General features: G+C 42.1%; 2 protein-coding genes across 2 annotated transcripts; both read right to left on the reverse strand.

Annotated features, from left to right (window-relative positions):
• Positions 1-18,029: 18,029 nt before the first annotated feature.
• Positions 18,030-23,191, reverse strand: LOC127296876 (F-box/kelch-repeat protein At1g55270). The gene is made up of 2 exons (XM_051327105.2): positions 22,758-23,191; positions 18,030-20,102 (listed from the first exon to the last, which is right to left on the reverse strand). The coding sequence occupies exons 1-2, from the start codon at positions 22,758-22,760 to the stop codon at positions 18,852-18,854; spliced, it is 1,254 nt and encodes a 417-aa protein (XP_051183065.1). The 5' UTR covers positions 22,761-23,191; the 3' UTR covers positions 18,030-18,851.
• Positions 23,192-23,198: 7 nt separating this feature from the next.
• On the reverse strand, positions 23,199-29,622 carry LOC127347968 (uncharacterized). Its single transcript, XM_051374095.1, has 4 exons — positions 29,428-29,622; positions 28,771-28,958; positions 27,538-28,202; positions 23,199-23,519 (listed from the first exon to the last, which is right to left on the reverse strand). Exons 1-4 carry the CDS (start codon positions 29,620-29,622, stop codon positions 23,455-23,457), a joined length of 1,113 nt encoding a protein of 370 aa, XP_051230055.1. The 3' UTR covers positions 23,199-23,454.
• Between the last annotated feature and the right edge of the window lie 42,467 nt (positions 29,623-72,089).

Below are 72,089 nucleotides of genomic sequence, written 5' to 3' on the forward strand. Positions count from 1 at the left end.
CATTCATGAGCTTCCTGGTAATATTATTATTGATAATTTCTATGCAAGATTGTCTTTTCAAGATAAGACTTTACTGGATACTTCTTATTCTAGATCATTTACACGCAACAAAGAAGAGTTTAAAAGGGACCTTCTCGATCGGATCCAGGAGAATACTGAAGGATGGGAGAACGACAAAGATAGAGAGTCAGGTATAAACTATGATTATAAATGCATTGAAGTTTTATGGACACTGATAAATTTCGTAATATGAGTGCTACTTATGGTCTTGATTCTCAAGTCGTTGCAAATTTTTATAAAGCTTTTGCCTCTCACTTTGAATTGCCTAGGAAGAATTTTGATAAGTATCATGAACCATATAAAGATAAAATTGATTCATCTATAAATAAATATGCTATAATTGAAACTGTTGATCATATTCTTCCTGAAGCTTATATTGAAAAAACTCCTTTCCCTGCTAAAATGAAGGAGTACTCTGTTATATCTAGTGCGGTTAATAAAAGTGCAAAGAAACCTATAGAACCTAAAGAACAAATAAAGGTTGAACCTGCTGTTGCAATAATTAAAGATCTTGTGACTGAAAATGTAGAAGATGGTCATATTATTTTCTGTGAAGATGCTTCTAATATTGTTTCGCATCCTAATAAGTCTAGGAAAGCTAGTGTTCCTATGCTCTATGTTAGAATTGGTGATCATTGCTATTATGGTTTATGTGATATTGGTGCAAGTATTAGTGCTATTCCTTATGAGCTTTATACGGAGATCATGCATGAAATTGGTTCTTGTGAACTTGAAGATATTGATGTGGTTATTCGGCTAGCTAATAGAGAAACTATCTCTCCTATTGGTATTGTTCGAGATGTGGAAGTTCTATGTGGTAAGATTAAATATCCTGCTGACTTTTTGGTACTTGGTTCTGCCGCTAGTAAGTATTGTCCTATTATTTTTGGTAGATCTTTCCTAAATACTTGTGGAGCTGTTATAGATTGCAAGAAGGAAAAAATTGTGACTAAATTTGCTGGTGAATCTTATGAGTTTAATTTCTCTAAATTTGCCAAAACTCCTTATAAAGCTGAATTGCCTAATAATGATTTTAGAGTTGAACAGTGTGCGTCTATTGCTCTTGCTCCTAATAATCCTTTGCAGCAACATTTGGAGGATAGTGAGAGTGAAGTCTTTAGGTAAGAAAGAAATGAGCTTGATGAAATTTTCCTTCGTCAACCTATTCTTAAACATGACTTGCCGGTTGAAGATTTAGGTACAACACCACCACCAAAGGAAGATCCTATTTTTGATTTAAAACCATTGCCTGATAATCTTAAGTATGCTCATATTGATGATAAGAAAATATATCATGTTATTATTAGTTCTAAGCTTTCAGATATTGAGGAAGAAAGGTTATTGGAAATATTGAAGAAACACCGAGGAGCTATTGGCTATACTCTTGATGATTTGAAGGGGATTTCTCCCTCTATATGCCAACATGCCATCAATATGGAAGATGATGCGAAGCCTGTTGTTGAACATCAGCGCCGTCTAATTCCGAAAATGAAGGACGTGGTAAGGAATGAGGTATTAAAACTTCTTGAAGCTGGTATTATATATCCTATTGCTGATAGTAGATGGGTTAGTCCTGTGCATTGTGTTCCTAAGAAAGGAGGGGACTGTTGTGCCTAATGATAATGATGAGCTCATCCCTCAAAGAGTAGTTGTAGGGTATAGAATGTGCATTGATTATCGAAAAGTTAATAAAGTTACTAAGAAAGATCATTACCCTTTACCCTTTATTGATCAAATGCTAGAGAGGTTGTCTAAAAATACTCATTTTTGCTTTCTTGATGGTTATTCTGGGTTTTCACAAATTGCTGTTAAAACTAAAGATCAAGAGAAAACCACTTTCACTTGTCCCTATGGAACTTATGCTTATAGGTGTATGCCTTTTGGTTTATGTAATGCTCCTGCTACTTTTCAAAGATGCATGTCTGCTATTTTTCATGGTTTTTGTGAGAGTATTGTGGAGGTATTCATGGATGATTTTTCTATCTATGGGAATTCTTTTGATAATTGCTTGCGAAACCTTGATAAAGTATTGCAGAGATGTGAAGAAACTAACCTTGTTCTTAATTGGGAGAAGTGCCACTTTATGGTTAATGAAGGAATTGTATTGGGACATAAAATTTCCGAGAGAGGTATTGAAGTTGATAGAGCTAAAGTTGAAGCAATTGAGAAGATGCCCTATCCTAGGGATGTTAAAGGTATTCGTAGTGTTCTTGGTCATGCTGGGTTTTATAGGAGATTTATTAAAGACTTTTCTAAGATTTCAAAGCCTCTTACTAATCTTCTTCAAAAAGATGTACCTTTTGTTTTTGATGATGATTGTAAGGAAGCTTTTGAAACTCTAAAGAAAGCCTTAACAACTGCTCCTGTAGTTGAACCTCTTGATTGGAATTTACCTTTTGAAATTATGTGTGATGCTAGTGATTTTGCTGTAGGCGCTGTTCTTGGACAGCGAGTAGATAAGAAATTAAATGTTATTCATTATGCTAGCAAAACTCTTGATGGTGCTCAAAGAAATTATGCTACAACTGAAAAAGAATTATTAGCTGTAGTCTTTGCTTGTGATAAGTTTAGATCCTATATTGTTGATTCAAAAGTTACAATTCATACTGATCATGCTGCAATTAGATACCTTATGGCAAAGAAAGATGCTAAGCCAAGGCTTATTAGATGGGTACTTCTTTTGCAAGAATTTGATTTACATATTATAGATAGGAAAGGTGCTGATAATCCTGTTGCTGATAATTTGTCTAGATTGGAAAATATAGCTTATGATCCTGTTCCTGTTAATGATAGTTTTCCAAATGAACAATTGGCTGTAATAAAGGTGAGCTCGCGAGATAGTCCTTGGTACGCTGATTATGCTAACTTTATTGTTTCCAAGTACTTGCCTCCAACCTTTTCAGCTCAGCAAAGGAGGAAATTCTTTTATGACTTGAGGCATTATTTTTGGGATGACCCACACTTATATAAAGAAGGAGTGGATGGTATTCTGCGAAGATGTGTTCCCGAATATGAACAACAAGAGATATTGAGTAAGTGTCATGGTAGTATTTATGGAGGACATCACGCCGGAGATAGGACCGCGCAAAAGGTTCTACAATCAGGTTTTTATTGGCCAACTCTCTTCAAAGATGCAAGGAAGTTTATTTTATCTTCTGATGAATGTCAAAGGGTTGGTAATATCTCCAGACGAAATGAGATGCCTATGAATTATACTCTTGTTATTGAACCATTCGATTGTTGGGGATTTGACTTCATGGGTCCTTTTCCTTCTTCAGAAGGTAACACTCATATACTTGTCGCTGTTGATTATGTTACTAAATGGGTGGAAGCCATACCTACAAAAAGTGCTGATGGTGAGACCTCTTTAAGAATGCTTTTAGATATTATTTTTCCTAGATTTGGAGTACCTAGATATATTATGACTGATGGAGGTTCTCATTTTATTCATGGTGGTTTTAGAAAAACCCTTGCTAAATATGGTATTAATCATAGAATTGCTTCTGCTTATCATCCTCAAACTAGTGGGCAAGTAGAATTATCAAATAGAGAGATTAAATCTATCTTGCAAAAGACTGTTAATAAATCTAGAAAGAACTGGGCTATTAAATTGAAGGAAGCATTATGGGCTTATAGAACTGCTTATAAAAATCCCATGGGTATGTCACCGTATAAAATGGTTTATGGGAAAGCTTGTCATTTACCTTTAGAACTAGAGCACAAAGCTTACTGGGCTGTAAGAGAACTAAATAAAGATCCTAAACTTGCCGGTAAGAAAAGATTGCTACAATTGAGTTCTCTAGATGAATGGAGAAGTGAAGCTTATGAAAATGCTAAACTCTTTAAAGAGAAAGTTAAGAAATGGCATGATAGAAGAATTATCAAAAGAGAATTTAATGTTGGAGATAAAGTCCTATTGTATCGGTCTCGTCTCAGATTTTTTGCAGGGAAATTACTCTCAAAATGGGAAGGACCATATGTCATTGATGAGGTGTATCGATCAGGAGCAATTAAAATTAGCTCTCTGCAAGGTAATGCCACACAAGTGGTGAATGGACAAAGGCTCAAGCATTATATCTCTGGTGATTCTTATAATAAAGATGTTGATGTTATTCAAGTGGTAACGCCGGAGGCCTTCATCAAAGGTCAAGTTGACAGTCCTGCAGAGTTCGACTTTGAATAGGTAACAATCCTGGTAAGAAAAAGTCTGCGTTTAACTTTCAAAACAATGTTTTTGCAACTTTTGGAAAATATGAAAAATTACGAGATCGAAACGGAGTGGAGGAGACGCACGAGGGCGTGCCCCCACAGGCCGGCGCGGGCCCCAGCCTGGCCGCGCCGCCCTGTGAGCAGGGCCCCTCGTTGCTCCTCTCCGACTCTGGTTCGACCTGGTACTTTCCTTCTGTCGCGAATTTTTTTGCTATATAATCCCCTGGACCCCTGGAGGTCCGTATATCGTTTTCTCGTCGTGTTTTGTTTCGAGCTGTTTTCTGCCAGGATCTGCGGCGGATCTAGAGCCACCATGTCTTCGTCGGGAACTCCGAAGGACAGCTTCCTTGAGGATGTCGTTAACCCGTACATGAGCGAGCTGAAGATGCACCCCAAGGAATTGCTGCTCGTAGATGGAGAGTTGCAGATCAAAGATGTCCAGGGTCCTAAAGGAGAAGGAAGCTTGGAAGACAGGGTGGAGAAACTAGAACAAGAGGTCTTCAACTACAAGAAGATGGCTGAGCGTGAAGTGGACATCTTCCACAAGATTGTGTCTGAACTTATTGATGGACACAAGAAGGAGACTGCAAAGTTGTGGGACGATATCTTCTCACTTCACGACACTACCAACAAGCTCCAAGCTCAACTCTATGATGTTCAGAATCAAAACTGTGAGTATGAAAACAGGTTTAAACACATAAGTTATGCTGCTAGTTTCAGGATTCCGGAGACCAAGATGTCGTTTGTTGATGGAGAGCCTCTTCCTTGGAAGTCTGATGATGGCAAGGATTCACCATCACCACCGAAGGAGTAATTCATCATCAGTATTGGCACCCCCTTGGTTTGTTCCAAGCTAGGGGGAGTGCCGCGGTATCACATCATCACTATCTTTTACCTTTTCACCAAGTAGTGTCATATCATGAGTAGGGAAGTTATCATATAAGATAGTTTGCAGTATGGAAGTATCTCTCTTTAGTGGTTATCTATGTATCCCTTGGTGTGAGTTATCGTTATGGAATATTAATGATAAGTCCTATCATTTACATATTGCACATCTTATTTTAGTTTGCAATCTCTATTATATGATTAATCTTGTTGTTAGTATTGGTATCACTTTGGGGAGCATTGATTAAATCTATTTGGTTTTGGCAAACTTAGCATTGGTCAATAGCAACAACACTTTGAGTTTAAGTAAAGAGGAAATACATGTAGATATGTTATTATCTTTCTTGTTAAGCCCTAGCTTAGTATTCTGAAGTTAAAATTTGTTTGTGCTTACAAGGAAGATGCATGATTGTTTCTATCACATGTATATTTGTCTGTTTCCCTCAACTCTTATGCTTGCTAATTAACCTTGCTAGCCAAAGACCTGCACCGAGAGGGAATACTTGTCGTGCATCCAAACCCTTTAAAACAAACCTATGCCATTTGTGTCCACCATAACTACCTATTATGTGGTATTTCCCTGCCATTCCAAGTAAATACTTCATGTGCTACCTTCAAACAATTCAAAAATTATTACCACTTATTTGTGTCAATGTTTTATAGCTCATGAGGAAGTATGTGGGGTTTTATCTTTCAGTCTTGTTAGGCAGCTTCCATTAATGGACTAGTGGCTTCATCCACTTATCCTATAATTTTGCAAAAGAGCTGGCAACGGGGTTCCCAGCCCCAATTAATCAACTTTCATTAATAATTCTCTTCACATGTTTTGCCCTGATTCATCAGTAAGCAACTTAATTTTGCAATAGGCACTCCTCCATGGTATGTGAAATGTTGGAAGGCACCCGAGGATTCGGTTAGCCATGGCTTGAGAAAGCAAAGGTTGGGAGGAGTGTCATCCTTAAATAAACTAAAGTACATGTGTAAACAAAAGAGAAGGGGGATGATCTACCTTGCTGGTAGAGATAACGTCCTTCATGGGAGCCGCTCTTTGGAGGTCTGTTTGGCAAGGGGGTTAGAATAACCGCTACCATTCGTTGACAACAACAAACACCTCTCAAAACTTTACTTTTATGCTCTCTATATGATTTCAAAACTTAAAAGCTCTAGCACATGATTTAATCCCTGCTTCCCTCTGCGAAGGGCCTATCTTTTACTTTATGTTGAGTCAGTAAACCTATTTCCCTCCATCTTAAGCAAGCAATTGAGTTGTTGTGATCCAACCATCTATATTGTGATCTACTTAATCATGTTTTTTTTATTATTCTTCCTTGTTTAAGTACAAGTTTTATCTGAATGAACATAGCTTTGAAAGTTATCAATGATTATGAGGAGATTACTATGATTGAGTATGCAAGTTTATTATAAGCTTTAATATGAGAGCGCTGCTCAATAGATAAGTATAATCTGTTAACTGTTCTCTGACCAAGAACGAAGTTTGCCATCACCAATTATGATTTCCTATGCACCTTTATTTGTGATTACCTTCTACTTGTTTCAAGTTGAATGATATGAGGAAGTTGTTCACTAGAATGTCTTGTGTGAATGAATGTGATGCTTCTTGTCCGTATTTTATTTATCGACTCTTCACTCCATAAACATGTGGTCCTGTTTACCGAGTTCAGTTTCGCTTGGGGACAAGCGAAGTCTAAGCTTGGGGGGAGTTGATACGTCCATTTTGCATCACTATTTTATATCATAATTTGCTGTTATTCATTGATATATTTCATATTTGGAGATGATACTTATGTTATTTCATCTATTTTGCATGTTTCATGATTATTGGAGGATCGCGCACCGGAGTCAGGATTCTGCTGGAAAAAGCGCCGTCAGAATGCAATATTTCGGAAGATCAACAATTGACGGAAATTATATGAAAATTCCTATTTTTCCAGAAGACGAAGGGAGCCAAAAGGAGGAGCCGAGGAGGGCCGCCATGGGCCCCCCTCATAGGCCGGCGCGGGCCCTGCCCTGGCCGCGCCGCCATGTGGGGAGGGGGCCCACGACCCCCTCTGGCCTCCTCTCCTTCGCGTACATCTTCGTCCCAAAAACCTAAGCTCCGGGGGATAGTCGAGAAGAGTCATAGCCACCTCTGCGGGGCGGAAAACACCAGAGAGAAAAGAGCTCTCCGGCAGGCTGAAATCCGCCGGGGAAATTCCCTCCCGGAGGGGGAAATCGACGTCATCGTCATCGAGCTGGACATCATCTCCATCATCATCACCATCATCTTCATCATCATCACCGCCATCTCCACCGCTGCACCTCGTCACCGCTGTAACAATTAGGGTTTGATCTTGATTGTTTGATAGGGGAAACTCTCCCGGTGTTGATTTCTACTTGTTATTGATGCTATTGAGTGAAACCATTGAACCAAGGTTTATGTTCAGATTGTTATTCACCATCATATCACCTCTGATCATGTTCCATATGATGTCTCGTGAGTAGTTCGTTTAGTTCTTGAGGACATGGGTGAAGTCTAAATGTTAGTAGTGAATTATGTTGGTTAGTATTCAATGTTATGATATTTAAGTTGTGGTGTTATTCTTCTAGTGGTGTCATGTGAACGTCAACTACATGATACTTCACCATTTATGGGCCTAGGGGAGTGCATCTTGTATTCGGTTCCTAATTGCGGGGTTGCCGGAGTGACAGAAACCTAAACCCCCGTTAGTATATCGATGCAGGAGGGATAGCAGGATCTCAGAGTTTAAGGCTGTGGTTAGATTTATCTTAATTACTTTCTTGTATTTGCGGATGCTTGCAAGGGGTATAATCACAAGTATGTATTAGTCCTAGGAAGGGCGGTACATTAGCATAGGTTCACCCAGACAACACTTATCAAAACAATGAAGATTAATCGGCTATATGAAGCGAAAGCACTAGACTAAATTCCTGTGTGTCCTCAAGAACGTTTGGTCATTATAAGTAAACAAACCGGCTTGTCCTTTGTGCTAAAAGGATTGGGCCACTCGCTGCAATTATTTCTCTCGCATTTTACTTACTCGTACTTTATTTATCTGCTATATCAAAACCCCCTGAATACTTGTCTGTGAACATTTACAGTGAACCCTTCATCGAAACTGCTTGTCAACACCTTCTGCTCCTCGTTGGGTTCGACACTCTTATTTATCGAAAGTACTACGATACACCCCCTATACTTGTGGGTCATCATTGGGCACTAACGATATTCACATATCCATGAAGTGATCGTCCTTAGTATGTACCGTTGCTAAGACTCATCGTTTCGAAGCATCTCGTGATGATCGGGTGTTATAGATTCTACGTGTGCATACAACGGGTGCAAGACAGATTTGCACAAGCGAATACTAAGGTTAAACTTTACGAGCCTAGCATGTACAGACATGGTCTCGGAAAGTCGTCATGATATGATGGATAAAATTATGAGTGAAATTGTTCATCAGATTACATAGTTACTAATAGTGAAATCTGGAACACTTGGCATATGATGATCAACTTCAAAGTAAGAACCTCAAGGTTATTGGTATTTGACCAACAAACCTAGAAGTTATTGATGTTGAAGTGTTTTTCTGAATAATGAGGAAAGCTAAAAGAGAAACTACAAAAGATTATTGGCAGAAAGAAAGAAAAGACTAGAAAGTATAGCTCATGTGTATATAAATGATATACATGTTATGAATGTATTTCTAGTTTGGTCACACAATGAAATTCTTGGGTATTTGTACCATATTGGTTGGTATGAAGTGTCATACAAAACAACGCAATACAAGAATACAATGGCCAAAGTGACTGACAAGGAATATGATAGGAATGCACGTCTGGAACAAAAATAAAGTGTTATTATGTTCGTCGTTGGCATTCTATCTAGCCCTTCAGATTTATAATAAAGAACTTCATAATTGTTGTTTTGTTCTGGTCAAATGAAAACAATGAGTTGTTCAAAATTTTGACAGTATTCCATGTACGATGGATAAGTTATTATAAATCTTTATGGTGAAACACACATACATAACACTGACGCTAAAATGCCATAAGGCAAATGATTTGAATTCCACTTATTTGTGGAACCGCCATTTAGGTCATGTTAGAAAGGAACATGAAGAAACTCCATGCAAATGGATTTTTGGAGTCATTTGATTTTTGAATCATTTGGCGCTTACAAATCTTTTCTAAAAGTGAATGACTGAAATACCGTTCATAGGCCAAGAGTTGAACGTGCAACTAACTTAGTGGAAACATACATGATGATGTATGTGGTTCACTGGGCATAGTTGTGTGCGGGAGATTCTTCTACTTCATGAAAACTTCCAACAATGAATTGAGTATATATATGTGGATATATTCGATAAAGAAGAAGTTTGAAACATTTGAATGGATTCAAATAAATTTCAGCATGAAGTGGAAATTATCGTAAAAGAAAAGTCAAATATCTATGATTGGATCATGGAGGAAATATTTGAATTACGAGTTTTAGCGAACATCTAAGAGAGTTATGAAATTGTTCTACAACTCACATTTCTTGGAGTATCATAGTGATGATGTAGTATCCGAGAGATGTATCCAAACCTTGTTGGGTTAATGATGAGATAAAATAAAATGATGCCATTATATTTTTGTGGATTATGCTTTAGAGACTACCGCTTTTACACTGAATAGAGCATCATCATGATGCGTTGAAATGACACCATACGAGTTATAGCATGGGTATGAACCCTAATAGTCCTTTCTTAAATTTCGGTATGCATAGCATAAGTAAATAAGTTTACAACCAAAAACGGATGAATGTCTTTGTTGGTTATCCCAAAAAACAAATTGGGAATTCTTTCCACTATGAAGTAAAAGACAAAAAGTGTTTGTTAATGTTACTTGCCTATTTCCAAGAAATTCTTTTCTAGCGAAGTATTTGAGTGGAAGGACAATAGAACTTGATAAGGTTTATGAACCTGAGCATAATGATCAGAGTAGCGCAGCATCGGAATTGGTTCCGGAAGCGGCCACGACAATCATGGCACCCATGACTACAAAGTGTTTTAGCCATGGAGATCGAAGTACCTATTGAACCTTGTAGGTATGGTTTACTTTGTGATCAAATAAATAATTTGTGGACAAAGGATTGTTTTTGAACAATGATAAACCAATTACAAACAAAGAAGTTATGATGGGCCCTGACTCCGTTAAAATGGCTATACGCCATGAAATCCAAGATAGATGAATACTTTTTGAAAGTAAATGGATCTATAAAATTGATGGACTTGGATGAAATATCCTCGAATAAGCTCAACTTGTCGAAAGATTGTTTACGACAAAGTTCAAAGAGTTGATTACGATAAGATTAGATCTTCTGTAGCGATGTTTATAGTCTATGTGGATTATTCTAGTAATCGCTACATATTTCTTTTATGAGATATGCTAGTAGGATGGCAAAATACATTACTTAACAGAAGTGTGTGTTAAAAGTGTATACAAGATACAACCAAGATTTTTGCTGGTCCGTGGAATACTAGATAGGTATACAAACTTCAATTGGATGAAGTGAGTATCGCGGAGTTGGAATCTTCACCAGATGAAATAGTCAAAGAGTTTTTGATTTCATCAGAAACGATGATGAAGCTTGCATTTGCAAGAAATTAAGTGGGAGCGCTGAGATATATTTATAATACTTTATGTAGATGACATATAGTTGATTATAAATGATGTAATTATATACTTGATTAAAAAGGTTTCATTGAGAACTAATTTCAATGAAAGGATATGGACTGAAACATATTTAGTGTCAAGATCTATGAAGGTAGATTGAAACACATAATAAGTTTAAGTCAAAGTACATAGAATGGATATTGAAGTAGTTCAATATAAAAATATTAAGAAGGTGTTCTTTTCATGTGAAGGTTTAACAAGACTTGAGTGTATCTGACACTCAATGAGTAAAAACACATGAGTGATTTTAGATCACGATTAATATGTACACAATCAGATATCCTGTGCTCTAAAGTGTTATGAGCATGTACCAGAATGATTCATGTGATGATCATTGATCGACAGTAAGAATATCCTTGGGTACTTTAGAAGAACCAAGGATATATATAGTTTTGTATGGGGTAATGACAAACAAAATCGATGTAAGGTGTTGCACCGATATTTGTTTGGTCACATAAAAAAATAAATTTCAAATCTCAATTAGGCTAAGTGTTGTTTATAAGGTAGCACAATGCTAGATTTAGAAGAGTTCTAAATATTGTGACGGATTCTACAAACAAAGGCAGAGTATGTTATTGTTTTGACAATGACTGAGGATGTTAAGTCGAAAAGTTCTTAGAGAACTTGGTGTAGTTCCGATAGTGTCAGAACTTTGAAGCTATATTGTGTGTGACAATATTAGTGACATATTTCAGACCGCGGAATTAAGGTTCCACCATAAGACTGAACATATATGATTAATGCCGACTCATTTGGAAAATGAGTGATGCGTTGAGACGCAAATGAATTGCAAAATACATACGTTTTTTAGCGTATCAGATCCGTTGACTAAAACCTCTCCCGTGAGCAAAACATGATAAAGCACCAGAAGGCCAAGGTGTTATATCTTTACAAATGTAAACTAGATTATTGACTCTAGTGCAAGTGGGAGACTGTTGGAGATATGCCCAAGAGGCAATAATAAAATGATTATTATAATATATCTTTGTGTTTATGATAAATGTTTGCATACCATGCTATAATTGTATTAACCGAAACATTGATACATGTGTGTTATGTAAACAACAAGGAGTCCCTAGTAAGCCTCTTGTGTAACTAGCTTGTTGATTAATAGATGATCATAGTTTCATGATCATGAACATTGGATGTTATTAATAACAAGGTTATGTCATTAGATGAATGATGTAATGGACACACCCAATTAAGCGTAGCATAAGATCATGTCATTAAGTTCAATTTGGTATAAGCTTTCGATACATAGTTACCTAGTCCTTCGACCATGAGATCATGTAAATCACTTATACCGGAAGGGTACTTTGATTACATCAAACGCCACTGCGTAAATGGGTGGTTATAAAGGTGGGATTAGGTATTCGGAAAGTATGAGTTGAGGCATATGGATCAAGAGTGGGATATTGTCCATCCCGATGACGAATAGATATACTCTGGGCCCTCTCGGTGGAATGTCGTCTGATTAGCTTGCAAGCATATGAATGGTTCATAAGAGATGGCATACCACGGTACGAGTAAAGAGTACTTGTCGGAGACGAGGTTGAACAAGGTATGGAGATACCGATGATCAAACCTCGGACAAGTAAAATATCGCGAGACAAAGGGAATCGGTATCGTATGTAAATGGCTCAATCGATCACTAAGTTATCGTTGAATATGTGGGAGCCATTATGGATCTCCAGATCCCGCTATTGGTTATTGGTCGGAGAATATTCTCAACCATGTCTGCATAGTTCACGAACCGTAAGGTGACACACTTAAGGTTTGATGTCGTTTTAAGTAGATATGGAATATGGAATGGAGTTCGAAGTTTTGTTCGGAGTCTCGGATGGGATCCTGGACATCACGAGGAGGTCCGGAATGGTCCGGAGAATAAGATTCATATATAGGAAGTCACTTTCCAAGTTTGGAAATGATCCGGTGAATTTATGGAAGGTTGTTTCAAGAATCATCCGGAATAAATCACTATGGAAGGAGGAGTCCCGGAGGGACTCCACCAACCCTAACCAGCCAACCAAGTGGGAGGGTGGAGTCCATGGTGGACTCCACCTCCTTGGCCGGCCAAGCAAGGGGGGAAGGGGAGAGTCCCTGTCCCTCTAGGTTTCGTCCATATGGCAGTTTTTGAATTGAGGTCTTATTCGAAGACTTTGGGCAAACCCTAGGGATTCCACCTATATAAAGAGGAGGAGAGGGAGGGGCAGGCCACTCTTGGCCGCACGACCAAAGGGGACTCCCTGGCCGGTGCCCTAGCCACCCCCTCTATCCCAAACCCTAGCCTCTCTCCTCCTCCATCTTCTCCCACGGCGCTTAGGCGAAGCCCTGCCGGAGATCTCCACCACCACCGTCACCACGCCGTCGTGCTGGCGGGATTCCGAGGAGGATCTACTACATCCGCTGCCCGCAGGAACGGGGAGAAGGACGTTGTCATCAACACCGAACGTGTGACCGAGTACGGAGGTGTTGCCCGACTGTGGCACCGTCAAGATCTTCTACGCGCTTTCGAAAGCGGCAAGTGATCGACTACAGCAACAACGAGATCTAATCTCGTAGGCTTTGGATATCTTTGAGGGTTAGTCTCATGATCTTCTCGTTGCTACCATCTTCTAGATTGGATCTTGGCTTGTTATTCGTTCTTGCGGTAGGATAAATTTTTGTTTTCTATGCTACGAATCCCTTCAGGAAACATATATTTCAAATGACTAATTCCAAACCAAGAGTCACCCCAAAAGCTAGTCAGGGATCCATTCCCAACCTGCATCCTCCTCCCACATAAGTGCAAACTTTTGATATGCATCATATCGGACCAAAGAGGGGAATCACTAGCACCTTTCAGATATTTTTTGTTCATGAAATCTTGCCAAGGACCAGAATCATTCTCCAATTTCCACCACCATTTGCATATCAAACTAATGTTGAATTTGTGTAATTCCTTCACCCCTAAGCCAACTTTCTTCTTTGGTTTACAAATTCACTTCCATTTCACAAAATGATATTTTCTTTTGTAAGCACGCCCAGTCCAGAAAAAAGATCTTATGGGTTCATCCATCTGATCAATATTAGTCTTGTGTAACAGCCTCATGGACATCTGGTAAACTGCAGTGCTAGACAAGCAAGCATCTATTTTAATCAACCTACCTCCAATAGACATGGAGTTACCAACCATCCACTCATCTTTTTCCTGATTTGCTCTCCTAGAAAATTCATTTCAGCAACTGCTGGCACACACAAGTGTCCCTAAATATTTGATGGCTCAGTGCCTTTCTGAACATTGAATAAATCCGCAAAACAATGGGCTTTATTGTCATCTTCCCGAATTAACATAACTTCATTTTTCTCAAAGTTAATTTTCAACCCAGACATTTGATTCAAAAATATACAGCAGCAGTTTCAAGTTCCTTGCCTACTGCAAATCATCTTGGATCAAAAGAATTGTATCATCATCATACTACAGCATTGCAACACCGGTGTGTATTGCTGGCGTGTAGTTAACACACGTCTGTTGGGAACCCCAAGAGGAAGGTGTGATGCGTACAACAGCAAGTTTTCCCTCAGTAAGAAACCAAGGTTATCGAACCAGTAGGAGTCAAGGAACACGTGAAGGTTGTTGGTGACGGAGTGTAGTGCGGCGCAACACCAGGGATACCGGCGCCAACGTGGAACCTGCACAACACAATCACAATACTTTGCCCCAACTTAACAGTGAGGTTGTCAATCTCACCGGTTTGCTGTAAACAAAGGATTAAATGTATGGTGTGGAAGATGATGTTTGTTTGCGAAGAACAGTAGAGAACAAGTATTGCAGTAGATTGTATTTCAGATGTAAAATAATGGACCGGGGTCCACAGTTCACTAGTGATGTCTCTCCCATAAGATAAATAGCATGTTAGGTGAACAAATTACAGTTGGGCAATTGACAAATAGAGAGGGCATAACAATGCACATACATATCATGATGACTACTATGAGATTTAATCAGGGCATTACGACAAAGTACATAGACCGCTATCCAGCATGCATCTATGCCTAAAAAGTCCACCTTCAGGTTAGCATCCGCACCCCTTCCAGTATTAAGTTGCAAACAACAGACAATTGCATTAAGTATGGTGCGTAATGTAATCAACACAAATATCCTTAGACAAAGCATTGATGTTTTATCCCTAGTGGCAATAGCACATCCACAACCTTAGAACTTTCTGTCACTGTCCTAGATTCAATGGAGGCATGAACCAACTATCGAGCATAAATACTCCCTCTTGGAGTTACAAGTATCAACTTGGCCAGAGCCTCTACTAGCAACGGAGAGCATGCAAGAACATAAACAACACATATGATAGATTGATAATCAACTTGACATAGTATTCCATATTCATCGGATCCCAACAAACACAACATGTAGCATTACAAATAGATGATCTTGATCATGATAGGCAGCTCACAAGATCTAACATGATAGCACAATGAGGAGAAGACAACCATCTAGCTACTGCTATGGACCCATAGTCCAGGGGTGAACTACTCACACATCAATCCGAAGGCGATCATGGTGATGAAGAGTCCTCCGGGAGATGATTCCCCTCTCCGGCAGGGTGCCGGAGGCGATCTCCTGAATCCCCCGAGATGGGATTGGCGGCGGCGGCGTCTCTGGAAGGTTTTCCGTATCGTGGCTCTCGGTACTGGGGTTTTCGCGACGAAGGCTATAAGTAGGCGAAAGGGTAGGGTTGGAGGCGGCGCGAGGGGCCCACACCATAGGGCGGTGCGGGCCCCTCCTTGGCCGCGCGGCCCTGTGGTGTCGGCGCCTCATCGCCCCACTTCGTATCCCCTTCGGTCTTCTGGAAGCTTCGTGGAAAAATAAGACCCTGAGCGTTGATTTCGTCCAATTCCGAGAATATTTCCTTTGTAGGATTTCTGAAACCAAAAACAGCAGAAAACAGCAACTGACTCTTCGGCATCTCGTCAATAGGTTAGTGCCGGAAAATGCATAATAATGACATAAAGTGTGTATAAAACATGTGAGTATCATCATAAAAGTAGCATGGAACATAAGAAATTATAGATACGTTTGAGACGTATCATGTATCAAGTTGCTGGCCAAACCAGTAATCAAACCATTTTGTTGTGCCAACTGAACCATTTTGCCAGACTATTTGCAACCATATTAAATAAAAATGGAGCAAAGGGATCACCCTATCTCACCCCCTTATGACTGGTAAAATAGGGTCACATTTTATCATTCACTTTCCCACTAAGAGTTCCTTTTGATACCACTTTTCTGATCCAAATCAGCCAGTTGTCACTAAAGCTTTTCTGCTTGCAGCAATCAAATAAAAATTCCAGTTCACTTTATCATAGGATTTCTCAAAGTCAATTTTCAACACTACACCTTGTTGTTTTCTGATTCTGCTTTCTTTCAAAACCTATTGTAGCAACATTACTCCATCTGCGATGTACCTCCCTCTAACAAAAGCAGTCTGACAAGGATGCAATAATTTGTCCATAACAGGGATTGCTCAAGCCTTTATTAATATCTTGAAGAACACCTGGAGCAGACAAATGGGTCTAAATTTCTGAATCATATCCGAGTCGTCAGTTTTTGGTGCTAGAATAATAATGCCTTAATTGATTCTTTCCAGCTCAATCTTGTGTTCAAACAAATCATCAAAAATAGCCATCACATCATGTTTGCTTATTCCTTCCACTAGCATTTCCATTTATTCCTTCCACTAGGATTTGGTAAAATTGACATGTAATGTGTTTGCTTATTTCTTTAGAAACTGGTCATGGAGTACTTTTTTTCCGGAGGAACATTCTCACTACTTGCTTATTAGAACATGTACAAAAAACGATGCTTAGAGTGGTGGTTATGAAAATAAACTAAGTTTTTTCTTAAGCACTAGTGCTTATTTGTACAGGAAAAGTGTCTAGTTAGGCATCTGTTTTGTACCACAAGTGTTTAGGAAAAAATCGATTTTTTTTCTAAGCACCTCTCTAAATACCTTCCATTTGGTTAACTATTGTTATTTCTTAGAATGTGATGTGCATTACAAATTTGACAAACGAGCAGCAAGTTCCCAGTCAACTGCTAAGGGCCACAGGCCCACAGGTATACAGTATACTTGAATGAAAAAATATCGCCTTGTGTAAACAACGAATGGCTTAACTTTTTTCGATAAACAAAAGGAAGGACACCTTCTTAATCGACTTGCAAGCATTGCTGTTGTTGACAAAGAAAAGGAGTTAAAAGCATTGCTCATTTCACCTCTCATACAATAAGATATCACCCTTTCACCGTAGCTGGGTCAATAAAAACAATGTGAATTCGGGAACAGATTTCGTGTCCTGAAGTCACTGATATTGGCTAACATCTCGTGAAGTGATGGCAAAGTTGGTCATCCAAGAAATCAGGAACTAACATAGCCGCCTGCGTACCTGCCTTGAATTATGAACGTACCAGGACTGCTTTAACCGAGTGCTGTCGGCTCTCACCAAAAGGTAACAAGCCTTTCATACTAGCAGATATGCATTATTCTTCAGCACTAGCTTTCATGTGAATACGTAGTGCCACTACAGGAATTAGGGTATCTATATTTGCCGTCGCTAAATGCTGCACCAACCGGGGCATCAGGCATGTGTCCTGCATCATATCTTACCAGAAAATCAAAATTATATGAAGATGAAAATTAGGGTCCTTTTAGCAGAAAAAAGGATGAGTGGGTAGGTAACAAGACCTTGTCAAGTTGTCAAGCACATGGACCAAGCAACCATCCAAACGACTAACTAAATTGATGGCGTCAGGTATGCAGTACTCGGTACTATATTTCTCTTGACCACATTAGCAGACGCCCATGGTATGCTCTTGACCGCAAGTGCAAGGGTTTAGCAGCCCAGGGACTTTTGCACTTGTTCCCTGGTCTTGGACTTGTGTGCAAACGGAAGATCAGATATTCCGGCGCCAGCATACAAAAATATCAGCAGTTCAACATTCGTCATCGTTGCCATCATCTCTTTTGTCATGTGCCAATGATCGTCAACAGATACGATTCTCTATACATATACTTGGCAGTCCATGTCTATCATGTTTCACAATTTTAGTTCTACATTGTTTCATGTCCATGTTTATCAGCACAACGACAAACATACAAGGCAAATATATTTGCAGGATACATGATACTAGTAGCTGCATAGCATCAGTGGGCCACTACAAGATCACAACTCATACACATAATGTCTATATGATAATCTTTTCCTACCATAACACCCCTATTACATCCACAAATTCCCAGGCAGGAAGGATTCCAGAGCATAAACATAAGATTTTGGGTGTGCTTTGGTTTGTGCCTAAATCATCCAAACAATATTTTGTTGCCCATCCTTGGCCAACACATGGGCAACCAAAACCTAGGATAGACAAATTTTGGTTGGACTGGTTTTGGCACAAACCACATACACTCTTATTCGTTTCTTACATTTTAAGTCTAGCCTGCTGCTACAACATACATACTTTGGCCTAATATGGCAAAAAGGAAGAAAACCACATTCATGAATATGAGGATGGCGTGCATTTCTGCTGCCTATCGTTGGCGCCATCAACTAACCAAAATTCCTGATCTATCAGCTCAGGAAAACCATGAGTACTTGTAAACACTATTGATGCTATGGAAGGTTCCTGTTCCTCTCACAAACTACCCTCACTTCACTTTTATAGACAACCAAGCCTCTGAACTCCACTTTGATGAGCATTACGCAACTTGGTCAATATCTCAGAGAATTTATAGGAATGGACCAAATAGATGTTCATTCTGGCAACATGCAGTCCCTTTCCTACAATGCTGGGTACAGTCTTACTGGTACTGGCATTTGAACTTCTAACTGAGTGATTCTTTCAAAATCGGAGTATCATTGCCACCAAAAAATAAATACATTTGAGCATGTTTCCACTTAACCGACAGATATACTCAAACTTGGAGCACTTGACAATGGATAATGTGGGTCTTCAAATTACGACCGGCAATTGTTGACCACAAGTTCGCCATGAAAGACCTGTACTGGCCCTTCCGGGCAAACATTTCCCACATGCGGGCACTGTCAATCTCAATGACTGTTGTTGGGTCAGAGACATCAACAAGGGTGATGCTCATGTTATTACGGACAATACAGAGCTTTCCATTCAGTGAGACCAAAGCCACAGCTTCAAAACCTCGTGAGCTGCCCAGATGGCGCCTACTGTCCATGAATCTTGTCCACAATCCTGTGGCCCCATCATAAACTCTTAGCTTGCAGCCATCCTGACAATCTGCTGAATAAAGACGACCATTAAAAGAAATGCTTGGATTCCGCCAGCCTGCAACCATTTCATTACCAATGGTTGACCACATGTTGGATGTTGGCAGATAGACCTCGCTCACGACCTGGCGATGGGAATCAAGTCCTTTTAGGAACCACTTACCGTCATGTACAACTCCAATGAACGGCACCATCCCTGTGCTCATTTCAGTAATGCAAGACCATCTATTCTTGTTAGGATTGTAAACCTCGGCAGATCTTAAAGTTCTATGTATCCCTTCACACTCCCCACCAGCAACATAGAGGCAGTTGTTTATGACACAAGAGCCAAAGCAGTGGCGCTTCCGTAACATATCTGGAGCTCGTTGCCATTTGTTTATCCGAGTATTGTAAAACACAACACGCCTCATAGATCCTCGTGCTGGGTCTTTGCCACCAAATAAGTACAAATAGCAGCCACTGAGAACAGCACAACCAAAGCCCACGGCTTCTGAATACTCTGGTGGAACTGGAGGAAGCGACTTCCATAGCCGTTGCACCGGATCAAAGGCATGCCATGATATCTTCTGATCACGATCCCTTTTGAAAACATACACCCATTCTTCTGCCATGCCAAATTTCTTGCGCAGTGAGTAATAATAATTCCCGGACATAAGTCTGCTCAATCGTTTACTGACTAGACGAAGATTAGGGTGCTCAGATAGAGGAACTCGCAGGAGACATGAAATAGCCAGGTCATCAGGAAGGCCAGGAAGAAGTGGCGCCTGAGTTCGGGGCCTCTCCTTGCGTGAGCTCTTTGACTTGCGCTTGTTCGGTTTGACATCAGGTTGCATGCACAGCCTAGCACCAGGGACAAACTTTCTAGCATTGGCAACAGTTCTAAGGCCTCCATCTACCCTGCAGTAGCAGGACACAGACTCTACCTGCAAACACATTGACCAATCATGTAAGACGCTTCCATTCGTCTGGATGTGGAATAACAGAAGTATGAAACAAAACCAAGTTGTGAATTATCATTTATCAAGGCCACAAACACAACTTCCCACCCACTAGCAAAATATTGTGGACACAACACTTGGTACTGGAAGAGTAACCATGTTCAAACAAACCATTGATTCATTTTATCATACTCTGTATAAAATACAGGGAGATCATACAGCAAGTAAAATGTGTGATCAAGTTACTGTGGCTCAGCTTAGAAGTTAGAATCTAGGATTATTTTTGTCCCACTGAACTCCACATGTGAAAAGAAAAAGAGAAAAAACAATTACGAATAGAAACATGGTAGAAAAAGGAATTAGTTAGTGGTACGATTTTTATAATAACTTTTAAACATATTCAAAATGTTGAAAAAATCCAATAAAAAAATTCACATGTACATCTTGATGTTCTATGTGCCCGCAAAGTTGTTTCACAAAAAAACAACATTTTCTGTGTCATATGTAAAATAGATAAATTTTGGTGCTAAAAAAAGCTATTCAGTAGCAAATTTACTTATTTTTTTTACACATGACACAAAAAATGTCGATTTTCCACGAAACCTGGCTTGTGCTTATAGAATGTTGACATGTACGCGCGAAATTATTGTTCAGAATTTTTTAGACATTTAAAATGTTTTTTCTAATAGCAGGAGTATATGCTCCCTAGATCAAAATTGGATTTCCGTTAGTACTTGAACAAAATTAGTACATGGTCACTTAGCAGCTACTGTTCAAACTTGGCTGTAAAATTAGAACAGATTGGCCGTAGGTTTGGTTGATACACTCCTTAAGCTCCTTAAGCAACGTATATAAATGCATCAAACAATCATATCAATATAACTATTCCATGCAAAGAAGGCCATGCAGAAAAGAGATGGAACTATAAAAAATGTGTAATGCTCATATCAAATTTACATGTAGTAGTGTTTCTAAGTAAAAAAAAGTAACACTTCCACAATATCTTAGATTAAAGCAACACTAACACGTCACTAAAATGATTTCATGAAAACAAAGGATCAAATCACCTCCATGGCTACCTAGAACCCGAAATCCAGAAATGACGCGAAGGACCCAGATCCAAGCTCAAATAACAACAATGAACATAATTTTGACCGCGCACTTTGAAGATCATAACTTTAAGCCAAAATTTCCTTGGTCAACTGCAAGATTATAAGTTTGAACAAAAAAAAACCTGGCTCCAGGACAATAACCCTAACTCAATTACAAACGAAATTCTCATGAAATGCTGTTTCTAACAAAGGAAGTTGTCTTTAAGGTTAAAGCAAAATTAAAGTGTAACCCAAATGATTTCACAAAACCAGGAAAAAAAAGGATACCAGTCTCCTCCATGGTTAACTTCAAATCAAACCCCATAAAAAAACCTAAGGACCCAGATTCAAACTCAAATCATAAAATGACCGCATAATATATCCTAGATCCAAGATCATAACTCGAGGCTAAACGAGGATCGGGCCTCACCAGTGATTTGAGCATAAGAATTCCGCGGACAAGAAGGTTCGCTCTATCTCTGTGCGCTGCATCCATCTCAAGATTAAGCAAAATCTCCGCTAAATAAACGCTTGTACCTCAATGAGTAGAGGAACTCTCACGCTCTCTTTCTCTCTAACGAAGCCCAAGATGTATACAGAAGAAGGATTTGGTACCAAACCAGTTTTTAGTAACCCGCGGCCAAGTGCGCACATGGTTTAGTCTAAGAGTGGTTCTCCTTTTAAGGGAGAAAGGGGGCGGGCCTTGAATATCATACTATCTATTGCTTTAATTGGAAATAATACACTATTAATTTGGCGATCTCCCTGCACTTAATGAACGAATACAGCCTTGGAAAATAAATTAAATGATTATACGCTCCTACACTTATTCTGCACCCGACAAACGTCACCAGCATAAGCGCAGTTGGCACACCAGCCCATACTGAATTACTGTCGTGGTTACACCGCTATCCTCTGGGCCGAATACTATGTATGCTAAGTATGTACTAAGGTCATCATTTAACCATTGCCAACTCTGCTACCGTTCATACTTTGTCAGCACTCGGCGGTATTTTTATTATTAAAACAAAACGCTCACCGTCCACACAATTCAAACGCTCTGCATCGTAATTATAAGTAAGTCTGCCACTTAACCAAGTCTAAAAATTATCTGAGACGGTAATCGCATAATCCTCATCCAGTCATCCTACACTGGCACTTTGTGTTGCCCATGCTCAACACAACCCATGCTATTTTCAAAACCAGAAAGGTGATACAGGGACAAAATCTTACTATAATTTTGATACAATATGCTACAATATGTAATTCAATCTATTTTCTATATATGCATATGCCAAACAGAAATAATAATAGCTGGAAACATGGAAAAAAAATGCACCTAAAAAATGATCGCCAGCCATAAGCAGTGCGATAATGAAAACAGAGTTCAAAAGGGGATTTACAATAAATCTACCAACTTCTCCAGTCTACACTCTAACCTAGCGCTCAAATGGAAATTGTACTCTCGGTTTGGCATAGTAAGAAATTCAATCGCTACCCAAATTCAGCGGCCATGCTGTGCAAGGAAGGAGATAAACAAGGTGCTCACCATGGCTAGGTAGGACCGTCGGGTAGGGTAGGTGGGCCGCCGCCCGCGTAGATATGCTGAGGCCCGTGGGGAAAGAGCAAGGACGACGGGGCTTGCCGTGGATCTGGTGGCGAGAAAGGATGGGGCGGCAGCCGGTCGTTGGTCGTCGGCGGAGACGCAGGAGCTAGTGCTGGAGCAGGGAGGCGTCGCCGACCGGAAGGAGGCACGGCCGCACGGAGAGGCCAGGTTCTAGGGCTGGTTGTGTTGACTGCCACATGTCATTCCGGCGGTGAATCGGTGATGGCCGGATTAGTATTCCTCCTCCCTCTCCATGACAGAGAATCAGCTCCTACTGACTGCGAGATGAGAGAGAAATCAGGGTGTGTTTGGTAGGTTTGGTGAAGGGAGCCATCTATTTTTATTTAGGCCATCTCGTTTAGTTGCTTGGTTTTGATTTGCGTCTTTTAAAGGGAAGGCCCTTGGCCCTGCTTTATAAATAAAGCACACGGATCAACAATAGTAGCGATACAAACACACACACGAACAGCAAGTCTGATGCCTTAAACATAGCGACTCCAATACCACAAGTGCCCAAGCTGAAACGGAAAAGGCTACAAAGTGCTACAGCTCTACGAGCAGGGGGGAAACATGATGCTGGCCCAGGTGCACAGGTGCGGATCATCCTCCGTCTTCGTCGCGAAGCCGTTGCTGAAGCCTCCTAACCTCGTCCAGCGCCGCGTCCAGAAGCGGCAGGTCCCTCGGTCTGACCAGAACCCTCCAAGACTGCATATAGATAGACATTTTGAAGATAGCATCAGACGGGTTGTTGATCAAGGATCCCTCTATAGCTAGCTTATTGCGGATGTTCCAGAGGGCCCAGGATTGGGCCGCAAAGGTGAACCAAGCTATTCTACGGAGACGACCCGTAAGGCCATTGACAATGGCAATGAAATCCGCGACCCCTGTCGGGTTCCAAGAGCAGTGCAGAAGTTCCCTAATTCCTGCCCACATGAATCTCGCTAGATGGCATTCAAAGAAGATGTGATCGCAAGTCTCCCAGCCACCGCATAGGGCACACGGCCTACCGTCAGAGGGCCCCCGCCTCTTGACCAGCTGGTCCCCAGCTGGCAACCTACCCCTAATCAGCTGCCAAAGAAAGACCCGAATCTTAGGCGGAACCTTGGTGCGCCAAACCTCTTTGAAGTGGGTTATGGCCCCGCCCTGAGATAGCTTACAGTACATGGAGTTGGTGGAGTAATCTCCGGAAGGGTCCAGCGACCAGCGGACCTCGTCCTCGCCCGGAGACATGGGGTTTAGATCAAAGATTCTACAAAGGTTGTCCCATTCCACCGTCTCCGCGAGACCAAAGGAGCGTCTAAACCGGATGTGCCACCCTTCATTGTCACGCACCCCTTCAACAGTGGCAAAGTGATTATCGCAACAAGCGAAGAGGCGGGGAAAGGTCAGACGCAGGGGCCCCGTGCCCGTCCACCAATCGAGCCAAAAGTAGGTGCGTTTCCCATTCCGGACCTTGTGCTTGGCCCCCATTTTGAAATACCATTTGATCTTCTGAATGGCATTCCAGAACTGCGAGCCCTTAGTCGGCACGGCTGGAGAGAACAAGTCGTGATCTCCCAGGTATTTGGCCCTTAGCAGGTCAGCCCACAGCCCCTCGCTGTTCTGATAGATCTTCCAGATCCAATTGAGCATAAGCGCGATATTCATGAGCTTAGTGTTAAGGATTCCCAATCCTCCAAACGCCTTCGGCTTGCACACCGTGGCCCAATTAACCATATGGTATTTGCGCTTGTGGCCCGCCCCTTCCCAAAAGAAGCGGGATCGGTGTCTGTCCATGGTCCCATGAGTAGCGTCGTGCAACAGGTATAGTCCCATAGCAAACAACGGCAAGCTGGAGAGGCAGGAGTTGGTTAGCTCAAGTCTCCCCGCCGAGGCGAGAAAAAGCCCTTGCCAAGGCTCGACCCTGTGACCAACCTTGTCAGTGAGGAAATGCCAGTCCGCCACCGAGAGGGGTTTGTCACTGACGGGTAGGCCCAGATATTTGAAAGGCAAGCTCCCAAGCTTGCAGTTCAGGGCATCCGCAAACTTCTGGCGCTCTTGGTCAGTGACCCCTGTCACTACCACCTCGCTCTTATTGAAATTGATCTTCAGACCAGACATGTTCTCGAAGCACAGTAGCAGGAACTTAAGGTTGGCCACAGCAACATCCGACGGTTCAAGCAGGATAAGGGTATCGTCGGCATACTGGAGGTGGGTGACACCACCAGGAATCAGGTGTGGCACGACCCCCTGGAGGTGCCCTGATTCGCGAGCTCTCGCAATAATGGCAGCAAGAGAGTCCACCATAAAGTCGAAGAGAATCGGGGAGAGAGGGTCTCCCTGACGCACTCCCCGAGCATTCCGGAAGTAGTCGCCGATGACGCCATTGACATTGACCGCAGTTTGTCCTCCCGAGACCAACTGAAGTAGTCGGTGAACAATCATCGGTGAAAAACCCTTGCAGAGGAGAACCTCCCTCAGGAAGCTCCAACTAACGCGATCGAAGGCTTTCTCAAAATCTAGTTTGAGAAGAAGCCCCGGCAAATTCTTAACCCTAAGTTCATGGGCAATCTCATGTAGAGCCAGCACTCCCTCGTGCAGGCTCCGACCCTTGATGAAGGCCGTCTGGCTACGGTCAATGGTTCTAGAAGCAATGGGAGCAAGACGGGTAGCAAAGGCTTTAGCGAAGAATTTAAAAATAACATTGATCAGAGCGATAGGCCTAAACTGCTTGATGTTGTCAGCGCCGTGGGATTTGGGGATCAGGGAGATAACTCCATAGTTGAGGCGCGCGACGTCAATCCTCCCCAGGACAAAGTCGTTGAGCATCTGAAGGATAGGCGCTCTAAGGATTCCCCAGAACCTCCTAAAGAAGAGCACCGGAAGGCCGTCCGGGCCTGGGGCTGAATCAGGCTTCATACCAGCCAGGACCTCGTCCAGTTCCTCCGCCGTGAAGGTGAGCTCAAGAGCCCTGTTCTCTTCCGCGCCAATCCTCTGGGAGACCGGCCAAAGGTTCGGTGCCAGGGAGAAGACCCTCTCCTCCCCTACCGTGCCCATCAGGCCGTGATAGAACTGATAGACATGCCCCATCATGTCTTCCTGGGAAGTGAGTTCCCCCTCCTCCGCGATGAGTCTGGGGATCATACACTTCCGCCGCCTCCCATTGGCAAAGGCATGGAAGTAGGCAGTGCAGGCATCCCCTTTCAGGGTCCATTGAAGTCTACTCCGTTGGCGCCAGTACTCCTCCTCCAGCCCATCCAGGTTGACGACTTGGTCCTCGAGAAAATATCGAAGAGCCCAGCCGTCGTCATCGAGCCCACTCGAGTCCGCCGTCTTATCCAACTCTTGGATCTGAGAAATTAGGTCATCCCTCGCCTGGCGACGCAGCTTGCCTAGATTCGCGCCCCATCCCCGGAGGTGCTGTCTAAGGCATCTAGCAATGCATTGCCAGAGGTCAACGCTGCAGCGATGCGGCCCTAACGCATGGATGCAGTGGTCAATCTTCCCTTTGACCATCTCGTCGAACCCCGCCACCCTTAGCCACCACGATTGGAAGATAAACCTGGATGGTCTCCGGACCCCCTGCTCCCCATCATCAAAGAGGAGGGGGTTGTGGTCGGAGCCGACCCTCGTGACAGCCAGTAGGGAGCAGAGCGGGAAGACCTGTTCCCACGCCGGAGAGACAAAAACCCTATCCAGAACAGAGCGAACCGGAGAGAGCTGTCGGTTGGTCCAAGTAAACCTAGCCCCTGTCCTATTAATCTCTCGCAGGGCCAGGCTGGCGATAACGTCATTGAACTGGCGCACCCTAGGCCAGTTAATGTTGTCGTTGCTCTTATCATGAGCACCCCGAATGAGGTTGAAGTCGCCCCCAATGATGAGAGGGTATTGGCACGCTTCCACCTCAGACACCAGCTCATCCAGGAACTCCCTAGTCCTGGAGTGATCCGCTGGGCCGTAGACAAGGATACAAGTCCAGATAAGTCTCTTGCAGCGATGAAAAATGTCAGCGCTGATGAAGAAACTACCTTTCCTCCAGGCCCCTACCTCGAAGCACTCATCCCGGAACCCTAGGAGCATCCCCCCTGAGTGGCCATTGGCCGGCACCCAATTCCAATTAAATTGGCCGCCCTGCTCAAGACTCCGAAGCTCAACCGCCGAGAAGTCCTGTCTAATCGTTTCCTGGAGACCAAGAATATCAATCCTCTCTTGTTGCATATAGTCGCGTAATTGGGTGCGACGCCCTCGTCCCCCAAACCCACGCAAGTTATAGAAGAGGGCCCTCATTTGGACGAGCGCCTCTTATACTGTCTCGTGGAGACAGCACGAACTGAGGCCTTAACACATTTCCGCAAAGGGCGAGACCGCGGCGCGGCGGACTGTCCCTCGGCCGCCGCAGGCCGTGACTTGGCACGGGTGACCGGCGTGCGCGCCGTGGAGGCCCCTGCCTCGCTCAGTCCCTCGCCCTGCGCACAAGGCGGGAGGAGGGCCGGGTCCACCTCGTCAGCCGCCTCTTGAGCCGTGGGAGCGCCCGCGGCCTCCAGGTTCGCCGCCGCCGTCTCGGCTTCCCTAGCCAAGCGACGGGCAGTCTCCGCCATGGCGGCTTGGACCTTTTCTTTGGCCCGAACAATGGAAAGCGCTTCCTCCGGCTCCCTTGCCGAAGGAACGAACATCATGCAGCTATCCGTGACAACAGAGGTTAGGTGAGAGTCAGAGAGGATGTCAAGAACCGAAAAATCATTACCTTTCTCCTTGCCGATCGCCGACGCGGGCGCCGTCTTCCCCTCCAGGTTCTTCTCAGCAGTCAGCTGCTGCGCCCTTGCCAGAGCGGAGGTACCAGGAGCCACGGAGGAGTTCCTGGCGCTCTTCCGCACCGCCGAGGCCGGGGTCGACTGGCCACGCTTGAAGTAGACGGCCTTTGAGCGCGGGCCTTGAGCGATAGGCGTCGCCACAGCCACCTCCGCCCGCAGATCACCGCCCACCACCTGCTCCTCCACATCGGACTCGTCCACCGTCTCCATCTCCACCAACTCCACACCCTCCACACCCACGGCCGGCGGCGGGGAAGGCAGCGAGCGCCTAGCCACCTTGGCCGGAGGCCCCTCCGCCTGCTGACTGTCTTCCACCCACGAAGCCAGAGGGTCAGTGAGGTGGGACTCCATCTCCCCAGACTCCAGGGACTCCTCAATGGCGCCAAGGTGGTCGCTCTGGACCCCCGGCATCAGCTTGGAGGAGTCAAGGAGGGGGAGGGAAGGCAGCACCTCCGCCGAGGCCGAGAGGTTGGACCCATACTGGTCCAGAACGAGAGCCACTCCCAGTGAAGCTCCCACAGACTTCGATCCTGGAGGACCCGAGGCACCCCCGGCCGCAGAAGTCGGGTCATCTCCCTTGCCCTTGATTTGCGTCTCACTGCGTTAGTGAGATGGAACGTCTTCCATACGAGAAGATCTGGGCCAGAAAATCTCTATTGTTTGATAGCCCGCTAAGTCATTTTCTGCACCAGATAAGGAAGATAGGCTTCTTTGTTTGGTTGCCTGCTTGCAGTTCAATTTAAACGCATCAAAACACAATTTAGCTGTTTGGTTGCACATATCACATTTTCATAGTCTTACCTACACATGGGCAAAGTTCGGGCCGGGCCAGGCCAAAAAAAGCTCGGTGGTAAAAAGTCAGGCCTGAGCCCGACTATCGGGCCTGTAATTATGGCCCGAACCTGGCCCAAATAAGCAAAAAACCCGGCCCGGCCCGAGAATCCTGAGCCAGCTAGGCTAAAACGCGCAAACTGAAAGCCCGAGCCTGGCCCTTCGGGCTCAAATATTAGGCCCGAGCCCAACCCGAAGTGCAAGCCCGACCCGGTTCGGAATTTTTGGGCTGGGCCGGGCTGCTCTTGCCCAGTTGTAGTCTTGGCACAATTCAAATTAGGTGAGAATACCATGCCATAGCATGTTACATCTGATCACACACCATTCAGAAAAACAAGATCCTCACGATCACGACGATCAGGAAGACGGTGATGAAATCTTTGACCCTTCTCTCACGTACCTCTGGTGCTCCTTGTAGAGCAGGCACTGCCTCCGACGGTAGTTGTGCTAACGGCACTAGCTTATCGATGGCCTCAATTGACATGGCCTCATCATCCAAGAAGCTCTGGTACTCTTGTTGTGCCTCCTCCAATGTTTCATACCCTCTATAACTGTTGTTGGAGTAGCCACTACTTTGGTCTTGACAAATCCTCCATGAGCTGTAGATTCCTAGCTTGGTGTTACGAGGAAGGGTTCCAGGAATCAAGTAAGGTTGTTAATCGATCACAACCATGAACTAAGTCATAACAGAGCAATAGAACTACAAACAAAGTCATAAGAGAACAACACAAATATTGACAACAAATGATAAACTAACAGGACATGCATGATCATTGCAAAAGTGGATCACAAGTTTATCTACACTACTATGATGTCATCCTACCACCACAACAAAAGTGGGTGTCATCCTAACACCACAAGTTCACCATCACGTGATGGGTTAGTATATGACACCTCATAATACTTACAAAAAGGGGCCATCATAAGTCTTTCATCCTAGCTACAACCAAAATGTACATCATCACCATCAAGTCATAAGGAAACTACATCACCTTCATGCATGCATCTCCTCCCACGCCCTCAAGGGCACCACTACATGTTGTAGTGGTATTGGCAAGGTAGTTCCTCACCCAGAGGGTACGGTGTGGGTCGTTCATGCCCACAAAGCTAGAACCCTGGGCCTTGTGGTCGACGAGGTGGCTCAGCGCTGCCATGAGATCCTCCTCAGTGAAGCCATTCATGTCCATGACCTCCTGGTACAGGGCAGGGTGTATGTCTATGGGCTTGTTGTGTAGGATGGCTTGTGCGACGTCCTTTGATACGTCTCCGACGTATCGATAATTTCTTATGTTCCATGCCACATTATTGATGATATCTACATGTTTTATACATACTTTATGTCATATTTATGCATTTTCCGGCACTAACCTATTAACGAGATGCCGAAGAGCCAGTTGCTGTTTTCTGCTGTTTTTGGTTTCAGAAATCCTAGTAAGGAAATATTCTCGGAATTGGACGAAATCAACGCCTAGGGGCCTATTTTTGCACGAAGCTTCCAAAAGACCGAGGGGGAAAGGAAGTGGGGCCACGAGGCGCCGACACCACAGGGCGGCGCGGCCTGGCCCTTGGCCGCGTGGCCCTGGTGTGTGGGGCCCTCGTGTGGCCCCCCGCGTTGCCCTTCCGCCTACTTAAAGCCTCCGTCGCGAAACCCCCAGTACCGAGAGCCACGATTCGGAAAACCTTACTGAGACGCCGCCGCCGCCAATCCCATCTCGGGGGATTCTGGAGATCGCCTCCGGCACCCTGCCGGAGAGGGGAATCATCTCCCAGAGGACTCTTCACCGCCATGGTCGCCTCCGGAGTGATGAGTGAGTAGTTCACCCCTGGACTATGGGTCCATAGCAGTAGCTAGATGGTTGTCTTCTCCTCATGTGCTTCATTGTCGGATCTTGTGAGCTGCCTAACATGATCAAGATCATCTATCTGTAATGCTATATGTTGTGTTTGTCGGGATCCGATGGATAGAGAATACTATGTTATGTTGATTATCAATCTATTACCTATGTGTTGTTTATGATCTTGCATGCTCTCCGTTATTAGTAGAGGCTCTGGCCAAGTTTTTGCTCTTAACTCCAAGAGGGAGTATTTATGCTCGATAGTGGGTTCATGCCTCCATTAAATCTGGACGATGTGAGAAAGTTCTAAGGTTGTGGATGTGCTGTTGCCACTAGGGATAAAACATTGATGCTATGTCTAAGGATGTAGTTATTGATTACATTACGCACCATACTTAATGCAATTGTCTGTTGTTTACAACTTAATACTGGAAGGGGTTCGGATGATAACCTGAAGGTGGACTTTTTAGGCATAGATGCATGCTGGATAGCGGTCTATGTACTTTGTCGTAATGCCCAATTAAATCTCACAATACTCATCATATCATGTATGTGCATGGTCATGCCCTCTCTATTTGTCAATTGCCCGACTGTAATTTGTTCACCCAACATGCTATTTATCTTATGGGAGAGACACCTCTAGTGAACTGTGGACCCCGGTCCTATTCTTTACATCGAATACAATCTACTGCAATACTTGTTTTACTGTTTTCTGCAAACAATCATCATCCACACTATACATCTAATCCTTTGTTACAGCAAGCCGGTGAGATTGACAACCTCACTGTTTCGTTGGGGCAAAGTACTTTGGTTGTGTTGTGCAGGTTCCACATTGGCGCCGGAATCCCTGGTGTTGCGTCGCACTACATCTCGCCACCATCAACCTTCAACGTGCTTCTTGGCTCCTCCTGGTTCGATAAACCTTGGTTTCTTTCTGAGGGAAAACTTGCTACTGTGTGCAACATACCTTCCTCTTGGGGTTCTCAACGAACGTGTGTGTTACACGCCATCAAGCTCTTTTTCTGGCGCCGTTGCCGGGGAACTGAAGAAAAGCTACACCACAAAGATTTCTAACTCCCACGTCAACTACGCGCCAGCAGCTCTTTTTCTGGCGCCGTTGCCGGGGAGATCAAGACACGCTGCAAGGGGAGTCTCCACAATCCAATCTCTTTACTTTGTTTTTGTCTTGCTTTATTTTATTTACTACTTTATTTGCTGCATTATATCAAAACACAAAAAAAATAGTTGCTAGCTTTACTTTATTTACTGTCTTGCACTTTATATCAAAAACACAAAAAAATTAGTTACTTGCATTTTACTTTTGTTACCATGTCTAGTTCTGCGCCTGTTACTTCTTCACCTGAGGAATTAGTCTTTACTTTTAAACAAGGGGATGAGGAGAGTTTTAAAGATGCTTGGTCTAGAATTTTTGATTCTTATCGTAAAGTTGAACCTCAAATGACTCTAAGTTTGCTCCTTAGTAATTTTTATTTTGGTCTTATGATTCGCTATAGATATGCCTTGGATGTTGTAGTGGGAGGAGATTTCCTTCATAGCAATGGGGATCAAGCTTTTAATGCCATAAAGAAGTTGGTTGCATCACATGATTCAGCTAATAACTTTGATTCAGCCCTTATTAGCATTTATAATAGATTAAACACTCTTGAGACAAGTGCTTCTCGCTTGAATGAAAATTATAGATATGTGTGTAACCGTCTTGATCAAGTTTTAGTGAACTCTGAACCTTCATTATGGGATCCTACTATTAAAATTGTTATCGGTGACCAAACTCTTCATGCCAATTGTGATATTATGTCTGAATTTTGCCTAATGCCTACGAGTATTCATAAATCTTTGCAACTTTGGGGATTCATTGAAGGGGGAGAAGGAATAACTCTTATTGATAACTCTGTTATAATTCCGAAAGGAATAGCTGCGGGTGTGCATACGACCGTTCTTGGGAGAACAATATCCATTGATTATCTTGTTATTGAATGTGCAGGAACAGGACAAATCACACTCGGAAGATCCCTGCTGAAACTATTGGGAGCAGTCATAGATATGGGAGAAGGCACCCTAAAATTCACCTCTACACCGGGGGGTAGACATATATTCCCTAAATCAAAGAGTAAGAAAAAGAACAAGAAAGGTAAGGGTAAAGCCCAAGGTAATGTCGATATTCCATCTCTTGATAACACTTGATACACACTTTCTGCGCCTAGCTGAAAGGCGTTAAAGAAAAGCGCTTATGGGAGACAACCCATGTTTTTACTACAGTACTTTATTTTATATTTGAGTCTTGTAAGTTGTTTACTACTGTAGCAACCTCTCCTTATCTTAGTTTTGTGCATTGTTGTGCCAAGTAAAGTCTTTGATAGTAAGGTTCATACTAGATTTGGATTACTGCGCAGTAACAGATTTCTTTGCTGTCACGAATTTCGACCTGCCACTCTGTAGGTAGCTCAGAAAAATATGCCAATTTACGTGCGTGATCCTCAGATATGTATGCAACTTTCATTCAATATGGGCATTTTCATTTGAGCAAGTCTGGTGCCATTTTAAAATTCGTCTTTACGAACTGTTCTGTTTTGACAGATTCTGCCTTTTATTTCGCATTGCCTCTTTTGCTATGTTGGATGAATTTCTTTGATCCATTAATGTCCAGTAGCTTTATGCAATGTCCAGAAGTGTTAAGAATGATTATGTCACCTCTGAACATATAAATTTTTATTGTGCACTAACCCTCTAATGAGTTGTTTCGAGTTTGGTGTGGAGGAAGTTTTCAAGGATCAAGAGAGGGAAATGATGCAATATGATCAAGGAGAGTGAAAGCTCTAAGCTTGGGGATGCCCCGGTGGTTCACCCCTGCATATTTTAAGAAGACTCGAGCGTCTAAGCTTGGGGATGCCCAAGGCATCCCCTTCTTCATCGACAACATTATCAGCTTCCTCCCCTGAAACTATATTTTTATTCCATCACATCTTATGTGCTTTGCTTGGAGCGTTGGTTTGTTTTTGTTTTTGTTTTTGTTTGAATAAAATGGATCCTAGCATTCATTGTGTGGGAGAGAGACACGCTCCGCTGTTGCATATGGACAAATATGTCCTTAGGCTTTACTCATAGTATTCATGGCGAAGGTTGAATCTTCTTCGTTAAATTGTTATATGGTTGGAATCGGGAAATGCTACATGTAGTAATTCTAAAATGTCTTGAATAATTTGATACTTGGCAATTGTTGTGCTCATGTTTAAGCTCTTGCATCATATACTTTGCACCCATTAATGAAGAAATACATAGAGCTTGCTAAAATTTGGTTTGCATATTTGGTCTCTCTAAAGTCTAGATAATTTCTAGTATTGAGTTTTGAACAACAAGGAAGACGGTGTAGAGTGTTATAATGTTTACAATATGTATTTTATGTGAGTTTTGCTGCACCGGTTCATCCTTGTGTTTGTTTCAAATAACCTTGCTAGCCTAAACCTTGTATCGAGAGGGAATACTTCTCATGCATCCAAAATCCTTGAGCCAACCACTATGCCATTTGTGTCCACCATACCTACCTACTACATGGTATTTCTCCGCCATTCCAAAGTAAATTGCTTGAGTGCTATCTTTAAAATTTCCATCATTCGCCTTTGCAATATATAGCTCATGGGACAAAATAGCCTTAAAAACTATTGAGGTATTGAATATGTACTTATGCACTTTATCTCTTATTAAGTTGCTTGTTGTGTGATACGTCCAATTTGTATCACTATTTTATATCATAAATTGCTGTTATTCATTGATATATTTCATATTTGGAGATAATACTTATGTTATTTCATCTATTTTGCATGTTTCATGATTATTGGAGGATCGCGCACCGGAGCCAGGATTCTGCTGGAAAAAGCATCGTCAGAACGCAATATTTCGGAAGATCAACAATTGACGGGAATTACACGAAAACTCCTATTTTCCAGATGACGAAGGGAGCCAGAAGGGGGAGCTGAGGAGGGCCGCCATGGGCCCCCCTCACAGGCCGGCGCGGGCCCTGCCCTGGCCGCGCCGCCCTGTGAGGAGGGGGCCCACAGCCCCCTCTCCCCTCCTTTTCTTCGCGTACGCCTTCGTCCCGAAAACCTAAGCCAGAGGGGTACGTCGAACAGAGCCACAGCCGCCTCTGCGGGACGGAGAACACCAGAGAGAAAAGAGCTCTCCAGCGGGCAGGAATCCGCCGGGGAAATTCCCTCCCAGAGGGGGAAATCGACGCCATCGTCACCGCCATCGAGCTGGACATCATCTCCATCACCATCACCATCATCTTCATCATCATCACCGCCGTCTCCACCGCTGCACTTCGTCACCGCTGTAGCAATTTGGGTTTGATCTTGATTGTTTGATAGGGGAAACTCTCCCGGTGTTGATTTCTACTTGTTATTGATGCTATTGAGTGAAACCGTTGAACCAAGGTTTATGTTCAGATTGTTATTCATTATCATATCACCTCTGATCATGTTCCATATGATGTCTCGTGAGTAGTTCGTTTAGTTCTTGAGGACATGGGTGAAGTCTAAATGTTAGTAGTGAAGTATGGTTGAGTAATATTCAATGTTATGATATTTAAGTTGTGGTGTTATTCTTCTAGTGGTGTCGTGTGAACGTCGACTACACGACACTTCACCTTTATGGGCCTAGGGGAATGCATCTTGTACTCGTTTGCCAATTGCGGGGTTGCCGGAGTGACGAAACACAGGCCCCCGTTGGTATATCGATGCAGGAGGGATCGCGGGATCTCGTAGTTTAAGGCTGTGGTTAGATTTATCTTAATTACTTTCTTGTAGTTGCGGATGCTTGCAAGGGGTATAATCACAAGTATGTATTAGTCCTAGGAAGGGTGGTACATTAGCATAGGTTCACCCACACAACACTTATCAAAACAATGAAGATTAATTAGCCGTATGTAGCGAAAGCACTAGACTAAAATCCCGTGTGTCCTCAAGAACGTTTGGTCATTATAAGTAAACAAACCGGCTTGTCCTTTGTGCTAAAAAGGATTGGGCCACTCGCTGCAATTGTTACTCTCGCACTTTACTTACTCGTACTTTATTCATCTGTTACATCAAAACCCCCTGAATACTTGTCTCGTGAGCATTTACGGTGAATCCTTCATCAAAACTGCTTGTCAACACCTTCTGCTCCTCGTTGGGATCGACATTCTTACTTATCGAAGATACTACGATACACCCCTATACTTGTGGGTCATCAAGACTATTTTCCTGGCGCCGTTGCTCTGGGAGTGAAGCACTATTGGTAAGTGGAATTGGTAAGGGAAATTTCTACTGTTTGTGCTGATTTTATTTCTGCCTGCTGCTATAACTCATTATGGAGAGATCTTCTCTTGAGTGTTTATTTGGGAAATCTACTACTACTGCAAAGGTAGTGGATGAGGCTCCAGGTAAGGAAGAAATACCATACAAAATACCTATGAAAATTATTGAACGTGTAGTGGGTAACCGTTATACAGGGGATGGAACTGTCCACCCTGGAGATCATTTTTGTTCTTACATGAATTATGCGGTTTATTCAAGTGTGCAGGTATTGCTATGGATGAAGTGAGGAAGAAACTATTCTCTCAGATCGCTGTATGCAGTAAAGCGGCGCATTGGTATAAATTCTTTGGATAATGGGGATTCTCTTGAATGGAATGATATTGTGCCCCGGTTTTATTCTAAGTTCTATCCTCCAAGTGAGATTCACAAAGATCGGAATCGCATATATAATTTTTGGCCTCATGAAGGAGAGAGTATTGCCCAAGCGTGGGGGAGATTGAAGTCTTTAATGCTCAAATGCCCCATTCATGAGCTTCCTGGTAATATTATTATTGATAATTTCTATGCAAGACTTTCTTTTCAAGACAAGACCTTGCTGGATACTTCTTGTTACGGATCATTTACACGCAACAAGGAAGAGTTTAAAAGGGACCTTCTTAATCGGATCCAAGAAAATATCTGAAGGATGGGAGAACGACAAGGATAGAGAATCAGGTATAAGTTATGATTATAAATGCATTGAAGCTTTTATGGATACTGATAAATTTCGTAATATGAGTGCTACTTATGGTCTTGATTCTCAAGTTGCTGCAAATCTTTATAAAGCTTTTGCTTCTCATTATGAATTGCCTAAGAAGAACTTTGATAAGTATCATGAACCGTATAAAGATAAAATTGATTCATCTATAAATAAATGTGTTGTAGTTGAAACTGTTGATCATGTTAATCCTGAAGCTTATATTGAAAAAACTCCTTTCCCTGCTAAAATGAAGGAGTACTCTGCTATAAATAGTGCGGTTCATAAAAGTGAAAAGAAACCTATAGAACCTGAAGAACAAATAAAAGTTGAACCTGTTGTCGCAATTGTTAAAGATCTTGTGACTGAAAATGTAGAAGATGGTCATATTATTTTCTGTGAAGATGCTTCTAATATTGTTTCGCATCCTAATAAGTCTAGGAAAGCTAGTGTTCCTATGCTATCTGTTAGAATTGGTGATCATTGTTATTATGGATTATGTGATATTGGTGCAAGTATTAGTGCTATTCCTTATGAGCTTTACACGGAGATTATGCACGAAATTGGCTCTTGTGAACTTGAAGATATTGATGTGGTTATTCGGCTGGCTAATAGAGAAACTATCTCTCCAATTGGTATTATTCGAGATGTGGAAGTTCTATGTGGTAAGATTAAATATCCTGCTGACTTTTTGGTACTTGGTTCTGCAGCTAGTAAATATTGTCCTATCATTTTTGGTAGACCTTTTCTGAATACATGTGGAGCTATTATAGATTGCAAGAAAGAGAAAATTTTGACTAAATTTGCTGGTGAATCTTATGAGTTTAACTTCTCTAAATTTACCAAAACTCCTTATAAAATTGATTCGCCTAATAGTGATTTTAAAGTTGAACAGTGTGCATCTATTGCTCTTGCTCCTAATAATCCTTTGCAGCAACATTTGGAGAATAGTGAGAGTGAAGTTTTTAGGGAAGAAAGAAATGAGCTTGATGAAATTTTCCTTCGTCAACCTATTCTTAAGCATGATTTACCGGTGGAAGACTTGGGTACAATGATACGTCTCCGACGTATCGATAATTTCTTATGTTCCATGCCACATTATTGATGTTATCTACATGTTTTATGCACACTTTATGTCATATTCGTGCATTTTCTGGAACTAACCTATTAACAAGATGCCGAAGTGCCGATTCTGTTTTCTGCTGTTTTTGGTTTCAGAAATCCTAGTAAGGAAATATTCTCGGAATTGGACGAAATCAAAGCCCAGGGGCCTATTTTTCCACGAAGCTTCCAGAAGTCCGAAGGAGAGACGAAGAGGGGCCACGAGGGGGCCACACCCTAGGGCGGCGCGGCCCCCCCCTTGGCCGCGCGGCGCTGTCATCTGGAGCCCCCGTGCCGCCTCTTGACTTGCCCTTCCGCCTACAAATAGCCTCCGTGACGAAACCCCCAGTACCGAGAGCCACGATACGGAAAACCTTCCAGAGACGCCGCCAACGCCGATCCCATCTCGGGGGATCCAGGAGATCGCCTCCGGCACCCTGCCGGAGAGGGGAATCATCTCCCGGAGGACTCTACGCCGCCATGGTCGCCTCCGGTGTGATGTGTGAGTAGTCTACCCCTGGACTATGGGTCCATAGCAGTAGCTAGATGGTTGTCTTCTCCCCATTGTGCTATCATTGTCGGATCTTGTGAGCTGCCTAACATGATCAAGATCATCTATCTGTAATTCTATATGTTGCGTTTGTTGGGATCCGATGAATAGAGAATACTTGTTATGTTGATTATCAAAGTTATATCTACGTGTTGTTTATGATCTTGCATGCTTTCCGTTACTAGTAGATGCTCTGGCCAAGTAGATGCTTGTAACTCCAAGAGGGAGTACTTATGCTCGATAGTGGGTTCATGCCTGCATTGACAGATGGGACAGTGAAATTAAGTTCTAAGGTTGTGTTGTGCTGTTGCCACTAGGGATAAAACATTGATGCTATGTCTAAGGATGTAGTTGTTGATTACATTACGCACCATACTTAATGCAATTGTCTGTTGCTTTGCAACTTAATACTGGAGGGGGTTCGGATGATAACCTGAAGGTGGACTTTTTAGGCATAGATGCAGTTGGATGGCGGTCTATGTACTTTGTCGTAATGCCCAATTAAATCTCACTATACTCATCATGATATGTATGTGCATGGTCATGCTCTCTTTATTTGTCAATTGCCCAACTGTAATTTGTTCACCCAACATCCGTTTGTCTTATGGGAGAGACACCTCTAGTGAACTGTGGACCCCGGTCCAATTCTCTTTCTTGAAATACAATCTCGCAATACTTGTTCTACTGTTTTCTGCGAACAATCATCTTCCACACAATACGGTTAATCGTTTGTTACAGCAAGCCGGTGAGATTGACAACCTCACTGTTTCGTTGGGGCAAAGTACTTTGGTTGTGTTGTGCAGGTTCCACGTTGGCGCCGGAATCCCTGGTGTTGCGCCGCACTACATCCCGCCGCCATCAACCTTCAACGTGCTTCTTGGCTCCTCCTGGTTCGATAAACCTTGGTTTCTTTCGAGGGAAAACTTGCTGCTGTGCGCATCATACCTTCCTCTTGGGGTTCCCAACGAACGTGTGAGTTACACGCCATCAAGCATATTTTCCGGCGCCGTTGCCTTGAGATCAAGACACGCTGCAAGGGGAGTCTCCACTTCTCAATCTCTTTACTTTGTTTTTGTCTTGCTTAGTTTTATTTACTACTTTGTTTGCTGCACTAAATCAAAATACAAAAAAATTAGTTGCTAGTTTTACTTTATTTGCTATCTTGTTTGCTATATCAAAAACACAAAAAATTAGTTACTTGCATTTACTTTATCTAGTTTGCTTTATTTACTGTTGCTAAAATGGCCAACGCTGAAAATACTAAGTTGTGTGACTTCACAACCACAAATAATAATGATTTCTTATGCACACCTATTGCTCCACCTGCTACTACAGCAGAATTCTTTGAAATTAAACCTGCTTTACTGAATCTTGTTATGCGAGAGCAATTTTCTGGTGTTAGTTCTGATGATGCTGCTGCCCATCTTAATAATTTTGTTGAACTATGTGAAATGCAAAAATATAAAGATGTAGATGGTGATATTATTAAACTAAAATTGTTCCCTTTCTCATTAAGAGGAAGAGCTAAAGATTGGTTGCTATCTCTGCCTAAGAATAGTATTGATTCATGGACTAAATGCAAGGATGCTTTTATTGGTAGATATTATCCCCCTGCTAAAATTATATCTTTGAGGAGTAGCATAATGAATTTTAAACAATTAGATACTGAACATGTTGCTCAAGCTTGGGAAAGAATGAAATCTCTGGTTAAAAATTGCCCAACCCATGGACTGACTACTTGGATGATCATCCAAACCTTCTATGCAGGACTAAATTTTTCTTCACGGAATTTATTGGATTCAGCTGCTGGAGGTACCTTTATGTCCATCACTCTTGGTGAAGCAACAAAGCTTCTTGATAATATGATGATCAACTACTCTGAATGGCACACGGAAAGAGCTCCACAAGGTAAGAAGGTAAATTCTGTCGAAGAAACCTCTTCCTTGAGTGATAAGATTGATGCTATTATGTCTATGCTTGTGAATGGTAGGCCTAATGTTAATCCTAATAATGTTTCGTTAGCGTCATTGGTTGCACAAGAAGAACATGTTGATGTGAACTTCATTAAAAATAATAATTTCAACAACAATGCTTACCGGAACAATTCTAGTAACAACTATAGGCCATATCCTTATAATAATGGCAACGGCTATGCTAATTCTTATGGGAATTCTTACAACAATAATAGGAGTTCACCCCCTGGACTTGAAGCCATGCTTAAAGAATTTATTAGTACGCAAACTACTTTTAACAAATCTGTTGAAGAAAAGCTTGGGAAAATTGATATACTTGCTTCTAAAGTCGATAGTCTTGCTGCTGATGTTGATCTTTTGAAATCAAAAGTTTTGCCTAATGAGAATCATCATAATAAAATTGTTACTACAGCAAATGCCATTCAAGTTAGAATTAATGAGAATATAAGATTAATGGCTGAACTGCGTGCTAGGTGGGATAGAGAAGAAAATGAAAAACTAGCTAAAGAGAAGAATGTAGCTAAAGTTTGGACTATTACCACCACTAGTAATGCTAATGCTACACATGTTGCTGCACCTCCTACTAATACTAATAAAAGAATTGGTGTTAGCAATGTTTCCACTTCTAATGCAAAGCGCGAAAAACTGCTGAAAGCGCTAAAACTGAAATCTTGTGATAAAGCTGCTGAAATTTTTTCCAACATTGGGGATGATGATCCCATTGCTTTAGATTATAATGGTTTGAATTTTGATGATTGCCACATCTCTGAAGTTATAAAGTTCTTGCAAAAACTTGCTAAAAGTCCTAATGCTAGTGCTATAAATTTGGCTTTCACGCATCATATTACAAATGCTCTCATAAAAGCTAGAGAAGAGAAACTAGAGCGTGAAGCCTCTATTCCTAAAAAACTAGAGGATGGTTGGGAGCCCATCATTAAGATGAAGATTAAAGATTTTGATTGTAATGCTTTATGTGATCTTGGTGCAAGTATTTCTGTTATGCCTAAGAAAATTTATGATATGCTTGACTTGCCACCGCTGAAAAATTGTTATTTGGATGTTAATCTTGCTGATCATTCTACAAAGAAACCTTTGGGTAAAGTTGATAATGTTCGCATTACCGTTAACAATAACCTTGTTCCCGTTGATTTTGTTGTCTTGGATATTGAATGCAATGCATCTTGTCCCATTATATTGGGAAGACCTTTTCTTCGAACTGTTGGTGCTATTATTGATATGAAGGAAGGTAATATAAAATATCAATTTCCTCTCAAGAAAGGTATGGAACACTTCCCTAGAAAGAGAATGAAGGTACCTTTTGATTCCATTATGAGAACAAATTATGATGTTGACACTTCGTCTCTTGATAATACTTGATACACACTTTCTGCGCCGAGCTGAAAGGCGTTAAAGAAAAGCGCTTATGGGAGACAACCCATGTTTTTACCTACAGTACTTTGTTTTTATTTTGTGTCTTGGAAGTTGTTTACTACTGTAGCAACCTCTCCTTATCTTAGTTTTGTGTTTTGTTGTGCCAAGTTAAGCCGTTGATAGAAAAGTAAGTACTAGATTTGGATTACTGCACGGTTCCAGATTTCTTTGCTGTCACGAATCTGGGTCTACCTCCCTGTAGGTAGCTCAGAAAATTAAGCCAATTTACATGCATGATCCTCAGATATGTACGCAACTTTCATTCAATTTGATCATTTTCATTTGAGCAAGTCTGGTGCCATTTTAAAATTCGTCAATACGAACTGTTCTGTTTTGACAGATTCTGCCTTTTATTTCGCATTGCCTCTTTTGCTATGTTGGATGAATTTCTTTGATCCACTAATGTCCAGTAGCATTATGCAATGTCCAGAAGTGTTAAGAATGATTGTGTCACCTCTGAATATGTCAATTTATATTGTGCACTAACCCTCTAATGAGTTGTTTCGAGTTTGGTGTGGAGGAAGTTTTCAAGTATCAAGAGAGGAGTATGATGCAACATGATCAAGGAGAGTGAAAGCTCTAAGCTTGGGGATGCCCCGGTGGTTCACCCCTGCATATATCAAGAAGACTCAAGCGTCTAAGCTTGGGGATGCCCAAGGCATCCCCTTCTTCATCGACAACATTATCAGGTTCCTCCCCTGAAACTATATTTTTATTCCATCACATCTTATGTGCTTTTTCTTGGAGCGACGGTTTGTTTTTGTTTTTGTTTTGTTTGAATAAAATGGATCCTAGCATTCACTTTATGGGAGAGAGACACGCTCCGCTGTAGCATATGGACAAGTATGTCCTTGGTTTCTACTCATAGTATTCATGGCGAAGTTTCTCCTTCGTTAAATTGTTATATGGTTGGAATTGGAAAATGATACATGTAGTAATTGCTATAAATGTCTTGGGTAATGTGATACTTGGCAATTGTTGTGCTCATGATTAAGCTCTTGCATCATATGCTTTGCACCCATTAATGATGAAATACATAGAGCATGCTAAAATTTGGTTTGCATATTTGGTTTCTCTAAGGTCTAGATAATTTCTAGTATTGAGTTTGAACAACAAGGAAGACGGTGTAGAGTCTTATAATGTTTTCAATATGTCTTTTATGTGAGTTTTGCTGCACCGGTTCATCCTTGTGTTTGTTTCAAATAAGCCTTGCTAGCCTAAACCTTGTATCGAGAGGGAATACTTCTCATGCATCCAAAATACTTGAGCCAACCACTATGCCATTTGTGTCCACCATACCTACCTACTACATGGTATTTTCCGCCATTCCAAAGTAAATTGCTTGAGTGCTACCTTTAAAATTCCATCATTCACCTTTGCAATATATAGCTCATGGGACAAATAGCTTAAAAACTATTGTGGTATTGAATATGTAATTATGCACTTTATCTCTTATTAAGTTGCTTGTTGTGCGATAACCACGTTTACTGGGGACGCCATCAACTATTCATTGTTGAATTTCATGTGAGTTGCTATGTATGTCCGTCTTGTCTGAAGTAAGAGAGATCTACCACCTTATGGTTAAGCATGCATATGTTAGAGAAGAACATTGGGCCGCTAACTAAAGCCATGATCCATGGTGGAAGTTTCAGTTTTGGACATATATCCTCAATCTCAAATGAGAAAATTATTAATTGTTGTTACATGCTTATGCATAAAAGAGGAGTCCATTATCTGTTGTCTATGTTGTCCCGGTATGGATGTCTAAGTTGAAGAATAATCAATAGCGAGAAATCCAATGCGAGCTTTCTCCTTAGACCTTTGTACAGGCGACATAGAGGTACCCCTTTGTGACACTTGGTTAAAACAGTGCATTGTGATGATCCGGTAGTCCAAGCTAATTAGGACAAGGTGCGGGCACTATTAGTACACTATGCATGAGGCTTGCAACTTATAAGATATAATTTACATGATACATATGCTTTATTACTACCGTTGACAAAATTGTTTCATGTTTTCAAAATCAAAGCTCTAGCACAAATATAGCAATCGATGCTTTTCCTCTATGGAGGACCATTCTTTTACTTTCAATGTTGAGTCAGTTCACCTATTTCTCTCCACCTCAAGAAGCAAACACTTGTGTGAACTGTGCATTGATTCCTACATATTTGCATATTGCACTTATTATATTACTCTATGTTGACAATATCCATGAGATATACATGTTACAAGTTGAAAGCAACCGCTGAAACTTAATCTTCTTTTGTGTTGCTTCAATGCCTTTACTTTGAATTATTGCTTTATGAGTTAACTCTTATGCAAGACTTATTGATGCTTGTCTTGAAGTGCTATTCATGAAAAGTCTTTGCTTTATGATTCAGTTGTTTACTCATGTCATATACATTGTTTTGATCGCTGCATTCACTACATATGCTTTACAAATAGTATGATCAAGATTATGATGGCATGTCACTCCAGAAATTATCTGTGTTATCGTTTTACCTGCTCGGGATGAGCAGAACTAAGCTTGGGGATGCTGATACGTCTCCGACGTATCGATAATTTCTTATGTTCCATGCCACATTATTGATGTTATCTACATGTTTTATGCACACTTTATGTCATATTCGTGCATTTTCTGGAACTAACCTATTAACAAGATGCCGAAGTGCCGATTCTTTGTTTTCTGCTGTTTTTGGTTTCAGAAATCCTAGTAAGGAAATATTCTCGGAATTGGACGAAATCAAAGCCCAGGGGCCTATTTTTCCACGAAGCTTCCAGAAGTCCGAAGGAGAGACGAAGAGGGGCCACGAGGGGGCCACACCCTAGGGCGGCGCGGCCCCCCCTTGGCCGCGCGGCCCTGTCATCTGGAGCCCCCGTGCCGCCTCTTGACTTGCCCTTCTGCCTACAAATAGCCTCCGTGATGAAACCCCCAGTACCGAGAGCCACGATACGGAAAACCTTCCAGAGATGCCGCCAACGCCGATCCCATCTCGGGGGATCCAGGAGATCGCCTCCGGCACCCTGCCGGAGAGGGGAATCATCTCCCGGAGGACTCTACGCCGCCATGGTCGCCTCCGGTGTGATGTGTGAGTAGTCTACCCCTGGACTATGGGTCCATAGCAGTAGCTAGATGGTTGTCTTCTCCCCATTGTGCTATCATTGTCGGATCTTGTGAGCTGCCTAACATGATCAAGATCATCTATCTGTAATTCTATATGTTGCGTTTGTTGGGATCCGATGAATAGAGAATACTTGTTATGTTGATTATCAAAGTTATATCTACGTGTTGTTTATGATCTTGCATGCTTTCCGTTACTAGTAGATGCTCTGGCCAAGTAGATGCTTGTAACTCCAAGAGGGAGTACTTATGCTCGATAGTGGGTTCATGCCTCGCATTGACACCGGGACAAGTGAGAAAGTTCTAAGGTTGTGTTGTGCTGTTGCCACTAGGGATAAAACATTGATGCTATGTCTAAGGATGTAGTTGTTGATTACATTACGCACCATACTTAATGCAATTGTCTGTTGCTTTGCAACTTAATACTGGAGGGGGTTCGGATGATAACCTGAAGGTGGACTTTTTAGGCATAGATGCAGTTGGATGGCGGTCTATGTACTTTGTCGTAATGCCCAATTAAATCTCACTATACTCATCATGATATGTATGTGCATGGTCATGCTCTCTTTATTTGTCAATTGCCCAACTGTAATTTGTTCACCCAACATGCTGTTTGTCTTATGGGAGAGACACCTCTAGTGAACTGTGGACCCCGGTCCAATTCTCTTTACTGAAATACAATCTACTGCAATACTTGTTCTACTGTTTTCTGCGAACAATCATCTTCCACACAATACGGTTAATCCTTTGTTACAGCAAGCCGGTGAGATTGACAACCTCACTGTTTCGTTGGGGCAAAGTACTTTGGTTGTGTTGTGCAGGTTCCACGTTGGCGCCGGAATCCCTGGTGTTGCGCCGCACTACATCCCGCCGCCATCAACCTTCAACGTGCTTCTTGGCTCCTCCTGGTTCGATAAACCTTGGTTTCTTTCTGAGGGAAAACTTGCTGATGTGCGCATCATACCTTCCTCTTGGGGTTCCCAACGAACGTGTGAGTTACACGCCATCATACAACACCACCACCAAAGGAAGATCCTGTCTTTGATTTAAAACCATTGCCTGATAATCTTAAATATGCTCATATTGATGATAAGAAAATATATCCTGTTATTATTAGTTCTAAGCTTTCAGAGTTTGAAGAAGAAAGGTTATTGGAAATACTGAAGAAACACCGAGGTGCTATTGGCTACACTCTTGATGACTTGAAGGGGATTTCTCCCTCTATTTGCCAACACGCCATTAATATGGAAGATGATGCAAAGCCTGTTGTTGAACCTCAGCGTCGTCTAATTCCTAAGATGAAGGATGTGGTAAGAAATGAGGTATTAAGACTCCTTGAGGCTGGTATTATATATCCTATTGCTGATAGTAGATGGGTTAGTCCTGTGCATTGTGTTCCTAAGAAAGGAGGAATGACTGTTGTGCCTAATGATAATGATGAGCTCATACCTCAAAGAGTAGTTGTAGGTTATAGAATGTGCATTGATTATCGAAAAGTTAATAAGGTTACTAAGAAAGATCATTACCCTTTACCATTTATTGATCAAATGTTAGAAAGGCTATCTAAAAATACTCATTTTTGCTTTCTTGATGGTTATTCTGGGTTTTCACAAATTGCTGTTAAAACTAAAGATCAAGAGAAAACCACTTTCACTTGTCCCTATGGAACTTATGCTTATAGGCGTATGCCTTTTGGTTTATGTAATGCTCCTGCTACTTTTCAAAGATGCATGTCTGCTATTTTTCATGGCTTTTGTGAGAGTATTGTAGAGGTATTCATGGATGATTTTTCTGTCTATGGGAATTCTTTTGATAGTTGCTTGCGAAACCTTGATAAAGTTTTGCAGAGATGTGAAGAAACTAACCTTGTTCTTAATTGGGAGAAATGCCACTTTATGGTTAATGAAGGAATTGTATTGGGACATAAAATTTCTGAGAGAGGTATTGAAGTTGATAGAGCTAAAGTTGAAGCAATTGAGAAGATGCCCTATCCTAGGGATGTTAAAGGTATTCGTAGTGTTCTTGGTCATGCTGGGTTTTATAGGAGGTTTATTAAAGACTTCTCTAAGATTTCAAAGCCTCTTACTAATCTTCTTCAAAAAGACGTACCTTTTGTTTTTGATGATGATTGTAAGGAAGCTTTTGAAACTCTAAAGAAAGCCTTAACAAGCGCCCCTATAGTTGAACCTCCCGATTGGAATTTACCATTTGAAATTATGTGTGATGCTAGTGATTTTGCTTTGTAGGCGCTGTTCTTGGACAGCGAGTAGATAAAAAACTGAATGTTATTCATTATGCTAGTAAAACTCTTGATGCTGCTCAAAGAAATTATGCTACTACTGAAAAAGAATTGTTAGCTATAGTCTTTGCTTGTGATAAATTTAGATCATATATTGTTGATTCAAAAGTTACGATTCATACCGATCATGCCGCAATTAGATACCTTATGACAAAGAAAGATGCTAAGCCAAGGCTTATTAGATGGGTACTTCTTTTGCAAGAATTTGATTTACATATTGTAGATAGGAAAGGTCTTGATAATCCTGTTATTGATAATTTGTCTAGATTGGAAAATATTGCTTATGATCCTGTTCCTGTTATTGATAGTTTTCCAAATGAACAATTGGCTGTAATAAAGGTGAATTCGCGAGATAGCCCTTGGTATGCTGATTATGCTAACTTTATTGTTTCCAAGTACTTGCCTCCAACCTTTTCAGCTCAGCAGAGGAGGAAATTCTTTTATGACTTGAGGCATTATTTTTGGGATGACCCACACTTATATAAAGAAGGAGTGGATGGTATTCTGCGAAGGTGTGTTCCCGAATATGAACAACAAGAAATATTGAGTAAATGTCATGGTAGTGCTTATGGAGGACATCACGCCGGAGATAGAACCGCGCAAAAGGTTCTGCAATCAGGTTTTTATTGGCCAACTCTCTTCAAAGATGCAAGGAAGTTTATTTTATCTTGTGATGAATGTCAAAGGGTTGGTAATATCTCCAGACGCAATGAAATGCCTATGAATTATACTCTTGTTATTGAACCGTTTGATTGTTGGGGATTTGACTTCATGGGACCTTTTCCCTCTTCAGAAGGTAACACTCATATACTTGTTGCTGTTGATTATGTTACTAAATGGGTGGAAGCCATACCTACAAAAAGTGCTGATGGTGAGACCTCTTTAAGAATGCTTTTAGATATTATTTTTCCTAGATTTGGAGTTCCTAGATATATTATGACAGATGGAGGTTCTCATTTTATTCGTGGTGGTTTTAGAAAAACTCTTGCTAAGTATGGTATTAATCATAGAATTGCTTCCGCTTATCATCCTCAAACTAGTGGGCAAGTAGAATTATCAAATAGAGAGATTAAATCTATCTTGCAAAAGACTGTCAATAAAACTAGAAAGAACTGGGCTATTAAATTGAAAGACGCACTATGGGCTTATAGAACTACTTATAAAAATCCTATGGGTATGTCGCCCTATAAAATGGTTTATGGAAAAGCTTGTCATTTACCTTTAGAATTAGAGCACAAAGCTTATTGGGCTGTTAGGGAACTAAACAAAGATCCTAAACTAGCCGGTGATAAGAGGTTGTTGCAATTAAGTTCTCTAGATGAATGGAGAAGTGAAGCTTATGAAAATGCTAAACTCTTTAAAGAGAAAGTTAAGAAATGGCATGATAGAAGAATTATCAAAAGAGAATTTAATGTTGGGGATAAAGTCCTATTGTATCGGTCTCGTCTCAGATTCTTTGCAGGGAAATTACTCTCGAAATGGGAAGGACCATATGTCATTGATGAGGTTTATCGGTCAGGAGCAATTAAAATTAGTTCTCTCCAAGGCAATGCCACGCAAGTGGTGAATGGACAAAGACTCAAGCATTATATCTCAGGTGATTCTTATAATGTAGATGTTGATGTTATTCGAGTGGAAACACCGGAGGCTTTCATCAAAGGTCAAATTGACAGTCCGCCAGAACTCGACTTTGAATAGGTAACAGTACAGGTAATAAAAAGTTCGCGATTTACTTTCCGAACATTGTTCTTGCTGTTTTTGGAAAATATGAAAAATTACGAGATCGAAACAGAGTGGAGGAGGCGCACGAGGGCGTGCCCCCATAGGCCGGCGCAGGCCCCAGCCTGGCCGCGCCGCCCTATGAGGACACCGCCTCGTTGTCCCTCTCCGACTCTTGTTCGACCTGGTACTTTCCTTCTGTCGTAAAAATTACTGCTATATAATCCCCCGGACCCCTGGAGGTCCGTATATCGTTTTTTCGACGTGTTTTGTTTCGAGCTATTTCTGCCAGGATTTGCTTCGGATCTAGAGGTATCATGTCTTCGTCAGAGACTCCGGGGGACAGTTCCTGCAAGGGCGTTGACAACCTGTACATGAACGAGCTGAGGATGCATCCCAAGGAGTTGCTGCTCGTTGATGGGGAGCTGCAGATCAAAGATGTCCAGGGTCCTAAAGGAGAAGGAAGCTTGGAAGACAGGATGGAGAAGCTAGAACAGGAGGTCTTCAACTACAAGAAGATGGCTGAGCGTGAAGTGGATATCTTCCACAAGATTGTGTCTGAACTCATTGCTGAACACGAGAAGGAAGTTGCAAAGCTATGGGGCGACATCCTCTCACTTCACGACACCACCAACAAACTCCAAGCTCAACTCTATGACGTTCAGAATCAGAATTGTGAGTATGAAAACAAGTTTAAACACATAAGCCATGCTGCTAGTTTCAGGATTCCCGAGACCAAGATGTCATTTGTTGATGGAGAGCCTCTTCCTTGGAAGTCTGAAGACGGGAATTCATCACCGCCACCGCCAAAGGATTAATTCATCATCGGTATTGGCATCCCCTTGGTTTGTTCCAAGCTTGGGGGAGTGTCGCGGTATCACATCATCACCACCTTCTTACTTTTTATTATCAAGTAGTGTCATATCATGAGTAGGGAAGTTATCATATAAGATGGGTTGCAGTGTGGAAGTATCTCTCCTTTAGTTTGTCTATGTATCCCTTGGGGTGAGTTATCGTTATGAAATATTAATGAGAAGTCTTATCATTTACGTATCGCACACCTTATTTTAGTTTGCAATTTCTATTATATGATTGATCTTGATTTTAGTATTGGTACCACTTTGGGAGCATTGAGTAAATCTATTTGGTTTTGGCAAACTTAGCATTGGTCAATAGCAACAACACCTTGAGGTTTAAGTAGAAAAGAGAAATACATATAGTTGTTTCATTGTCTTCCTTTCTTGTTAGCTCATAGCTTATTATTCTGAAGTTAAAATTGTTTGTGCTTGCAAGAAAGATGCATGATTATGTCTATCACATGTATATTCGTTTGTTTCCCTCAACTCTTATGTTTGCTAATTAACCTTGCTAGCCAAAGACTCAGATCGAGAGGGAATGCTTCTCGTGCATCCAAACCTTTAAACCAAAACCCATGCCATGTGTGTCCACTATGACTACCTATTATGTGGTATTTCCTGCCACTCCAAGTAAATACTTCATGTGTTACCTTTAAACAATTCAAAACTTTATTACTCCTTATTTGTGTCAATGTTCTATAGCTCATGAGGAAGTATGTGGTGTTTATCTTTCAATCTTGTTGGGCAACTTTCACCAATGGACTAGTGGCTTCATCCACTTATCCAATAACTTTGCAAAAAGAGCTGGCAATGGGATTCCCAGTCCCAAACTAATTAACCAAAATAGACACTCCTCCATGGTATGTGATTGTTGGACGGCACCCAAAGGATTCGGTTAGCCATGGCTTGAGAAAGCAAAGGTGGGGAGGAGTGTCATTTAAAATAAAACTAAAATAAAAAGACACTCCTTCATGGTATGAGATTGTTGGCAGGCACCCGAGGATTCGGTTAGCCATGGTTTGTGAAAGCAAAGGTTGGAAGGAGTGTCAACCAAAAATAAAACTTTATGGGAGCCGCTCTTTGAGAGTTTGTCTGGCAAGGGGGTTAGAGTACCCGCTACCAATCGTTGACAACAACAAACACCCCTCAAAACTTTACTTTTATGCTCTCTATATGATTTCAAAACTTGAAAAGCTCTAGCACATGATTTAATCCCTGCTTCCCTCTGCGAAGGGCCTGTCTTTTACTTTATGTTGAGTCAGTACACCTATTTCCCTCCATCTCAAGCAAGCATTTGAGTTGTTGTGATCAAACTTTTATATTGTGATTTGCTTCATCATGTCTTTTATTCTTCCTTGTTTAGTACAAGTTTTATCTGAATGAATATAGCTTTGAAAGTTATCAATGATCATTATGATTGAGTATGCAAGATGAGCCACATAAGCTTTAATATGAGAGCGCTGCTCAATAGATAAGTATAATCGTTAATCGTTCTGCGACCAAGAACAAAGTTTGCCATCACCAATTATGATTTCTTATGCACCTTTATTTGTGATTACCTTATACTTGTTTCAAGTTGAGTCATATGAGGAAGTTGTTTACTAGAATGTCTTGTGTGAATGGACATGATGCTTCTTGTCCGTATTTGATTTATCGACTCTTCACTCCATAAACATGTGGTCTTGTTTACCGAGTTCAGTTTCGCTTGGGGACAAGCGAGGTCTAAGCTTGGGGGGAGTTGATACGTCCAATTTGCATCACTATTTTATATCATAAATTGCTGTTATTCATTGATATATTTCATATTTGGAGATAATACTTATGTTATTTCATCTATTTTGCATGTTTCATGATTATTGGAGGATCGCGCACCGGAGCCAGGATTCTGCTGGAAAAAGCATCGTCAGAACGCAATATTTCGGAAGATCAACAATTGACGGGAATTACACGAAAACTCCTATTTTTCCAGATGACGAAGGGAGCCAGAAGGGGGGGCTGAGGAGGCCGCCATGGGCCCCCTCACAAAGCCGGCGCGGGCCCTGCCCTGGCCGCGCCGCCTGTGAGGAGGGGGCCCACAGCCCCCTCTCGCCTCCTTTTCTTCGCGTACGCCTTCGTCCCGAAAACCTAAGCCAGAGGGTACGTCGAACAGAGCCACAGCCGCCTGCGTGGGGCGGAGAACACCGAGAGAGAAAAGAGCTCTCCGGCGGGCAGGAATCCGCCGGGGAAATTCCCTCCCGGAGGGGGAAATCGACGCCATCGTCACCGCCATCGAGCTGGACATCATCTCCATCACCATCACCATCATCTTCATCATCATCACCACCGTCTCCACCGCTGCACTTCGTCACCGCTGTAGCAATTTGGGTTTGATCTTGATTGTTTGATAGGGGAAACTCTCCCGGTGTTGATTTCTACTTGTTATTGATTCTATTGAGTGAAACCGTTGAACCAAGGTTTATGTTCAGATTGTTATTCATTATCATATCACCTCTGATCATGTTCCATATGATGTCTCGTGAGTAGTTCGTTTAGTTCTTGAGGACATGGGTGAAGTCTAAATGTTAGTAGTGAAGTATGGTTGAGTAATATTCAATGTTATGATATTTAAGTTGTGGTGTTATTCTTCTAGTGGTGTCGTGTGAACGTCGACTACACGACACTTCACCTTTATGGGCCTAGGGGAATGCATCTTGTACTCGTTTGCCAATTGCGGGGTTGCCGGAGTGACAGAAACCTGAGCCCCCGTTGGTATATCGATGCAGGAGGGATCGCAGGATCTCAGAGTTTAAGGCTGTGGTTAGATTTATCTTAATTACTTTCTTGTAGTTGCGGATGCTTGCAAGGGGTATAATCACAAGTATGTATTAGTCCTAGGAAGGGCGGTACATTAGCATAGGTTCACCCACACAACACTTATCAAAACAATGAAGATTAATTAGCCGTATGTAGCGAAAGCACTAGACTAAAATCCCGTGTGTCCTCAAGAACGTTTGGTCATTATAAGTAAACAAACCGGCTTGTCCTTTGTGCTAAAAAGGATTGGGCCACTCGCTGCAATTGTTACTCTCGCACTTTACTTACTCGTACTTTATTCATCTGTTACATTAAAACCCCCTGAATACTTGTCTGTGAGCATTTACAGTGAATCCTTCATCAAAACTGCTTGTCAACACCTTCTGCTCCTCGTTGGGATCGACATTCTTACTTATCGAAGATACTACGATACACCCCCTATACTTGTGGGTCATCATTGTGCGATAACCATGTTTCTGGGGACGCCATCAACTACTCTTTGTTGAATATCATGTGAGTTGCTATGCATGTCCGTCTTGTCTGAAGTAAGGGAGATTTACCGCTCATTTAAATGGTTAGAGCATGCATATTGTTAGAGAAGAACATTGGGCCGCTAACTAAAGCCATGAATCATGGTGGAAGTTTCAGTTTTGGACATATATCCTCAATCTCATATGAGAACATTAATTGTTGCTACATGCTTATGCATAAAAGAGGAGTCCATTATCTGTTGTCTATGTTGTCCCGGTATGGATGTCTAAGTTGAGAATAATCAAAAGCGAGAAATCCAAATGCGAGCTTTCTCCTTAGACCTTTGTACAAAGTGACATAGAGGTACCCCTTTGTGACACTTGGTTAAAACATGTGTATTGCAATGATAATCCTGGTGATCCAAGCTAATTAGGACAAGGTGCGGGCACTATTAGTATACTATGCATGAGGCTTGCAACTTGTAAGATATAATTTACATGATACATATGCTTTATTACTACCGTTGACAAAATTGTTCATGTTTTCAAAACCAAAGCTCTAGCACAAATATAGCAATCGATGCTTTCCTCTTTGAAGGACCATTCTTTTACTTTTATGTTGAGTCAGTTCACCTATTTCTCTCCACCTCAAGAAGCAAACACTTGTGTGAACTGTGCATTGATTCCAACATACTTGCATATTGCACTTGTTATATTACTTTACATTGACAATATCCATGAGATATACATGTTATAAGTTGAAAGCAACCGCTGAAACTTAATCTTCTTTTGTGTTGCTTCAATACCTTTACTTTGATTTATTGCTTTATGAGTTAACTCTTATGCAAGACTTATTGATGCTTGTCTTGAAGTACTATTCATGAAAAGTCTTTGCTTTATGATTCAGTTGTTTACTCATGTCATTACTTTTGTTTTGATCGCTGCATTCATTACATATGCTTACAATAGTATGATCAAGGTTATGATGGCATGTCACTCCAGAAATTATCTTTGTTATCGTTTACCTGCTCGGGACGAGCAGGAACTAAGCTTGGGGATGCTGAGACGTCTCCGACGTATCGATAATTTCTTATGTTCCATGCCACATTATTGATGATATCTACATGTTTTATACATACTTTATGTCATATTTATGCATTTTCCGGCACTAACCTATTAACGAGATGCCGAAGAGCCGATTCTTGTCGTTTTCTGCTGTTTTTGGTTTCAGAAATCCTAGTAAGGAAATATTCTCGGAATTGGACGAAATCAACGCCCAGGGGCCTATTTTTGCACGAAGCTTCCAGAAGACCGAGGGGGAAAGGAAGTGGGGCCACGAGGCGCCGACACCACAGGGCGGCGCGGCCTGGCCCTTGGCCGCGCAGCCCTGGTGTGTGGGGCCCTCGTGTGGCCCCCCGCGTTGCCCTTCCGCCTACTTAAAGCCTCCGTCGCGAAACCCCCAGTACCGAGAGCCACGATACGGAAAAACTTACTGAGACGCCGCCACCGCCAATCCCATCTCGGGGGATTCTGGAGATCGCCTCCGGCACCCTGCCGGAGAGGGGAATCATCTCCCGGAGGACTCTTCACCGCCATGGTCACCTCCGGAGTGATGAGTGAGTAGTTCACCCCTGGACTATGGGTCCATAGCAGTAGCTAGATGGTTGTCTTCTCCTCATGTGCTTCATTGTCGGATCTTGTGAGCTGCCTAACATGATCAAGATCATCTATCTGTAATGCTATATGTTGTGTTTGTCGGGATCCGATGGATAGAGAATACTATGTTATGTTGATTATCAATCTATTACCTATGTGTTGTTTATGATCTTGCATGCTCTCCATTATTAGTAGAGGCTCTGGCCAAGTTTTTGCTCTTAACTCCAAGAGGGAGTATTTATGCTCGATAGTGGGTTCATGCCTCCATTAAATGCAGGACATGACAGAAAGTTCTAAGGTTGTGGATGTGCTGTTGCCACTAGGGATAAAACATTGATGCTATGTCAAAGGATGTAGTTATTGATTACATTACGCACCATACTTAATGCAATTGTCTGTTGTTTACAACTTAATACTGGAAGGGGTTCGGATGATAACCTGAAGGTGGACTTTTTAGGCATAGATGCATGCTGGATAGCGGTCTATGTACTTTGTCGTAATGCCCAATTAAATCTCACAATACTCATCATATCATGTATGTGCATGGTCATGCCCTCTCTATTTGTCAATTGCCCGACTGTAATTTGTTCACCCAACATGCTATTTATCTTATGGAAGAGACACCTCTAGTGAACTGTGGACCCCGGTCCTATTCTTTACATCGAATACAATCTACTGCAATACTTGTTTTACTGTTTTCTGCAAACAATCATCATCCACACTCACTGTTCAAAAAATCGGCCGAGATACCGATTTATCGTGAATCAGGTGGTAACCGATAAGATTTTGCCATCTCGGCTAATTTATCGCTACACCGATATTTTGGCCGATTTTCGGTCTGATGACCGATATTTTGGCCGATTTTCAATGAAATTTCGCTGAAATTCGGTCTAGCAGTCGTTATTTTTGGTCTATTGTCTTGTAGAACTATACATTAGCTCAAAACTTCCCTTTTTATTGATTCAAATGCAAGGGATCAAGGTAATACTTCTGTTTAATGCTTCAATATTATGTATGCATAGCATATTATAGAAAATTTAGTGCTGAAAATTAGAATTTACAAAAAATTAAGCCGATAAATGGCCGACCGATAAAATCGATTAATCGTCCGATAAGCGATTAATCTCCATTTTGAGGCTGACCGATAAGTTAGCGATTCACGATTTCTTGAACATTGTCCACACTATACATCTAATCCTTTGTTACAGCAAGCCGGTGAGATTGACAACCTCACTGTTTCGTTGGGGCAAAGTACTTTGGTTGTGTTGTGCAGGTTCCACGTTGGCGCCGGAATCCCTGGTGTTGCGCCGCACTACATCTCGCCGCCATCAACCTTCAACGTGCTTCTTGGCTCCTCCTGGTTCGATAAACCTTGGTTTCTTTCTGAGGGAAAACTTGCTACTGTGTGCAACATACCTTCCTCTTGGGGTTCCCAACGAACGTGTGTGTTACACGCCATCAAGCTCTTTTTCTGGCGCCGTTGCCGGGGAACTGAAGAAAAGCTACACCACAAAGATTTCTAACTCCCACGTCAACTACGCGCCAGCATCCTTCACAGCAACAGTCATGTTGGTGAAGGCTGTCAGCTCATCGTCGACGAAGGTACCTCTCTTCCTCTTGCCGAGGTGCACCTTTTCAGGCGCGTCGGCAGCCTTCTCAGGTGGCCCATCGAGGATGACCGTCTCAGACTCCTAAGTGTACGTCAGCATCCTCAGCTGAAGGCAGCTGGAGCCGTGCCTAGGGGCTCACTTGATCCCATGGAGAACTTGCTGGTGGTGAGGCCGTAGGAAAAGATGGCATGCATCTCTTTGTAGTTCGCAATGGGCAAGTTTGAGAACTCTGCGTCCCTTGGGTGATCCTACCATATGAAGGGACAATGATATTAGTTGTGCACATTTCTGATGAAAAGAGTTAGTGAGGTGGACAGAGCATGCTCACCATGATGTGCTCGTGGTAGTGCTCAGCCTCAAGGATGATGTGTTTGCTCTCGTCGCACCACTGAGCTCCGCTTAGATCGCGGAGCCTGCTACCGATGAGCCACCTCTGCCGCCACTTCCTCAGGTGGTTGTACACCTGAGTGGATGTAACGTCTACACCACAATGTTCAAATAGAACCTTCGCCACACCAGTCAAATGGACTTCCTTCAATCCTTTGTCAGTTCTCACTCCGGTCTTGATCAACTCGCACATCTTCTCCAAGACGAAGCTGGACATGAAGGGGATCCATTTCATGGTCGTGTTCCCCTTCTGTGAGGTCTTCACGGCCTTCTCCGCGTTAGTGTGCATCTTTACCTTGCCTTTACTTGTGACGGTCATCCTCGCTGCTGATGTCTACGCACGCTTCTATTCCTGTAGACAGTGTTGGGCCTCCAAGAGCAGAGGTTTGTAGAACAGCAGCAAGTTTCCCTTAAGTGGATCACCCAAGGTTTATCGAACTCAGGGAGGTAGAGGTCAAAGATATCCCTCTCAAGCAACCCTGCAATTAAGATACAAGAAGTCTCTTGTGTCCCCAGCACACCTAATACACTTGTCAGATGTATAGGTGCACTAGTTCGGCAAAGAGATAGTAAAATGCAAGTGATATGGATGAATATGAGTGGTAATAACAATCTGAAATAAATATGGCAGCAAGTAAACATGCAAAGAGAACAAGAATAAACGGTGATTCGATATTTGGAAACAAGGCATAGGGATCATACTTTCACTAGTGGACACTCTCAACAATGATCACATAAATAAATAACTTCTCTTCACTTGTGCTACTTTCAAACACTCTCTTGTTGGATAATGATGGCGTGTAAGACACACGTCCGTTGGGAACCCCAAGAGGAAGGTGTGATGCGCACAGCAGCAAGTTTTCCCTCAGTAAGAAACCAAGGTTATCGAACCAGTAGGAGTCAAGGAACACGTGAAGGTTGTTGGTCGCGGAATGTAGTGCGGCGCAACACCAGGGATTCCGGCGCCAACGTGGAACCTGCACAACACAATCAAAGTACTTTGCCCCAACGTAACAGTGAGGTTGTCAATCTCACCGGCTTGCTGTAAACAAAGAATTAGATGTATAGTGTGGATGATGATGATTGTTTGCGAAGAACAGTAAAGAACAATTGCAGTAGATTGTATTTCAGATGTAAGAATTGGACCGGGGTCCACAGTTCACTAGTGGTGTCTCTCCCATAAGATAAATAGCATGTTGGGTGAACGAATTACAGTTGGGCAATTGACAAATAAGGAAGGCATAACAATGCACATACATATATCATGATGAGTACTATGAGATTTAATCAGGGCATTACGACAAAGTACATAGACCGCTATCCAGCATGCATCTATGCCTAAAAAGTCCACCTTCAGGTTATCATCCGAACCCCTTCCAGTATTAAGTTGCAAACAACAGACAATTGCATTAAGTATGGTGCGTAATGTAATCAACACAAATATTCTTAGACAAAGCATCGATGTTTTATCCCTAGTGGCAACAGCACATCCACAACCTTAGAACTTTCTGTCACATCGTCCTGCATTCAATGGAGGCATGAACCCACTATCGAGCATAAATACTCCCTCTTGGAGTCACAAGTATCAACTTGGCCAGAGCCTCTACTAACAACGGAGAGCATGCAAGAACATAAACAACACATATATGATAGATTGATAATCAACTTGACATAGTATTCAATATTCATCGGATCCCAACAAACACAACATGTAGCATTACAAATAGATGATCTTGATCATGATAGGCAGCTCACAAGATCTAACATGATAGCACAATGAGGAGAAGACAACCATATAGCTACTGATATGGACCCATAGTCCAGGGGTGGACTACTCACACATCAATCCGTAGGCGATCATGGCGATGAAGAGACCTCCGGGAGATGATTCCCCTCTCCGGCAGGGTGCCGGAGGCGATCTCCTGAATCCCCCGAGATGGGATTGGCGGCGGTGGCGTCTCTGGTAGGTTTTCCGTATCGTGGCTCTCGGTACTTGGGTATTCGCGACGAAGGCTTTAAGTAGGCGGAATGGCAGGTCAGGGGGCGTCACGGGGGCCCCACACGCTAGGGTCGCGCGGGCCCCCTCTAGGCCGCGCCGCCCTAGTGTGGCGGCGCCCCGTGGCCCCACTTCGTATCTCCCTCGGTCTTCTGGAAGCTTCGTGGAAAAATAGGCCCCTGGGCGTTGATTTCGTCCAATTCCGAGAATATTTCCTTACTAGGATTTCTGAAACCAAAAATAGCAGAAAACAGCAACTGGCTCTTCGGCATCTCGTCAATAGGTTAGTGCCGGAAAATGCATAATAATGACATATAATGTGTATAAAACATGTGAGTATCATCATAAAAGTAGCATGGAACATAAGAAATTATAGATACGTTTGAGACGTATCAAGCATCCCCAAGCTTAGTTCCTACTCGCCCTCGAGTAGGTAAACGATAACAAGGATAATTTCTGAAGTGACATGCTATCATAATCTTGATCAATACTATTGTAAAGCATATGAGGTGAATGCAGCGATTCGAAGCAATGATGAAGATAATGAGTAAACAAATGAATCATATAGCAAATACTTTTCATGAATAGTACTTTCAAGACAAGCATCAATAAGACTTGCATAAGAGTTACTCATATGCAATAAATTCTTAGTAAAAAGCTTTGAAACAACACTAAGGAAGATATAAGTTTCAGCGGTTGCTTTCAACTTTAACATATTTATCTCATGGATAATTGTCAACACAAAGTAATATAACAAGTGCAATAGGTAGACATGTAAGAATCAATGCACACAGTTGATACAAGTGTTTGCTTCTGGGATAGAAAGAATAGGTAAACTGACTCAACAATAAAGTAAAAGATAGGCCCTTCGCAGAGGGAAGCATGGATTACTATATTTGTGCTAGAGCTTTTCATTTTGAAAACATAGAAACAATTTTGTCAACGGTAGTAATAAAGCATATGTGTTATGTATAAGATATCCTATAAGTTGCAAGCCTCATGCATAGTATACCAATAGTGCTCGCACCTTGTCCTAATTAGCTTGGATTAACATGGATTATCATTGCATAGCATATGTTTCAACCAAGTGTCACAAAGGGGTACCTCTATGCCGCCTGTACAAAGGTCTAAGGAGAAAGCTCGCATTGGATTTCTCGCTTTTGATTATTCTCAACTTAGACATCCATACCGGGACAACATAGACAACAGATAATGGACTCCTCTTTAATGCATAAGCATTTCAACAACAGATAAAATTCTCATAAGAGATTGAGGATTGATTGTCCAAACTGAAACTTCCACCATGAATCATGGCTTTAGTTAGCGGCCCAATGTTCTTCTCTAACAATATGCATACTCAAACCATTTGATCATGAAAATCGCCCTTACTTCAGACAAGACGAACATGCATAGCAACTCACATGATATTCAACAAAGGTAAAAAAGTTGATGGCGTCCCCAGAAACATGGTTACCGCTCAACAAGCAACTTATTAAGAAATAAGACACATAAGTACGTATTTTTCACCACAATAGTTTTTAAGGCTATTTTTCCCATGAGCTATATATTGCAAAGACAAAGGATAGAATTTTAAAGGTAGCACTCATGTAATGTACTTTGGAATGGCAGAGAAATACCATGTAGTAGGTAGGTATGGTGGACACAAATGGCATAGTATTTGGCTCAAGGATTTGGATGCACGAGAAGAATTCCTCTCAATACAAGGCTAGGCTAGCAAGGTTGTTTGAAGCAAACTCAATTATAAAAGGTGCAGCAAAGCTCACATATGAACATATTGTAAGTATTATAAGACTTTACATTGTCTCCTTGTTGTTCAAACACCTTAACCAGAAAATATCTAGACTCTAGAGAAACTAATCATGCAAACCAAATTTTAACAAGCTCTATGTAGTTATTCACTAATGGGTACAAGGTACATGATGCAAGAGCTTAAACATGATCTATATGAGCACAACAATTGCCAAGTATCACATTATTCAAGACATTATACCATTTACCACATGCAGCATTTTCTGTTTCCAACCATATAACAATGAATGAAGTAGTCCAACGTTCGCAATGAACATTAAAGATAAAGCTAAGAACATATGTGTTCATACGAAACAACGGAGCGTGTCTCTCTCCCAAACAAATAATGCTAGGATCCGATTTTATTCAAACAAAAACAAAAACAAAACAAACAGACGCTCCAAGTAAAGCACATAAGATGTGACGGAATAAAAATATAGTTTCACTAGAGGTGACCTGATAAGTTGTCGATGAAGAAGGGATGCCTTGGGCATCCCCAAGCTTAGACGCTTGGGTCTTCTTAAAATATGCAGGGATGAACCACGGGGGCATCCCCAAGCTTAGACTTTTCACTCTTCTTGATCATATTGTATCATCCTCCTCTCTTGACCCTTGAAAACTTCCTCCACACCAAACTCAAAACAATCTCATTAGAGGGTTAGTGCATAATTAAAAATTCATATATTCAGAGGTGACATAATCATTCTTAACACTTCTGGACATTGCACAAAGCTACTGAAAGTTAATGGAACAAAGAAATCCATCAAACATAGCAAAAACAGGCAATGTGAAATAAAAGGCAGAATCTGTCAAAACAGAACAGTCCGTAAAGACGAATTTTTTTGAGGCACTAGACTTGCTCAGATGAAAATGCCCAAATTGAATGAAAGTTGCGTACATATCTGAGGATCACGCACGTAAATTGGCAGATTTTTCTAAATTTTCTACAGACGGGGCGGCTCAATTTCGTGACAGCAAGAAATCTGTTCCTGCGCAGTAATCCAAATCTAGTATTGACTTTACTATTAAAGACTTTACTTGGCACAACAATGCAATAAAATAAAGATAAGGAGAGGTTGCTACAGTAGTAACAACTTCCAAGACTCAAATATAAAACAAAAGTGCAGAAGTAAAATAATGGGTTGTCTCCCATAAGCGTTTTTCTTTAACGCCTTTCAGCTAGGCGCAGAAAGTGTGAATCAAGTGTTGTCAAGAGATGAAGCATCAACATCATAATTTGTTCTAATAATATAATCATAAGGTAACTTCATTCTCTTTCTAGGGAAGTGTTCCATATCTTTCTTTAGAGGAAATTTCTATTTAATATTACATTCCTTCATATCAATAGTAGCACCAACAGTTCGAAGAAAAGGTCTTTCCAATATAATGGGACAAGATGCATTGCATTCAATATCCAAGACAACAAAATCAACGGGGACAAGGTTATTGTTGACCATAATACTAACATTATCAATCCTCCCCAAAGGTTTCTTTATAGCATTATCAGCAAGATTAATATCCAAATAACAATTTTTCAATGGTGGCAAGTTAAGCATATCATAGATTTTCTTAGGCATAACAGAAATACTTGCACCAAGATCACATAAAGCATTACAATCAAAATCATTGACCCTCATCTTAATGATGGGCTCCCAACCATCTTCTAACTTCCTAGGAATAGAGGTTTCAAGTTTTAGTTTCTCTTCTCTAGCTTTTATGAGAGCATTTGTAATATGTTTTGTAAAGGCCAAATTTATAGCACTAGCATTGGGACTTTTAGCAAGTTTTTGTAAGAAATTTACAACTTCAGAGATGTGACAATCATAAAAATCTAAACCATTATGATCTACAGCAATGGAATCATTGTCCCCAACATTTTGAAAAATTTCAGCAGTTTTATCACAGGCAGTTTCAGCAGTTTTAGCAGTTTCAGGCAATTTTGCACGCTTTGCACTAGGAGTAGAAACATTGCCAACACCAATTATTTTACCATTGATAGTAGGAGGTGTAGCAACATGTGAAGCATTATCATTACTAGTGGTGGTAATAGTCCAAACTTTAGCTACATTATTCTCTTTAGCTAGTTTTTCATTTTCTTCTCTTTCCCACCTAGCATGCAATTCAGCCATCAATCTAATATTTTCATTAATTCGAACTTGGATGGAGTTTGCTGTAGTAACAATTTTATTTTCATTATCCTTATTAGGCATAACTTTCAATTTTAAAAGATCAACATCAGAGGCAAGTCTATCAACCTTAGAAGTAAGAATATCAATTTTATCAAGTTTTTCTTCAACAGATTTGTTAAAAGCAGTTTGTGTACTAATAAATTCTTTAAGCATGGCTTCAAGACCAGGGGGTACATTCCTATTATTGTTGTAAGAATTCCCATAAGAATTACCATAACTATTACCATTAGAAGAAGGATATGGCCTATAGTTGTTACCAGAATTATTCCTCTAAGCATTGTTGTTGAAATTATTACTTTTAATGAAATTCACATCAACATGTTCTTCTTGGGCAACCAATGAAGCTAAAGGAACATTATTAGGATCAACATTAGATCTACCATTCACAAGCATAGACATAATAGCATCAATCTTATCACTCAAGGATGAGGTTTCTTCAACAGAATTTACCTTCTTACCTTGTGGAGCTCTTTCCGTGTGCCATTCAGAGTAATTTGTCATCATATTATCAAGGAGCTTTGTTGCCGCCCCCAAAGTAATGGACATAAAGGTACCTCCAGCAGCTGAATCCAATAGGTTCCGCGAAGAAAAATTCAATCCCGCATAAAAGGTTTGGATGATCATCCAAGTAGTTAGTCCATGGGTAGGGCAATTCTTCACCAAAGATTTTATTCTCTCCCATGCTTGAGCAACATGTTCATTATCTAATTGCTTGAAATTCATTATGCTACTTCTCAAAGATATAATTTTAGCGGGAGGATAATATCTACCAATAAAAGCATCCTTACATTTAGTCCATGAATCAATACTATTTCTAGGCAGAGACAGCAACCAATCTTTAGCTCTTCCTCTTAAGGAGAAAGGAAACAATTTTAATTTTATAATGTCACCATCTACATCCTTATACTTTTGCATTTCACATAGTTCAACAAAATTATTAAGATGGGCAGCATCATCATCAGAACTAACACCAGAAAATTGCTCTCTCATAACAAGATTCAGTAAAGCAGGTTTAATTTCAAAGAATTCTGCTGTAGTAGCAGGTGGAGCAATAGGTGTGCATAAGAAATCATTATTATTTGTGCTAGTGAAGTCACACAACTTAGTATTCTCAGCAGTACCCATTTTAGCAGTAGTAAATAAAGCAAACTAAATAAAGTAAATGCAAGTAACTAATTTTTTTGTGTTTTCGATGTAGAGAACAAGACAGTAAATAAAGTAAAACTAGCAACTAATTTTTTTTGTGTTTTTGATATAAGATCAAACAAAGCAGTAAATAAAATAAAGTAAAGCAAGACAAAAACAAAGTAAAGAGATTGGATGTGGGAGACTCCCCTTGCAGCGTGTCTTGATCTCCCCGGCAACGGTGCCAGAAAAAGAGCTTGATGGCGTGTAAGACACACGTCCGTTAGGAACCCCAAGAGGAAGGTGTGATGCGCACAGCAGCAAGTTTTCCCTCAGTAAGAAACCAAGGTTATCGAACCAGTAGGAGTCAAGGAACATGTGAAGGTTGTTGGTCGCGGAATGTAGTGCGGCGCAACACCAGGGATTCCGACGCCAACGTGGAACCTGCACAACACAATCAAAGTACTTTGCCCCAACGTAACAGTGAGGTTGTCAATCTCACCGGCTTGCTGTAAACAAAGAATTAGATGTATAGTGTGGATGATGATGATTGTTTGCGAAGAACAGTAAAGAACAATTGCAGTAGATTGTATTTCAGATGTAAGAATTGGACCGGGGTCCACAGTTCACTAGTGGTGTCTCTCCCATAAGATAAATAGCATGTTGGGTGAACGAATTACGGTTAGGCAATTGACAAATAAAGAAGGCATAACAATGCACATACATATATCATGATGAGTACTTGATACGTCTCCGACGTATCGATAATTTCTTATGTTCCATGCCACATTATTGATGATATCTACATGTTTTATGCATACTTTATGTCATATTTATGCATTTTCCGGCACTAACCTATTAACGAGATGCCGAAGAGCCAGTTGCTGTTTTCTGCTGTTTTTGGTTTCAGAAATCCTACAAAGGAAATATTCTCGGAATTGGACGAAATCAACGCCCAGGGGCCTATTTTGCCACGAAGCTTCCAGAAGTCCGAGTGAGAGTCAAAGTGGGGCCACGAGGTGGCGACACACCAGGGCGGCGTGGCCCAAGCCCTGGCCGCGCTGGCCTGTTGTGTGGGCCCCTCGTGACGCCCCTTTACCTGCCCTTCCGCCTACTTAAAGCCTCCGTCGCGAAACCCCCAGTACCGAGAGCCACGATACAGAAAACCTTACTGAGACGCCGCCGCCGCCAATCCCATCTCGGGGGATTCAGGAGATCGCCTCCGGCACCCTGCCGGAGAGGGGAATCATCTCCCGGAGGATTCTTCACCGCCATGGTTGCCTCCGGAGTGATGAGTGAGTAGTTTACCCCTGGACTATGGGTCCATAGCAGTAGCTAGATGGTCGTCTTCTCCTTATGTGCTTCATTGTTGGATCTTGTGAGCTGCCTAACATGATCAAGATCATCTATCTGTAATGCTATATGTTGTGTTTGTCGGGATCCGATGGATAGAGAATACTATGTTATGTTGATTATCAATCTATTACCTATGTGTTGTTTATGATCTTGCATGCTCTCCGTTATTAGTAGAGGCTCTGGCCAAGTTTTTACTCTTAACTCCAAGAGGGAGTATTTATGCTCGATAGTGGGTTCATGCCTCCATTAAATCTGGGACAAAGGATGTAAAAGTTCTAAGGTTGTGGATGTGCTGTGCCACTAGGGATAAAACATTGATGCTATGTCCGAGGATGTAGTTATTGATTACATTACGCACCATACTTAATGCAATTGTCTGTTGTTTGCAACTTAATACTGGAAGGGGTTCGGATGATAACCTGAAGGTGGACTTTTTAGGCATAGATGCATGCTGGATAGCGGTCTATGTACTTTGTCGTAATGCCCAATTAAATCTCACTATACTTATCATATCATGTATGTGCATTGTTATGCCCTCTCTATTTGTCAATTGCCCGACTGTAATTTGTTCACCCAACATGCTATTTATCTTATGGGAGAGACACCTCTAGTGAACTGTGGACCCCGGTCCTATTCTTTTACATTGAATACAATCTGCTGCAATACTTGTTCTACAGTTTACTGCAAACAATCATCATCCACACTATACATCTAATCCTTTGTTACAGCAAGCCGGTGAGATTGACAACCTCACTGTTTCGTTGGGGCAAAGTACTTTGGTTGTGTTGTGCACGTTCCACGTTGGCGCCGGAATCTCTGGTGTTGCGCCGCACTACATCCCGCCGCCATCAACCTTCAACGTGCTTCTTGGCTCCTCCTGTTTCGATAAACCTTGGTTTCTTTCTGAGGGAAAACTTGCTACTGTGTGCAACATACCTTCCTCTTGGGGTTCCCAACGAACGTGTGTGTTACACGCCATCAGTACTATGAGATTTAATCAGGGCATTACGACAAAGTACATAGACCGCTATCCAGCATGCATCTATGCCTAAAAAGTCCACCTTCAGGTTATCATTCGAACCCCTTCCAGTATTAAGTTGCAAACAACAGACAATTGCATTAAGTATGGTGCATAATGTAATCAACACAAATATCCTTAGACAAAGCATCGATGTTTTATCCCTAGTGGCAACAGCACATCCACAACCTTAGAACTTTCTCATCACCGTCCTGCATTCAATGGAGGCATGAACCCACTATCGAGCATAAATACTCCCTCTTGGAGTCACAAGTATCAACTTGGCCAGAGCCTCTACTAGCAACGGAGAGCATGCAAGAACATAAACAACACATATATGATAGATTGATAATCAACTTGACATAGTATTCAATATTCATCGGATCCCAACAAACACAACATGTAGCATTACAAATAGATGATCTTGATCATGATAGGCAGCTCACAAGATCTAACATGATAGCACAATGAGGAGAAGACAACCATCTAGCTACTGCTATGGACCCATAGTCCAGGGGTGGACTACTCACACATCAATCCGGAGGCGATCATGGCGATGAAGAGACCTCCGGGAGATGATTCCCCTCTCCGGCAGGGTGCCGGAGGCGATCTCCTGAATCCCCCGAGATGGGATTGGCGGCGGCGGCGTCTCTGGTAGGTTTTCCGTATCGTGGCTCTCGGTACTGGGGTATTCGCGACGAAGGCTTTAAGTAGGCGGAAGGGCAGGTCAGGGGGCGTCACGGGGGCCCCACACGCTAGGGCCGCGCGGGCCCCCTCTAGGCCGCGCCGCCCTAGTGTGGCGGCGCCCCGTGGCCCCACTTCATATCTCCCTCGGTCTTCTGGAAGCTTCGTGGAAAAATAGGCCCCTGGGCGTTGATTTCGTCCAATTCCGAGAATATTTCCTTACTAGGATTTCTGAAACCAAAAACAGCAGAAAACAGCAACTGGCTCTTCGGCATCTCATCAATAGGTTAGTGCCGGAAAATGCATAATAATGACATATAATGTGTATAAAACATGTGAGTATCATCATAAAAGTAGCATGGAACATAAGAAATTATAGATATGTTTGAGACGTATCAGATAACAAACACCATTCATTGTGTAGGACTACAAGAGCACACCTCAAGCCGGAGTAAACAAGCTCCACAACTTCCGGAGTTCATATTAAAGTAACCTCTGGAGTGCATAATAGACCGTTGCAATTTAGACCGAGTACTAACATAGCATACACACTATCACCAATAGCTATGAAAGGGGGAATAGATCACATCAATACTATCATAGTAATAGTTAACTTCATAATCTACAAGAGATTACAATCATAACCTACGCCAAGTACTACATGATGCACACACTGTCACCTTTACATCATGGAGGAGGAATAGACTACTTTAATAACATCACTAGAGTAGCACATAGATTAATAGTGATACAAAGCTCATGATCACATAAAAAATCAGCTCCTACTGACTGCGTGATGAGAGAAATCAGGGTGTGTTTGGTAGGTTTGGTGAAGGGAGCCATCTATTTTTATTTAGGCCATCTCGTTTAGTTGCTTGGTTTTGATTTGCATCTCACTGCGTTAGTGAGATGGAACGTCTTCCATACGAGAAGATCTGGGCCAGAAAATCTCTATTGTTTGATAGCCCGCTAAGTCATTTTCTGCACCAGATAAGGAAGATAGGCTTCTTTGTTTGGTTGCCTGCTTGCAGTTCAATTTAAACGCATCAAAACACAATTTAGCTGTTTGGTTGTACATATCACATTTTCATAGTCTTACCTACACATGGGCAAAGTTCGGAACGGGCCAGGCCAAAAAAAAGCTCGGTGGTAAAAATTCAGGCCTGAGCCCGACTATCGGGCCTGTAATTATGGCCCGAACCTGGCCCAAATAAGCAAAAAACCCGGCCCGGCCCGAGAATCCTGACCCAACTAGGCTAAAACGCGCAAACTGAAAGCCCGAGCCTGGCCCTTCGGGCTCAAATATTAGGCCCGAGCCCAACCCGAAGTGCAAGCCCGACCCGGTTTGGAATTTTTGGGCTGGGCCGGGCTACTCATGCCCAGTTGTAGTCTTGGCACAATTCAAATTAGGTGAGAATACCATGCCATAGCATGTTACATCTGATCACACACCATTCAGAAAAACAAGATCCTCACGATCACGACGATCAGGAAGACGGTGATGAAATCTTTGACCCTTCTCTCACGTACCTCTAGTGCTCCTTGTAGAGCAGGCACTGCCTCCGACGGTAGTTGTGCTAACGGCACTAGCTTATCGATGGCCTCAATTGACATGGCCTCATCATCCAAGAAGCTCTGGTACTCTTGTTGTGCCTCCTCCAATGTTTCATACCCTCTATAACTGTTGTTGGAGTAGCCACTACTTTGGTCTTGACAAATCCTCCATGAGCTGTAGATTCCTAGCTTGGTGTTACGAGGAAGGGTTCCAGGAATCAAGTAAGGTTGTTAATCGATCACAACCATGAACTAAGTCATAACAGAGCAATAGAACTACAAACAAAGTCATAAGAGAACAACACAAATATTGACAACAAATGATAAACTAACAGGACATGCATGATCATTGCAAAAGTGGATCACAAGTTTATCTACACTACTATGATGGCATCCTACCACCACAACAAAAGTGGGTGTCATCCTAACACCACAAGTTCACCATCACATGATGGGTTAGTATATGACACCTCATAATACTTACAAAAAGGGGCCATCATAAGTCTTTCATCCTAGCTACAACCAAAATGTACATCATCACCATCAAGTCATAAGGAAACTCCATCACCTTCATGCATGCATCTCCTCCCACGCCCTCAAGGGCACCACTACATGTTGTAGTGGTATTGGCAAGGTAGTTCCTCACCCAGAGGGTACGGTGTGGGTCGTTCATGCCCACAAAGCTAGAACCCTGGGCCTTGTGGTCGACGAGGTGGCTCAGCGCTGCCATGAGATCCTCCTCAGTGAAGCCATTCATGTCCATGACCTCCTGGTACAGGGCAGGGTGTATGTCTATGGGCTTGTTGTGTAGGATGGCTTGTGCGACGTCCTTCACAGCAATAGTCATGTTGGTGAAGGCTGTCAGCTCATCGTCGACGAAGGTACCTCTCTTCGTCTTGCCGTGGTGCACCTTTTCAGGCGCGTCGGCAGCCTTCTCAGGTGGCCCATCGAGGATGACCGTCTCAGACTCCTAAGTGTACATCAGCATCCTCAGCTGAAGGCAGCTGGAGCCGTGCCTAGGGGCTCACTTGATCCCATGGAGAACTTGCTGGTGGTGAGGCCGTAGGAAAAGATGGCATGCATCTCTTTGTAGTTCGCAATGGGCAAGTTTGAGAACTCTGCGTCCCTTGGGTGATCCTACCATATGAAGGGACAATGATATTAGTTGTGCACATTTGTGATGAAAAGAGTTAGTGAGGTGGACAGAGCATGCTCACCATGATGTGCTCGTGGTAGTGCTCAGCCTCAAGGATGATGTGTTTGCTCTCGTCGCACCACTGAGCTCCGCTTAGATCGCGGAGCCTGCTACCGATGAGCCACCTCTGCCGCCACTTCCTCAGGTGGTTGTACACCTGAGTGGATGTAACGTCTACACCACAATGTTCAAATAGAACCTTCGCCACACCAGTCAAATGGACTTCCTTCAATCCTTTGTCAGTTCTCACTCCGGTCTTGATCAACTCGCACATCTTCTCCAAGACGAAGCTGGACATGAAGGGGATCCATTTCATGGTCGTGTTCCCCTTCTGTGAGGTCTTCACGGCCTTCTCCGCGTCAGTGTGCATCTTTACCTTGCCTTTACTTGTGACGGCCATCCTCGCCGCTGATGTCTACGCACGCTTCTATTCCTGTAGACAGTGTTGGGCCTCCAAGAGCAGAGGTTTGTAGAACAGCAGCAAGTTTCCCTTAAGTGGATCACCCAAGGTTTATCGAACTCAGGGAGGTAGAGGTCAAAGATATCCCTCTCAAGCAACCCTGCAATTAAGATACAAGAAGTCTCTTGTGTCCCCAGCACACCTAATACACTTGTCAGATGTATAGGTGCACTAGTTCGGCAAAGAGATAGTAAATTGCAAGTGATATGGATGAATATGAGTGGTAATAACAATCTGAAATAAATATGGCAGCAAGTAAACATGCAATAGAACAGTAAATAAACGGTGATTCGATATTTGGAAACAAGGCATAGGGATCATACTTTCACTAGTGGACACTCTCAACAATGATCACATAAATAAATAACTTCTCTTCACTTGTGCTACTTTCAAACACTCTCTTGTTGGATAATGATGGCGTGTAAGACACACGTCCGTTGGGAACCCCAAGAGGAAGGTGTGATGCGCACAGCAGCAAGTTTTCCCTCAGTAAGAAACCAAGGTTATCGAACCAGTAGGAGTCAAGGAACACATGAAGGTTGTTGGTCGCGGAATGTAGTGCGGCGCAACACCAGGGATTCCGGCGCCAACGTGGAACCTGCACAACACAATCAAAGTACTTTGCCCCAATGTAACAGTGAGGTTGTCAATCTCACCGGCTTGCTGTAAACAAAGAATTAGATGTATAGTGTGGATGATGATGATTGTTTGCGAAGAACAGTAAAGAACAATTGCAGTAGATTGTATTTCAGATGTAAGAATTGGACCGGGGTCCACATTTCACTAGTGGTGTCTCTCCCATAAGATAAATAGCATGTTGGGTGAATGAATTACAGTTGGGCAATTGACAAATAAAGAAGGCATAACAATGCACATACATATATCATGATGAGTACTATGAGATTTAATCAGGGCATTATGACAAAGTACATAGACCGCTATCCAACATGCATCTATGCCTAAAAAGTCCACCTTCAGGTTATCATCCGAACCCCTTCCAGTATTAAGTTGCAAACAACAGACAATTGCATTAAGTATGGTGCGTAATGTAATCAACACAAATATCCTTAGACAAAGCATCGATGTTTTATCCCTAGTGGCAACAGCACATCCACAACCTTAGAACTTTATGTCACTGTCCCAGATTCAATGGAGGCATGAACCCACTATCGAGCATAAATACTCCCTCTTGGAGTCACAAGTATCAACTTGGCCAGAGCCTCTACTAGCAACGGAGAGCATGCAAGAACATAAACAACACATATATGATAGATTGATAATCAACTTGACATAGTATTCAATATTCATCGGATCCCAACAAACACAACATGTAGCATTACAAATAGATGATCTTGATCATGATAGGCAGCTCACAAGATCTAACATGATAGCACAATGAGGAGAAGACAACCATCTAGCTACTGCTATGGACCCATAGTCCAGGGGTGGACTACTCACACATCAATCCGGAGGCGATCATGGCGATGAAGAGACCTCCGGGAGATGATTCCCCTCTCCGGCAGGGTGCCGGAGGCGATCTCCTGAATCCCCCGAGATGGGATTGGCGGCGGCGGCGTCTCTGGTAGGTTTTCCGTATCGTGGCTCTCGGTACTAGGGTATTCGCGACGAAGGCTTTAAGTAGGAGGAAGGGTAGGTCAGGGGCGTCACGGGGGCCCCACACGCTAGGGCCGCGCGGGCCCCCTCTAGGCCGCGCCGCCCTAGTGTGGCGGCGCCCCGTGGCCCCACTTCGTATCTCCCTCGGTCTTCTGGAAGCTTCGTGGAAAAATAGGCCCCTGGGCGTTGATTTCGTCCAATTCCGAGAATATTTCCTTACTAGGATTTCTGAAACCAAAAACAGCAGAAAACAAAGAATCGGCTCTTCGGCATCTCGTCAATAGGTTAGTGCCGGAAAATGCATAATAATGACATATAATGTGTATAAAACATGTGAGTATCATCATAAAAGTAGCATGGAACATAAGAAATTATAGATACGTTTGAGACGTATCAGATAACAAACACCATTCATTGTGTAGGACTACAAGAGCACACCTCAAGCCGGAGTAAACAAGCTCCACAACTTCCGGAGTTCATATTAAAGTAACCTCTGGAGTGCATAATAGACCGTTGCAATTTAGACCGAGTACTAACATAGCATACACACTGTCACCAATAGCTATGAAAGGGGGAATAGATCACATCAATACTATCATAGTAATAGTTAACTTCATAATCTACAAGAGATTACAATCATAACCTACGCCAAGTACTACATGATGCACACACTGTCACCTTTACATCATGGAGGAGGAATAGGCTACTTTAATAACATCACTAGAGTAGCACATAGATTAATAGTGATACAAAGCTCATGATCACATAAAGATCACACCATGGGAGAGACAGATGAACCACATAGCT

Source organism: Lolium perenne, chromosome 4 (genome assembly GCF_019359855.2).
Source record: "Lolium perenne isolate Kyuss_39 chromosome 4, Kyuss_2.0, whole genome shotgun sequence".
NCBI classification, from domain to species: Eukaryota; Viridiplantae; Streptophyta; class Magnoliopsida; order Poales; family Poaceae; genus Lolium; species Lolium perenne.

Bases quoted from the DNA above. Each gene is read 5' to 3' on its own strand.
- LOC127347968 (XM_051374095.1), bottom strand. From the start codon at position 29,622: ATGGACATGAATGGCTTCACTGAGGAGGATCTCATGGCAGCGCTGAGC. The intron at 28,203-28,770 runs GTTTTTCTGAAT...TCACTAACGCAG, and splicing joins GTCGTGATCGTGAGGATCTT to TGAGACGCAAATCAAGGGCA. The intron at 23,520-27,537 runs GTAATGATTTTT...ATCTATATGCAG, and splicing joins GGCGATCGGCAAGGAGAAAG to TCTTGGAGGGTTCTGGTCAG.